The sequence below is a fragment of the Nycticebus coucang genome, chromosome 5 (assembly GCF_027406575.1).
Source record: "Nycticebus coucang isolate mNycCou1 chromosome 5, mNycCou1.pri, whole genome shotgun sequence".
Lineage (NCBI taxonomy): Eukaryota > Metazoa > Chordata > Mammalia > Primates > Lorisidae > Nycticebus > Nycticebus coucang.
The window spans coordinates 111872318-111938580 of NC_069784.1; the positions used below are offsets into that span (position 1 = coordinate 111872318).

The 66263-nt window shown below is 42.4% G+C and overlaps 1 protein-coding gene across 1 annotated transcript; it reads right to left on the minus strand.

The window, feature by feature from the left end:
- Nucleotides 1–29351: 29351 nt before the first annotated feature.
- Nucleotides 29352–60392, minus strand: ALDH8A1 (aldehyde dehydrogenase 8 family member A1). The gene is made up of 7 exons (XM_053592757.1): nucleotides 60156–60392; nucleotides 56566–56713; nucleotides 53739–53894; nucleotides 52084–52233; nucleotides 47253–47509; nucleotides 45037–45198; nucleotides 29352–30059 (listed from the first exon to the last, which is right to left on the minus strand). Exons 1-7 carry the CDS (start codon nucleotides 60291–60293, stop codon nucleotides 29607–29609), a joined length of 1464 nt encoding a protein of 487 aa, XP_053448732.1. The 5' UTR covers nucleotides 60294–60392; the 3' UTR covers nucleotides 29352–29606.
- Nucleotides 60393–66263: the final 5871 nt, after the last annotated feature.

Genomic DNA, 66263 nt, shown 5'->3' on the forward strand with positions numbered 1-66263 from the left:
AGACTGCAGACCTCAGTTAGAATTTAACTACATAGAGAAAATTACGTATTTATTGAGTTCTATTAAACATGGCATATTTTGTATACTGAAAGGTCTATGGAAAAGTGTAAGATATGTTTCCGATCTCTTATTTCCACTTGGCATAAAAATATACAAAGATAAATAGCAATTATAAAAAGTAAATAATCATGCCAGTCAACAAATGAAATATGTCTGACAGTGGCGTGCACAATAGCTGCTTGAGAACCAGGGTTTCAGGCTGGGGCCAGAGAGGGGTTAGAGAGGAAGAGTTTCCTGAGCCACTCCTGGCAAAATGACAAGCATTCTGATGACAGTTAGGGAGGATGAGAAAAAATGAAGCAAGTACGAAAAAAACAGAGACAGAAAATATGTTACAAGTTTTTGATAAGCAAAAAAACAAAATGTGGTTGAGAAATACCAGGAAGATCCATTTAATCTGAGTAGGACTTTGTAAGAGAATACTTTGAGATAAGGCAGGAAAAGGAAGCTGAGACATGATTAGATGATTCCGTAAATGCAAGGATAAGGAGTTGGAGCTTATTACTGCAAGCAATTGAAAAGCATTGAAGATTTCTGGGAAGGAAAATAAAGCGATAAGAACTGTGTCTCAAGGAGACTCACCTGGCAATCACGAGCAGGATGGAAAGATTCTCAGATGTGAGGAGATGCCCTGAATGCCTAAAAGGGAAAGAGGTTGGGGGGGTGGGGGTCACACATATGTATGTAAAAATCAGAGAAGAAATCTGGCTCTTTGACATTTTTTTTATATCAAGGAGTGTATGCCAACTTAAAATAATCTGAAAGACTTAAGTATTAGACCTGAAACTACTAGAGGAAAACACTGGGGAAATGCTACAGGACATGGGCAAAGAATTTTGGGGTAAGACCTCAGAGCACAGGCAATGAAAGCAAAAACAGACAATTCGGATTATTTAAAGCTAAAAGGCTTCTTCAAAGCAAGTGACGTGGTTAACAAAATGAAGAGACACCCTACAGAAAGGAAGAAAATATTTTGTAAACTATTCATCTGATAAGGGATTAATAACCAGAATATATAACCAAACAACTGGATACCAAAAATAAAAATAAACCCCCACACAAATACTTCCATTAAAAAATACACCAAAAGCCTGAATAGACATTTCTCAAAAGAAGGCATACAGGCCAGACACAGTCACTCACATCTGTAATCCTGGCACTCTAGATGCCAAGGCGGGAGGATTGCTTGGGTTCAGGAGTTTGAGACCAGCCTGAGCAAGAGCAAGACCCAGTCTCTATTTAAAATATTAAAAATGAGCCAGGTGTGGTGTGGTGGCTTTCACTTGTAGTCCCAGCTCCTTGGGAGGCTGAGGCAGGAAAATTCCTTGAATCCAGCAGTCTGAGGTTGCAGTAAGCTATGATGATGCCACTGCCCTCTAGCCTAGGTGACAGAGACTCTGTCTAAAAAAAAAAAGACATACAGAAGACCATCTGGAATGGTTAACATGGAGGCAGCCATGAGGTGCCTTGATGAATCTTGATACATCACCAAAGGCATAGTCTTTCCGAGATGGTTTGTCAGACATCTTTTTATCCTTGTCCTGTAAACATTAAGGTGCCTAACAGTCATTTTGCTACTGCTAAAAAGCCTGCAAAGAAAACAAATAAACAAAAAAGGGGGCTAAAGAAAAAGTACCAGATGGAAAAAAAGGTGAAATAAAGAAAACAAAATCATACCCCGACTTGGAAGGAGAAGCTGAGGATGAAAGTATTTGAAACCTTAGACACAGGCAGATAAACATATGAGGTGAAGAAAGCTGTTCATGTACTTGAGAAAGTTCAAATTCTTGACTTTACTAATCCAAAGCAAAGTGTTTAGCATGATTTGACACTGAATATAGTGCTTGGAAAGGAGGAAAAAGTGGAGCCATTTGACAGTGTGCTTAGCTTACCATGCTCATTCCCTTCAAGCGACAGTAAAGTTGGTGTATTTACAGGGAGTGCATCAGAGTTTAAAATAGCAGAAGAAAATGGAGTTGCATTTGCAGAAGGAACTAATCTGATTTAGAAAGTTTTAGATGATGAAATTCATGTAGACTTTTATGTAGCTGTTCCAGAAATAATGTCTGAACTTAATCCATTAAGGAGAAGCTGAAAAAAAAAAAAAAAAAAAGATTTCAAAGCTTATTCAAAATTCCATTGGCCATAACTTCTCCCAAATGGTTGGATTAACTAACATGGGCATGAAATTAAGATAACTGGAAAAAGGGAAAACTTTCTCAAGAGCAAAATAGCAATATTGTATATGTCAAGTGACCATAACTGCCAACCTACAAGGAGTGATTAAATATATTTTGAAGGCACAGATCACTGAGTTTGGGGTAGATGATGCTCCACGGTACATGATTTCCTTCATAGTTGAATAAGTGAAGATTTGTTACTAAAGATCAATTTATGGTTGACCAAAGAACACAAGAAAATAACAAAGGAACTGTCTAATTGTGTTGAATTGTGAAATCAGTTTTAGTGGATTAAGAAGCAACACAGAAAATGGAAAAAAAAATTATAATTTCTGAAAAGGAAAAGGAAAGATATACAAATGGTCAACTTGTATATGAAAAGATGCTCGGCATCATGAATCATCAGGGCAATTCAAAACCACAATGAGACAACATCTCACCCGGTTACGATGGCTATTATCAAAAAGACAAAAAATACCAAATGCTGGCAAGGATCCAGAAAAGGGGGAATATTAAGACATTCTTGGTGGGAGTATAATTAGTACAGCCATTATTAAAAAAAAAAAAAAACAGTGTAGAAGTTTCTCAAAAAACTAAAACTAGAAACATGTGCTTCAGCAATCCCACTGCTAGTTATATATCCCAAAAAAAGGAAATCAGTATATCAAAGGGACATCTGCCCTCCTGTGTTTATTGCATCATTATTCACAATAGCTAAGATGGAGAATCAACCTAATGTCCATAAAAATATTAATGGATAAATAAAATTTGGTGTGTATATATACTCAATGGAATATTACCTCCCAAAATGAATGAAATACTATTACTTTCAATAACATTAGGATACAACTGGAGGTCATTATGGTAAGTGAATAAACCAGGCACACAAAGACAAATATTGGATGTTCTCACTCACATGGAGAAGCTAAAAAGTTTATTTCATAGAGATGCAGAATAGAATCATGGTAATGAGAGGCTGAGAAGAACGTGAGGTTGAGGAGAGGTTGCTTAATGAGTACAAACATACAATTAGATAGAAGGAGTAAGGTCTGATGTTTGATAGCATGGTATGGGACAACAGTTAACAACAATATGTTGTATTTTGCCAAATAGCTAGAAGAAAAGATGCAAAAGGTCTCCAATGCAAAGAAATGATAAGTGTTCAAGGTGATGGATATCTCAATTATCTTGATTTGAACATTACACATTATATGCATGGAACAAAATATCACATGTACCCCAATAAATTTATGTATCAATAAAATAATAACTCTGAATATTAAACCAAGGAAATGCTTATATATAAGGAAGGAAAAGGAAGAGGGAAAAAAAGCCAAAGAGAAGAATTCTGACCCCAAATCCTAAGAGAAGAAATGACAAGTGTGTTGAAGATCCCAGAGATACCCAGAAGAATAAGAGTTGGGAAAAGAATTTATTAGACAATGTTACACATTGTAAATAGTGCATAAATAATGAATGAATTAATTGAATGGTTAATTACTTAATTTTCTTTCATTCTAGAGGTTTGGGCAGAAAGAAAATTTAGCTATCATCTACCTCTCAGGATAGTAACAATGTGTGTACCGTACTTACAAATAACCTTCCGATTTCAGTGTCATGTCCAATGAGATGAGGTCCTTAGTGAACTATCCTTAGTGGACAACTCAGAGATTTGAAAACGCTCAGAGGCAGGTATCAGATCTCATTCTACCACCTCCTAACACCCGTTCCCCCCCACCACTATGGCTAGATTTCCATAATAATTCCAGATTATCTGTTTGCCAGTGTTCTGGAAGCACAGGGTCAGCACTGAGCACAATGTGCTAGATGGACTCTAAAAATTAGAGCATCAAACCAGATGGTAACTTTTCCCTGCTTTGGTTCATAGAGCAGAGCTCAGTTTGGGTGTGCATTGAACTTACAGCAAGGACCCTCTTTATTAGGCACTTGTGTGAGCAAGATGACTTCAGTTCTGTACTTGTGCACTTGATTGTACTAAACCTAAATGTGGCATATTTTTTGTTACTCCCAATAGAGTTTTATCTTTTTTTACACCATTTCAGCTAGACCTAGCACTGGGTCTAACCAAGTAGATATTTAATAAATATTTAAAAATTTCAATTCTGCCAGCACATATTTATCCTTCATCTTAGTTTCCAAACTTTTAAGAATCTGACAATCATGCTATTATCAGTTAGGGATGCTTTTGACAGCAAGTAACAGAAAAATCTGTGAACAAAAACCTAAAAAAATAAGATTTTTTTTCTTACATAACAGGAAACCTAGAAGTAGGCATCCCTGGGCTCAAGCTGCTTCAGTGAGGCCACAAGGGACAATGTTTCCTTCTATTTCTTCACATCCACCATCCTCAGCAAGCTTGCTTTCATCCTCGTGTTTTTTTGTCTCTTGGTCTCAAGATGCTTGTTGCACCTGCAGACATCATATGCACATTCCAGGCAAGAACAAGTGAAAGGGGGACAGGAAAAAATTCCACGCCAGTTAGGTCTGTCCCTTTTGTATCAAGAAAGCAAGAACTTTCCCAGAATCATCACTCAATTTACTCTCTTATTATACAAAACTAGACTGCATAATCATCCCTAGACAAATTAATTGCTGGCCCAGAGGAATACCTGATTTGGAACAATTATGATTCATTCCCAGGACCTAAGAATGGACTTACCTCCCTAAAATCAAAGGACTTCTGATACTACCCAAACAAACTTTTGTTCTGCTAGCAGAAAAGGAGAAGTATGAATACTGGCCCAACAGATCATGTATATTTGGATAAACAAGTGTTTGGACAAGTTCATTCAAGGTCATCAAGGTCAAGCTACTAGTACAGAATTGAATAGCAGACCCTAAAAATGACTTGTTTTCCATCTGAAGGAGGTTATTAACTATCCACCATGAGCCTAGTATAGCAACTTTAAAAAGCCCTAAAATGTGCCAACTTAGAATTTTAGGCCTAGCTGCTTTGATAGTCCACCAATACCCAATGTTTCCTTTCTTCCTTTTATGTTCTGTGTCTAGCTCTCCATAAGAATATGGGTTTGCTTAAGGCAATGAATATGTTTTATCCATGTCCACATCACCAAAACCTAGCACAGCAGTTGATGAGAGCTCAATGAATATTTATTTTTAAAGAGAAAGTGCAAGTTATTGCTGGATTAGACAGTGTTATAAAATGGATGTTTTGATACCCATTAGATTGTCTTGAAAATACATTTTAATGATGCTGCTAAAATTTTGGTAGGTTGGTTTTCTTCCTGGTGTATCTTCTCTTGAAAATATACATGTAGTGGGTACTTAAGACCTAACTTCCTTGTTTACACACACGATGGAATGTGATTCAGCAAGATCAAACAGACAGGCTCCAGATATATGCCATGACATGGTTGAACTCCAAAAGTGTTATGTTCAGTAAAAGAAGCAAGACAAGAGAGACTATGTGTGGTGGGATTCAATTTATATGAAATATCCAGAAAAGTCAAAAGTATAAAGACAGAAGGTAGGTGCGTGATTGCTAGGGGGGCAGGGACAATCATGATTAGAAATAAGAATAGGGAGAGCAGTCTTGGAGAGGCTGCTCTCACTGTTCTCCAGAATCCCGGCCTTCTGACAAATTAAGTTTGGTGGCTCTATCCCCATCTTTGCATGTTGGCTGACAGTGACAGGCAGTCGGACCCTCTTCATCTGGTAACATTTCTGGCTACCATGAAGAGACCTCTAGACTATTCCGTCAGAAAGTTCCAGCCCGAAAATTGCCAGAGGCGGAGCAAGATGGCAGCCGAGTAACAGCTTCCTTGCATCTGGGCACCGGGAGTCTGGGGATATAGGACTCCAGGCATCTCTGGCTGGTGGGATCTGCCTACCATCACCCCTGAGAGGATACAGGGAGTCAGCGAGAGACTTCTGGACCCCAACAGGAGGACTAAAACAGTGGAAAACCGGCAAGTGGTTGCGTGTGTTCAATCCACCTAAACCCGCCCACAACTGTAAGTTCAGTAGCAGCGAGACTGCAAACCAGGAAGGCCTTACCTGTGAACTGTTCTAGTGTCTTTGGACTTGGCCCTCAGCTGAACTGCCTTGGGGAGAGCCTGAGCGGGAGTGCGGAGAACTTTGGCCTTTGTCTAGGGCCCCAGTCTGAGTCGCTGAGCCAGACGGAGCTAATAGTGTTTGGTTCTGGGTCACAGGCAGACATTGTGAGCCATCTGCCCCGACAAGCTCCGCCCTCAGGGTGGCAGAGCTGGAATTGGGTGGGAGCTGGTAACCCAGCAACCAAGTAGCCTAAGGGCGGGGTCTGAGCCGCCTTGCAGCCCTAACCCTCGGGGGCAGAGGGAGACCAGTTTTGACACACAGGGTAAGTGGATAGCCACTGCAGCAGTGATTCCAGCGACAAGCACTTCCCTGAGAAAGCTTCTGCTCAGTAAGTGAACAAGTTCAAAGTGCCTTTTAAGTGGGCTGAAGAGAGATTTAGAGTGTCTACCTGCTGGGGTTTGAGAAACTAGCAGCCTCCAGTCGTATCAGAACTGTGATTAACATCTCATACCCCAGAAGACCACGTGTTGCCCAGACAATATTCAATAACATATACATACTGCTTTGTTTTTGGTTGTGTTTTTTTTTTTTGGTTTGGTTGGTTTTTTTTGTTTATTTTGATGTTGTGGATTGTTGTTTTGTTTTTTAAGTTCAACCTTTTCCAAACAGATCCTTTTTCTTTCTCAATTTTTCTAGTTTAATTATAATTTCCCATTGCTGCCTATTACAATAATTAGAACTTCATTTTTGTTAGTGTTTCTACTGCTAGTATTTGGTTTTTTCAGCCAATTTTATCCTGTAAAGTTTTCTGTTTGCTTGTTTTGGTTTGATTTATAGCATTTTTGTCTTTCCTCTCTACTTGGTGGAGGTGGGGTACTGTGTCTGATCAGATTAGCAAAGAGCTGCTGACCTCAAGGGAACCACCCAACTGGGCACCCCCAGAAGGTGGGTTTTTTTTTAAGGTTGTATCAAAGTACCCTACTGTACACCAATATTGCTCTGTTTCCCTCTATCTGTGCCTCTCTTCTTTTTGTCAATATTCCCTTTACCCACCCCCTCTCCTTTCTCTATTTTTCTTTTTTTTTCCTTATCACTCGGTCCTTCTTTCTTTCATCCCTTTTTTGCTCTTAAACCTTCTCACCCTTCTGGTCCTGTAACCCTTAGTCCACAGGCACGAGAACTTAAAGAGCAAGAGGAAGTGAAAGGAAAATTAGGGCAAGGAAACAGATAAAAGAAATCACTCATGAGGAAGAATCAGAAGAAAACTCCAGGCAACATGAAGAACCAGTCCAGAACAACCCCGCCAAGGGACCATGAGGTAGCTACTGCAGAAGATTCCACCTATACAGAAATGTTAGGAATGACAGAAAGGGAATTTAGAATACACATGTTGAAAACAATGAAAGAAATGATGGAAACAATGAAGGAAACTGCTAATAAAGTGGAAAATAACCAAAAGGAAATCCAAAAACAGAATCAAATCAGAGATGAACGATATGAAGAATATAAAAAGGATATAGCAGAGCTGAAGGAAATGAAACGGTCAATCAGGGAACTTAAAGATGCAATGGAAAGTATCAGCAACAGGTTAGACCATGCAGAAGAAAGAATTTCAGAGGTAGAAGACAAAGTTTTTGAGATAACTCAGATAGTAAAAGAGGCAGAAAAGAAGAGAGAGAAAGCAGAACATTCACTGTCAGAATTATGGGACTTTATGAACCGTTCCAACATACGAGTTATAGGAATTCCAGAAGGGGAAGAAGAATGCCCCAGAGGAATGGAAGCCATACTAGAGAATATTATAAAAGAAAATTTCCCAAATATCACCAAAGATTCTGACACACTGCTTTCAGAGGGCTATCGGACCCCAGGTCGCCTCAACTCTAACCGAGCTTCTCCAAGACACATTGTGATGAACCTGTCCAAAACAAGACAAAAGAAAAGATTCTGCAAGCTGCCAGGAGTAAGCACCAGTTGACCTACAGGGGCAAATCCATCAGAGTGACCGCAGACTTCTCTAATGAAACTTTCCAAGCAAGAAGACAATGGTCATCTACCTTTAATCTACTTAAACAGAACAATTTCCAGCCCAGAATTCTGTACCCTGCTAAGCTAAGCTTCAAAATTGATGGAGAAATCAAATCATTTACGGATATACAAACATTGAGGAAATTCGCCACAACAAGACCAGCTCTACGGGAAATATTTCAACCTGTTCTGCACACTGACCACCACAATGGATCAGCAGCAAAGTAAGAACTCAGAAATTAAAGGACAGAACCTAACCTCCACACTGATGCAAAAGATAAAACTAAGCAATGGACTCTCACAAAATAAGACGAATAGAATACTACCACACTTATCAATTATCTCAATAAATGTTAATGGCTTGAATTCCCCACTGAAGAGACATAGATTGGCTGACTGGATTAAAAAACACAAGCCATCCATTTGCTGTCTGCAAGAAACACACCTGGCTTCAAAAGACAAATTCAAGCTCCGAGTCAAGGGTTGGAAGACAATTTTTCAGGCAAATGGAATTCAGAAGAAAAGAGGAGTTGCAATCTTATTTTCAGATACATGTGGATTTAAAGCAACTAAAGTCAAAAAAGACAAAGATGGTCACTTTATATTGGTCAAGGGAAAAATACAACAAGAAGACATTTCAATTCTAAATATTTATGCACCCAATTTAAATGCTCCCAGATTCTTGAAACAGACCTTACTCAGTCTGAGCAATATGATATCTGATAATACCATAATAACAGGGGACTTTAACACTCCTCTTACAGAGCTGGACAGATCCTCTAAACAGAAATTAAACAAGGATATAAGAGACTTAAATGAGACCCTAGAACAACTGTGCTTGATAGACGCATATAGAACACTCCATCCCAAAGATAAAGAATATACATTCTTCTCATCACCCCATGGAACATTCTCCAAAATTGATCATATCCTGGGACACAAAACAATTATCAACAGAATCAAAAGAATTGAAATTTTACCTTGTATCTTCTCAGACCATAAGGCACTAAAGGTGGAACTCAACTCTAACAAAAATGCTCGACTCCACCCAAAGGCATGGAAACTAAACAATCTTCTGTTGAATAACAGATGGGTGAAGGAAGAAATAAAACAGGAAATCATTAACTTCCTTGAGCATAACAACAATGAAGACACAAGCTACCAAAACCTGTGGGATACTGCAAAAGCAGTTTTGACAGGAAAATTCATCGCTTTAGATGCCTACATTCGAAAAACAGAAAGAGAGCACATCAACAATCTCACAAGAGATCTTATGGAATTGGAAAAAGAAGAACAATCTAAGCCTAAACTCAGTAGAAGAAAAGAAATATCCAAAATCAAATCAGAGATCAATGAAATTGAAAACAAAAGAATCATTCAGAAAATTAATGAAACAAGGAGTTGGTTTTTTGAAAAAATAAATAAAATAGATAAACCATTGGCCAGACTAACGAGGAATAGAAAAGTAAAATCTCTAGTAACCTCAATCAGAAATGATAAAGGGGAAATAACAACTGATCCCACAGAGATACAAGAGATCATCTCTGAATACTACCAGAAACTCTATGCCCAGAAATTTGACAATGTGAAAGAAATGGATCAATATTTGGAATCACACCCTCTCCCTAGACTCAGCCAGGAAGAAATAGAGCTCCTGAACAGACCAATTTCAAGCACTGAGATCAAAGAAACAATAAAAAATCTTCCAACCAAAAAATGCCCTGGTCCAGATGGCTTCACTCCAGAATTCTATCAAACCTTCAAGGAAGAGCTTATTCCTGTACTGCAGAAATTATTCCAAAAAATTGAGGAAGAAGGAATCTTCCCCAACACATTCTATGAAGCAAACATCACCCTGATACCAAAACCAGGAAAAGACCCAAACAAAAAGGAGAATTTCAGACCAATCTCACTCATGAACATAGACGCGAAAATTCTCAACAAAATCCTAGCCAATAGATTACAGCTTATCATCAAAAAAGTCATTCATCATGACCAAGTAGGCTTCATCCCAGGGATGCAAGGCTGGTTTAACATACACAAGTCTATAAACGTTATCCACCATATTAACAGAGGTAAAAATAAAGATCACATGATCCTCTCAATAGATGCAGAAAAAGCATTTGATAAAATCCAGCATCCTTTTCTAATTAGAACACTGAAGAGTATAGGCATAGGTGGCACATTTCTAAAACTGATTGAAGCTATCTATGACAAACCCACAGCCAATATTTTACTGAATGGAGTAAAACTCAAAGCTTTTCCTCTTAGAACTGGAACCAGACAAGGTTGTCCTCTGTCACCTTTACTATTCAACGTAGTGCTGGATGTTCTAGCCAATACAATTAGGCAAGACAAGGAAATAAAGGGAATCCAAATGGGAGCAGAGGAGGTCAAACCCTCCCTCTTTGCTGACGACATGATCTTATACTTAGAGAACCCCAAAGACTCAACCACAAGACTCCTAGAAGTCATCCAAAAATACAGTAATGTTTCAGGATATAAAATCAATGTCCACAAGTCAGTAGCCTTTGTGTACACCAATAACAGTCAAGATGAGAAGCTAATTAAGGACACAACTCCCTTCACCATAGTCTCAAAGAAAATGAAATACCTAGGAATATACCTAACGAAGGAGGTGAAGGACCTCTATAAAGAAGACTATGAAATCCTCAGAAAGGAAATAGCAGAAGATATTAACAAATGGAAAAACATACCATGCTCATGGATGGGAAGAATCAACATTGTTAAAATGTCTATACTTCCCAAAGCAATCTACCTATTCAATGCCATTCCTATCAAAGTACCTACATCATACTTTGAAGATTTGGAAAAAATGATTCTGCGTTTTGTATGGAACCAGAAAAAACCCCGTATAGCTAAGGCAGTTCTTAGTAATAAAAATAAAGCTGGGGGCATCAGCATACCAGATTTTAGTCTGTACTACACAGCCATAGTGGTCAAGACAGCATGGTACTGGCACAAAAACAGAGACATAGACACTTGGAATCGAATTGAAAACCAAGAAATGAAACTAACATCTTACAACCACCTAATCTTTGATAAACCAAACAAGAACTTACCTTGGGGGAAAGACTCCCTATTCAATAAATGGTGTTGGGAGAACTGGATGTCTACATGTAAAAGACTGAAAGTGGACCCACACCTTTCCCCACTCACAAAAATTGATTCAAGATGGATAAAGGACTTAAATTTAAGGCATGAAACAATAAAGATCCTCAAAGAAAGCATAGGAAAAACACTGGAAGATATTGGCCTGGGGAAAGACTTCATGAAGAAGACTACCATGGCAATTGCAACAACAACAAAAATAAACAAATGGGACTTCATTAAACTGAAAAGCTTCTGTACAGCTAAGGAGACAATAACCAAAGCAAAGAGACAACCTACACAATGGGAAAGGATATTTGCATATTTTCAATCAGACAAAAGCTTGATAACTAGGATCTATAGAGAACTCAAATTAATCCACATGAAAAAAGCCAACAATGCCATATATCAATGGGTAAGAGACATGAATAGAACTTTCTCTAAAGACGACAGACAAGTGGCTAACAAACACATGAAAAAATGTTCATCATCTCTATCTATTAGAGAAATGCAAATCAAAACAACCCTGAGATATCATCTAACCCCAGTGAGAATGGCCCACATCACAAAATCTCAAAACTGCAGATGCTGGCGTGGATGTGGAGAGAAGGGAACACTTTTACACTGCTGGTGGGACTGAAAACTAGTACAACCTTTCTGGAAGGAAGTATGGAGAAACCTCAAAGCACTCAAGCTAGACCTCCCATTTGATCCTGCAATCCCATTACTGGGCATCTACCCAGAAGGAAAAAAATCCTTTTATCATAAGGACACTTGTACTAGACTGTTTATTGCAGCTCAATTTACAATCGCCAAAATGTGGAAACAGCCTAAATGCCCACCAACCCAGGAATGGATTAACAAGCTGTGGTGTATGTATACCATGGAATACTACTCAGCCATTAAAAAAAATGGAGACTTTACATCCTTCGTATTAACCTGGATGGAAGTGGAAGACATTATTCTTAGTAAAGCATCACAAGAATGGAGAAGCATGAATCCTATGTACTCAATTTTGATATGAGGACAATTAATGACAATTATGGTTATGGGGAGGGAAGCAGAAAGAGGGAAGGAGGGAGGAGGGTGGGGCCTTGGTGTGTGTCACACTTTATGGGGGCAAGACATGATTGCAAGAGGGACTTTGCCTAACAATTGCAATCAGTGTAACCTGGCTTATTGTACCCTCAATGAATCCCCAACAATAAAAAAAAAAAAAAAAGAAAGAAATAAGAATAGGTGAGCGATTGCACTGGGGTAGCAAAACTGTTCTAGAACAGTTGACATTGTACCACTTGGTAAATTTGCTAAAAAAATCACTTGGAAAGGGCAAAGTATATGATTTACAAAGTATGCTTTGATAATGGTCTGAAGATCAGTTTCAGTCTCTGCAAGGGTTTTAGCATTCTTAAGAAGCAGCAGTACCTCTCTGCAGGAAGTTCCAAGTAGACATGAACGTTGCTCATAGGGAGGCAGTTTTTAAATTCAAGAGCAGAGATGCATTTGAGGAGCCTATTACCCCTCAACTAAAGCTTTAATGGACTCTCAGATAGACCTAGATTGAAACTTCCAACCCCAGCATCACTCCCCATCTGAGTAGAGTTATGAAATCTCACCATCTGCTCTGTCTGCTGAGGACATGAACCCTCCCTTTGTCCTGGGATCCACACTATGGATACTCCCTGCCTATTAGTCACTTAGTAGCTAGCTCAGTTACCAGAATGACTGTCCTGGAATCCCAGTGCTTGCATTTGTGTTGCCCTTATATGACTTCATGATCCAAAGCACAAGAGTGAAGATCTCACTGGCAATTCAGATATGCCAAGAAGAAGCCAAAAAAAGTATTTCCTTTGAGTAAAAAGGTGAAATTTTTTAACTTAATAGGAGAAGGCAAAAATTGTATGCTGATGAACCTTCTACCTGTAAAATTATGAAGGAGAATAAAGAAATTCATGCTAATTTTGCTGTCACACCTCAAACTGCAAAAGTTGCAGGCACAGTGTATAGTAAGTACTTAGTTAAGATGGAAAGGGCATTACATTCGTGGGTGGAAGACATGAACAGAAACAGGTACTGATGGCAATCAGTTCCTACACTATTGGTGGCTTCAGGCATCCACTGGGGGTCTGGGAATTTATTCCCCTCGGCTAAGGCAGGACCACTGACCTTTGTGATGACACCCCTAGGAAACTAATACAGAGGCCAACTGGTGAGAGTGGCCCGGAAGAGGGTGGATCAAACATGGCCTGTTTAAGTCTGACTTGGGCCCCTGGGTCCACGCTAGTGCCATGATCTGTGCTAAAGGAGGAGCAGTTGTTTGGGGCAGGGCTTGAGTAACAAATGATTCTGTGTCTGGTGTGTAGGTTACAGCCCCACGTCCACTTACTTGGACTTGGACTTGGCCAGTCAGCATTTAGAAGGCTAAGCGAGGGACAGAGATAGAACTAGCCCAGAGCTATAGATGAGTGAGTGAGTTTGAAGAGACATCAAATTCATTTAAACAAGTGGTTAATATTCAGCTTGGAAAAACTTCACCTTCATTTTCTCTAAGGTGAGAGAGACACTACATGGTGAATTCTGGGAAGTAGGTCCCTTTCCCACCAAACAAGGATGGCTAGCTCTGGCCCCCACCGCCCCTATGAGCTGGACAGCTCTATGCCCCAGGGGATGCTGGAAGGTCCCTGAGGAAGAGAGGTGCAGCCCTGACCAGGACCCTTAACACTCAGAGCCTCGGCTTCTCACTGTGAAGCAACAGTGGGGCGATGCATAAAGACACGTGAGACCCAAAGTAACCACACAGTTTAAGCATTTTTATTTTAAAGAGGAGAAAAATCAGGCCCAGAGAAGTTAAGTGGTATATTCAAGGTCACGAACAATTGGGTGTTGGAGCTGGAATTGGAAAGCGCTGTTTTCATTAAAACATTTCTAAAGTCTCTTTCAGTTTTTAAATCCTGTGGTTATAAAAGCAATTTATAAATAGAATGGAGTGGTAGAAGTTTCTAAATAGCACCATACACCAAAAATTGCTGTTTAAAGAGAGAACTAATTGGAATTCATCAATCTCACCATCCAGAGGCTACACATTAATTCTGCGCACTGGAGCAAAACCTGTATGGCAGATCGTTTGAATGCAGGGGGTCAGTCAGACAGATTGCTTCTTTAGATTTTCAAGAGCATTCAAGAACACTGCCACAATCCTTTCATTACATTCATTTCATGTTGGATTTTCAATTATGTCTCCTCCCACCCAAAAATTAAGCTAGCTGAAAACTTTTCTCAACACTTTCCCACCCCAGCTCAAAAAGGAAAACAAATGTGGTTGCAACAGCTTTATTTTAAAGTCACTATCTAGAAATTATGGAAAAAGCAACTGGTCACCTGCTCAGGTGATGTGTTTACCAAAAATGAAGTTCCCTCAGGCCACACAAGAGGCAGGCTCCAGGGGCTGAGTCAGACTTTTTGAGTGTGTCTGACTAATGAATGGAGGGGACCAGAGCATTGTTTCCCCTCTGAGCTGCCACATGCAGATGTCACCACAGACCAAGGCTGGCTGCTGCTGAAAGCTCGCAGCTGCAGAGCAGGAAGCGGGCCCCTCCCAGAGAGGGCAGGAAAGAAAAAAAGCAGCCTTCATTCTACACCCTCACACCTCCTAACTCTTCTCTGCCTTGGTCCATCCATATTTCCCCTGAGCCGCCTTTCCCTTGTCTTTGGTTTCATTCTTACTCTTCCCTCTCTGCTCTTCTTTCTGACTTTTTCTATTTCCCTCTACCATTTTTCTTCTTTCCAATACTTAACCCCAACCCTGTTCTGTCTACTCCTGGATAAATGGAAATGAAGTCACACTCAATCAATGTAAATCAACAGTTTTCAATGCCTTAAGAAGACTAGTCCTTTGATAATGAGTGGGATCTGCTCTCTCCTCCTAAAAGCCTCTGGGCTAGCCATCATGGATCAGAGCCACTAGCCAAGGAGCTGGCAGCACCATCTTGCATCCCTGGTTCTCTAGATAGCTAAATATCAAAATCCTCAAAATTTAATAATACTAATTTTTCTAGCTCCATTCCCAGTTGAGATGGAAAATTGAGCATGTATAGAAAGCACCCCTCCCACTCCCCAGATGTAGAGTAGGTAGAAATGCTGGATAAAATGTGTGTGTATGTGTACTTAATGCCACTGAATTTATATTTTTAAAAAATGGTTAAGATGGACTAGGCATGATGACTTATGTCTGTAATCCTAGCACTCTGGGAGGCCAAGGCGGGTGGATTGGTTGAGGTCAAGAGTTTGAGACCAGCCTGAGCAAAAGCGTGACACCCCTCCCTACTAAAAATAGAAAAACTAGCTGCACATCCTGGTGAGTGCCTATAGCCCCAGCTTCTCTGGAGGCTGAAGCAGGAAGAGCACTTGAGTCCAAGAGTTTGAGGTTGCTGTGAGCTATAACGATGCCACAGCACTCTACCCAGAGCAAGAGTAAGACTCTGTCTCTAAATAAATAAATAAATAAAATGGGTAAGATGGATAAATGCTATATATACTTCATCACAATAAAACTAAACCAAAGTCCATCAGTGTCAAGACAGAGAGAATGGTAGGTCATTGTCGCTGGAAAAATAAGCCCCTTGATTTTATGTGTGTGTGTGTGTGTGTACAGAATGATAAAAATTATCTAACTTAGCCACATTCAAAATAAAGGAAGAAAATTTTTGAGATTAAGACCCCCCAAGGACATAGTAGTGAGAGGTATTAAGCTGAGTAGGCTCAGGTGAGGCGCTGGAGCTGAATCCCCAACCTGCTCCTGCTCAGTCGCTGTTGGAATGGAGCTCCCTACATAAAACAGGAGTGAAAAAACCCAACACCCTCTCTGAGGGTGACCAGAAAGCTCTACTAAAGGTTATAAAGCTGCCAGCATTTTCCCCAAAAACCTCAGAGGCTGATCAGACCATAATTCTGGCCCCCTTCTAAAGATTTTAATCTGGGTAGAAATCAGAACAAAAATCTTTGCAATGAAATCTGTTTCAATCCGGTACCTTGCATCTCCTGTTAGTAAATAAGCACTTAGCATAGAAACAGACCCTTGGATTCTAAAGCTGAAACTTTGGAATTCTGCCTGGAACCAATCATTATTTTATTTGCCTGAAACCCGTATCAGACATAGGTCATATGTATCCAACAGGCACCCCTTAGTGGCTTTTTATGGGTGTTAATTAACAACGCCATTGTTGGCAGGCCATTTAGAGACACTCGGCTAGAAATACCAGCTGCTTCCATGAAGTTATGGATATGTCTGAGCCTCCCACCAAGGACTATAAAATCTTAACACACCAGCAGCACAGTAGGACGATTCAAGCCAATTTAAATTTTGTAGTATGTGTATGAACCACTGTTTCCTGTCTTGCTCTGATTTTTTTCAAACAGTTTCCATTCGCCTGGAATAGCCACCTCCAGAATACTAACCTCAGGAAGTGGTTATTATTCTCCACTTACCATCTGGGCCACTGAAATACAGATTTACAAAGAGCTATTCCCTTCCCCAGACAGGAATGCCTTCCATTTGTATAGAATTCATAGTTTACACAATGTTTTCACAGGATAACCTACTTCCTCTGGGGTAGGTAATGTGGGCTGGATTTGCTCTCGTCAAATGAGAAAAAGAGGTTCAGGGAGACTTGGGACGCTCCCAAAGACACACAGCAGAGCCAGAGCTCACAGTTTTGCAGCCCACTATACCACGTGCCCAAGTGGCCCCTCCTTCCCATGCCAATAACCTTCCATTTTCCCTGTATTAACACTGGTTGACTCTGGGGCCATGTACTCTTTATTTTATTGTGGTAAAGTATAACTTAAAATTTACCATTGTAAGTGCACAGTTCAGTGGCATCAAATACATTCATACTATTTTGCAACCATCACCCCCGTCTATCTCTAGAGAAATGAAAACCTCAAGGGATCGTCCTTCTGCACAAACACAAACTTCAACAGCTATCCGCCCAAGCAAGCACCTTCAAAAGAACCAAAAATCAGATGTACTATCATACTACTTGGTCTTAACTTTATATCAAGGAAAGAAGCACTGAAAAGGCAAAAAAAAAAAAAAAAAAAGACAGTCTTAACGTTCCTACCACGTCATCTGTGTGCCCACAGAGGGACAGTGAAGTGATCGTAGGGTTTTGCATTGAAACCAAAGGCTGCCCCGACACAGGGAAACACAGCATAGGCAAAATTCTGTGAGTGCTCATGAAGGAAACATTGAGACCAGGCCTGCAGAGGGAAATCCTCCATCCCCCAAACCTGAGTTTCCACTGCCCCCACCACCAGCTGATAAAAAGCAGCCTGGGGCCTGGAATAAATTCATAAGGCAGTTGGGCCACAAAGGCTGGAGTCCTTGGGCAATTCCTGCAGCTGCATTGCCTTAGAGCCAATGGATTTAGTTTGTACCTGACTTGGTAAAATACCAGTGGTGGCAGCAAAACCAGTACCTGTGTCATCCCTCCCCCAACTCCAGGCACTGTGACTCGAGGAGTCTTCTTCCACTGCAAAAAGGAAAGAGAAATGTTCAGAAGACTTAATTTTGCAACTGGAGTCTTAGCTCAGCCATAGTCAAATAAAGTAACAAGCAGAGTCCTGAAGCCCTAAGTCCAGGCCTTGGTTTCTGGATGGCATTTCTGGACTCACCCTGGGCCAGAAGGGAACCTGCTGCCTTAAAGAGAAGGACCCAGTCCTGGCAGCATTCACCACCTGCTGACTGAAGAGCCCTTGGGCTTTGAATGAACATCAGAGGTAGCCAGGCAGGGGTCACCACTGGCTTTGGGAGAAACTGGCTTTGAGTGTGACCTGGCACTGGTGGCAACAGGGGAGTACCCATGTTACTATTCCCCCGACTCCAGAAGCCCCAATACGGAGAGTGAGAGACTTTGCCTAATAATTCAGGAAATTACATCTTACCCAAGTTCACCAAGGCAGTACCAGCAGGCATCTTTGAGAGGCACAGCATTACTGAGCTCAGAGCATCCCCAGTACAGACACAGTTGCAGTGACCAAAAACTTAGACAACACTTAATACCCTTTGACTATCTGGAAAGTCTTATTAAGAAGGACAGGGTCTCAGACTGAGATTAAAATAAATACCTAAATTTTCAATGCCCAGACATCCACCAACATCCACACACATCAAGAACACAGAGGAAAACATGACTTCACCAACAAACTAAATAAGATAACTTTGACCAATCCTGGAATAATGGAGATATGTGACTTTTCAGACAAAGAATTCAAAATATCTGTCCTGAAGGAGCTCATTGAACTTCCAAACAACACAAAGAAGAAATTCAGAAGCTTATCGGAGAAATTTAACAAAGAGAGAGATTGAAATAATAAAATCAAGCAGAAATTCTGGCACTTGAAAAAAGAATTAGTGAGCTTGAAGACAGGCTATTTGAAAATACACAATCAGAAGAGAAAAAATAAAAAAGAATGAAGCATGCCCAGGAGAGCTAGAAAATAGTCTCAAAAGGACAAATCTAAGAGTTATCGGCCTTAAAAAGGAAATAGAATTTGAGGGAGAAAATTTATTTAAATAAATAGTAACCGAGAACTTTCCAAACCTAGAGAAAGATATCAATATTCAGGTACAAGAAGGTCATAGAACACCAAGTGATTTAACCTAAATGAGACTTCCTCAGGTCTATTAAGAACCAATCTCCTAATGGTCACTGATAAAGAAAAGGTCCTAAAGGAAGTAAGAAAAAAGGTATAACATATAAAAGGGCTCCAACACATTTGGCAGCAGACTTCCCAGTAGAAACCTTACAGGCTAGAAGCAAGTGGCATGACATACTCAAAGTGCTGAAGGAAAAAAACCTTAATCCTGGAATAGTATATTCTACAAAAATATCTTTCAATCATGAAGGAGAAAATACTTTCCCAAACAAGAGTTGAAGGATATCATCAACATCACACCTGTCCTACAAGAAATGCTGAAAGAAGTTTTTCAAACTGAAAGAAAAGGACATTAATGAACAATAAGAAATCCTCTGAGGGTATACAACTTTCCAGTAATAATAAGTTCACAAATACAGAATATGCTATTGCTGTAATCATGATGTATAAACCACTCATCACTTGAGTAGGAAGACCCAAAGGAAAATCTATTAAATGTAACTATAACAACTTTTTGAGAGATAACAAAGTATAAAAAGTATTTTAAAAAATGGGGCGGCGCCTGTGGCTCAAGGAGTAGGGCGCCAGTCCCATATGCCGGAGGTGGTGGGTTCAAACCTAGCCCTGGCCCCCCCCCAAAAAATGGGTGGAAACAACAAAAAGTTAAAAGGTGAGGGGAGCTTGGGGTAAAAAGGTAGAATTTCTGTTAGATTTCTTTTTGGTTAGTTTATAAGCAGGGTTGTCATATGTTTAAAATAATTGGCTATAAAATGTTTTTTGCAAGCCTCACGATAACTTCAAATCAAAAAACCTACAAATCTACAACAGATATGCAAAAAATAAAAAGCAAGAAGGGCTGGTGTGGTGGCTCACACCTGTAATCCTGCACTTTGGGAGGCTAAGGCAGGTGGATTGCCTGAGCTCAGGAGTTCAAGACCAGCCCTGAGCAAGAGAAAGACCAAATCTCTAAAAAAAAAAAAAAAAAAAAAATAGGTGGTCGTTGTGGCAGATGCCTGCAGTCCCAGCTACTTGGGAGGCTGAGACAAGAGAATCACTTAAGCCCAAGAGTTTGAGGTTGCTCTGAGCTATGATGCCATGGCACTCTTTCAAGGACAACAAAGTGAGACTCTGTCTCAAAAAATAAACAAATAATGAATTAAAAAATTAAAAAACAGGAGATTAAAACACACTATCAGAGAAAAACACTTTTAACAAAGGAAGAAGCAAGGAAGGACAGACTATGAAACAACCAGAAATTAAACAATAACATGGCAGTAGTAAGCTCTTACCTATCAATAATAACACTGAATTGAATAACATTGAATGTTACATTGAATCTAACTCTCCAATCAAAAGACATTGAGCAATAGAAGGGATGAAAAAAATAATAAGAACCATTATATGTTGTCTACAAGAAACACACTTCACCTATAAAGACATACATAGACTGAAAATAAAGGGATGGAAAAAGATACTCCATGTAAATGAAAACCAAAAAAGAGCAAACTACCCAAACTTCTATCAGATAAATTAGACCTCGAGACAAAAATTATAAAAAGAGACAAAGTCATTTTCCAATGATAAAGGGGCTAATTCAGCAAGAGGATATAACAATTAAAATATAAATGCATCTAACGCTGAAGCACCCAGATATATAAAATCTTCTATCTCCAGAATTTCTTCCTCATCCCAAACTGAAACTCTGTTCCCATTAAACAGTAACTCCCCTCTCTCCACTCCCTACTTCCCCTGTTCTACTTTCTTTCTCATGAACTTGGCTACTCTTTCTGGAAAGCACATGTAAATGAAATCATACAGTATCCGTTATGTGTCTGGCCTTTTTCACTTTAGCATAATGTTTCCAAGCCTCCTCTGCGTTGCAGTGTGTGTCAGAATTTCAAACCTCTTTAAGGCCGAATAATGTGCATTGCACGTCTAGACCACATTTTGTTCATTCCTTCATCTGTTGATGAGGCTCTGCATTCTTATCTCTCTCTTTGAAAAATGGCACGGTAGCTTTCTATAAGGAAATTTTCTCTTCCCATCGAGTAGAGTCTGGCATGAGTATTAATTGAGGTTCCCTGGGCAGGGAACAACCTGAGCAGCTACCCTCTCCAAGAACTTGAAACCCAAGCAACATGATAGAGTAAAAGTGGAAAAAAGTTTTTTTAAAAATGCACACACACCTCTGCCCAGGCAAGACTGAGTGGTAGTTTTGGCTACACACAACTGTTCCAGTTCTGATTCCTTCCTAACTCTGCTTTTCCAGCCTTCCCTTTGATTGTGCAACTTACACTACAGCCAATATTAGGTTCTGCTCCTGGAAACCAAATAAGCCTAACATTCTTCAAAATTAAATAAGGGGTACCCTGCATCCACAGCTTCCATGAAGGGCATGACTTAGTTCTCCTTTAAAATGCATTCAATATTTATTTCTGTATTATTAGCCTGCATAGATTCGTGGAGACAGGGTATAGATTGTAGAGGATAGGGAGAGGGAAAACTAGGATTCTGATACCATCTGCTTGCCCTATAGATGAACTCGAATTTCCTTTAAGAACCTATTTATATTCAGATCTGCTTATTTTTATGTCAAATCTAGGCCAAACATATAAGTACTTAGTTGTCAGTGTTTCTAGACTTTATAACTCCTTCCCATCTGGTCTGTACAGATTATTTTGGGGGTCTTTGAAATGTGTTTCTCAGATAACCTAGATTTTTATAAGTGTTCTACAACACCAAATGTCAACAGTCATGCTTCTGTTGTCTCCAACAACAACAACAACAAAGGTTCTATTTCTCTCAAAATATTTATTCAGACAACAAATAATGACTGAACACCTAAAATACACCAGGCACTGGGCTGGGTTCTAGGAACACAGCAACCGACACGCCAGAGATCCCCTACATCCTTGTAACGTGTGCATTCCAGTGGAAGAGACCAACAGGCATCTGATCATTAGGCAAAAATAGGTAAAATTCCGGCACAGCTAACTGAGAAACTTTGAAGAAGAATGTTACCTGGTCAGGGATGCAGGAGAAACTTCCCCAGGAAAGGGAAATTGCAATGAGTTTTAAAGGTTAAGTGGGCCAAGTACGAGTTACCTACATGGAATCGTGGGGGGCTGGGGTAGAAAGGAAGGGTCTTTGTAGAAGAACAGACAGCACAGGCAAAAGTTCTAGGGCTGAAGAAGGCCTGGCATCTGTGTTTCTTGAAATTTCCATGGAAAAACTTCCATTCTTATCTTTCCTAATAGTTTTCTTATGGATGCTCTTTCTGAAATTGCTTTAATATACCATATCTAATGTTGAACTGATAACAACACTGTCAGACCAGAGTTATCAGGTTTGGACAAAGTCCCAGTTTCTGTGTCTTTTCTTGCCCCACCTCCTTACCTGCTCCTAGACACCCCCCATCTATTTGATCTTCACCTCCAGATTCTGCCCAGCTGTACCTCCCAACTGAGAAAGGAAGGATTAAAGGACTCCAGGTTCAAGTCAATAGGGTGGCTAGTTTATCCCAACCTGGTGACTCAGTTCCAATAATAAGGGCACTAAAATAAGACTATCTTCCTCACAGGCCTGGTGACAGCTCTCTGTCTGGATAACCTTCTTCTACCACTGCCTAGAACTGGGTTCTGCCTTCCCTTTTCCTGTCTCCTTGCTGGGAATCAGAGCCCTGCCCCAACTTCCAGCAGAGCCCTGCTGTCCATTGCTTGATCTCCTGAGGCCACACTCTGCTTGCCAGGATTTGGGACCTTCTCCTGTTGGGTATTGCCCACCGCAATGTGCTGTCTCTTTTGCTTCCAGCTGCTTGCAGCTACAACTCCCTGTGGTCATTGCCAGTCATACTGTCACTTCCTATCACAGCTCTGCTGGGTGTCTGGCCCTTCAGCACCTGTCTCAGTCCTTTGGGACCACTTAATATGGGGTCTTGGCTCTTACTCGTCTTCTATGACTAACCAAGCCACCATCATACCGGATCCTGACCTAGGATACAGCAGAGCCACCTGTCCTAATGGCCTGTTTGAAACTCTTTTATACTCCATCCAAGTCTTATAACTAGAAAATAAAACTAGCTCTGTGAACTGGGATTTGTGAGCTCAGGTTTGGATGTAAAAAATAATTCATGATTAGTAAGGGAAGTTATTTTCATGACTTGAAGAGCAGTGTCATCCTTAGTACTATGATTGATATTTCTTTGGCTCACCAAAAAACATTCTGCAGTGAAGTCACCTTCAGCCAGATGAAACTCACACTGTCTACAGATTGGCAGATGCCACATGCCATAAATTGAGTGGCCATGAGGATTAGATTAGGGCGTACAAATAGATCTGACCAGATCTCACCCACTTCCTCTCCCTGGAGTCAGCCAGCATTCCCACAGAGACAGGCTGCAGGGAGCCACAGTTTCTCTGCTCTCAGCACTCAAAGCAGCAGAAAAGTGAAAACCATCAATATTGAGCAGACTTGTGTAGAGAAACTCCTGGCTGAAAAAGAGCCCATTCTTAACCACCTGTTTCAGCAATCACTGAACCCAGCAGGGCACTGTAGTATGAGTTAGTTCATGTGTCAGGTCAGTGGGAACGACAACCAGCCAGGCTGGAATTTTTCTCTGTTTCTGATCTTTGGCACAATTTGAAAAGAAGATAAGGTGGGTGTCTCCTGACATGTCCCGGTTCCCTCCTATCCAACCAGAACAAAACCACTCAGCCATTTCCTTTAAAACTGCACAGATAGCAGAAAGGCCAAATGAGGAAAATATGCTAGGGAATATTAGTTGTCACGCCACATCACATGATGTCTCAGAATCTGTAACCTAATATGTGCACAGAGCCCTATATTCTTAACACTTTATCTTATTAAGCAATGATCAGTGACACAAATATGTGTACAGATTGCCAGCAAACCCGTGATGTGGGCTCTGAGTACAGGCTGTTCCGACGGTATCTAAGGAATACCTAAGGGTGGGAGAGATGGAGGAGTGGGGAGAAGGTTTGTTAATGCAGATATTTCAAAAATCCAGAGATGTGCACATTAGTGAAATTACTATGAAAAAACATTCCAAAAATAAAAAATGAAAAGAAAGACATGGAGGAGAAGGAAATAGAAGAGGAGGAGGAAAAAGAATGCAAATAGAGAGAAAGCAAACAGGACTCCCAGAGTGGGTGTCCACATAGGCGTAACACACAGCACAGAGACGGTAATACTGCAGGCCCCCACTTGGTTCTGTAGGGAGTTCACAAGGACCAATCCTCATCTCTTCAACTTCAGTAAGCAAATGTCCTCCCCCTAGAAGCCCAAATTCATTTCTTCTCTCATCACTTCTCCATCATTTATTGCCCTTTGTTAAGGTGATATAAAATCTCTCCACCAAATTTAACGACTTCTTTGGGGCTACTTTTCTGTGAAAACCTCTGTACACATAAAAATTAAAATATTAATATAAAACCAAAATTGTATGCCTTTTTTTCTATTAATCCGGTTTCTATCGGTTGAATTTGTAGATCCCAGATGCGAAACAGGGGAGTAGAAGAAAATTGTTTTCCCTTTCTTACAAGGGATGTGTCTGTTCTATCCATTAAAAGAAGAAAAAACTATTCAGAAGTCATGATAAGAGAGGCAAACTGAAATTTGACGTGGCTTGGAAAAATAGAAGGGGTGTAAATAAAAAGGAACCCACTTTTCTCATCCTATGAATGAATATTTTGGGCAACATAAAATAACCTTTCCATCTTTATGGTACTTATGTAGTACTTGATTCTGGAAATAATATTTATATACTCAATATTATAAACATCTCTTCTTGGTTTTCAGTTTTTAAAGTCAAGCTATGGGCAAAGGACAGAAAGCTAACTTAAAATTACAGAACGGGGTGCAAAGGTTATGTGTCTAGATAATGAAAGTAATCAGCTGGCAAGTTGGGAAGAGGAAAGGGTGGAGCCAGGGCTAGTAGCTGTGATCTACTTTCCTCAACTTACAAACCGGGACTAAGCTGATAATGTCAGAAGCTGATAAATCACGAAATAGGAATTTATGCATATATTTACATTTATTCATTGAACTGTTAAATATCTTAAAATATCAAAGTAACTAATAAAAATCAGAAGGTGCAATGCAGATAGGATGAGGTAGGGTGTGTATACTGAATTCCATACCTTACATTTGCTATATTGCGTATTATTTGAAGTCTATAAGGCCAGAAATACAGGTTAGTTCCATGATATAGAAAACCTAAAACCAGAGCACTGTTTTTAATGGTTACTTCTGGGAAAAAGAACTAAGGATTTTGGGGGGGGGGGTGTTTAACTTAACAGAGAGAAACTTTTACTTTCATTCATACCAGTAGGTACTCTTTCAGTTATTTTTATTTATTTTTTAACATTTTGTGATTAGCCTTTTATAAATAATACCGTATATATTTATAAATTACTGGGAAGGTCGTGCCCCATATTATCCAAGGGTATCCCAGTCTCTAGCCCACTACCCCCAGCTGCTCTAAGAGGTCTGAGATCACCCAGTATCTTAGGAGACTCAGGGTAATTGAGAAAGCCTTCCTCCAGGGACAATTTGGGACATCTGACTCAGGTGTGGTCAAAGGAGGACGATGTCCTCAGGTGCCCTAAGCACTGCCAAGCTATTCAGCAGAACAGCTGTTTGGGCAGACCCCGTGAGAACTTGCTACCACTGGGCCTGTTCTCTTCCTCCGGCCTGGCAGGAAGGGCGAGAGGCTGTTTGGAGATGATTCACCTGCCTTCTGGCCATTTATATTAGATATTCCCCTAACCTGAGCTTTTCAAAGAAACTTCCTATGCCCTTGATCCTTCTGCTTTGGATCTGTTTATCTCCTGGGAATTTCCAGTGCCTGCCTAAGTGTGACCCCATCCGTAAGGCAGATTATTCCCTGTGAGGTCCCAGGCTTTGCAGACGGCGGTTTCAGGGTGCAGTTTTAGGAAGACATTTTGTTCATGAGTATCTAAAGCAAGCCTCTGGAGTGCACCTAACAGTCCTGACTGTGTTGTCAGTCTCCCTGCCAACTCATCAGCGCCCCATCAGTGCCAACTCACCCAAGGGCCTGCGTAAACCGTCGTCATCAGGGCTCTGAGGCTTCTGCCAAACCTACGATGGGCAGCTCTTCTGAGAAGAATCGTATTTCTGATTGCAGCTGGCCATTTATCAAGCCCTGGGAATTTGCCTCACCCCGTCTGTTGGCCTAAGAGATGCCATCTCCTTACACCTGATCGCAGCTTTCCACCCCACCCTCACCACGGTTCTCCTCCACATCCCTCAGTCCTGTCTTACCCTCAGAGGTATCGTAACATTCCAACCTCATCTTATAATTGCAATCCATTCCCGTGTGACTCAACAATTTCCAACAGTGTTGAAAAATACTCCTTGGAATATTTTCTATTTTTTTTTTTATTCTTTGGAATATTAAGCACCGATGGAGTCACTGAGTCATAACAAGGTTGATTGCCAGCGACCGTGAGGTCACCCTGTGTAGCTCTCTGCCCACTCCCAGGAGGACAGGGGTGGCAAAGAGAGGTGTACCGTCTTGCCAAAGATCTTACAGCCAACACAGAAAAATTTTAGCACAGGGGAAATTCTAGCTTCTCCCAAATGGAACTAGAATACAAATGTACAGAGCATATAGAAATATGCATCGAAGAGATAGAAGTATTCTGAGAACAGTGAAAAATAATTGCAGATTCTGGTATTTTGGAATTCCCACCCATGTAGAGTAAGAAGCTGTCTTTTATATGTTCTTAATTACAGCTGTTGGAACTGAGTTTATATGTGAAACAAGAAGTACCTTATTTTAAAGTTTTGAGCTCAGATGTAGTTTATGGCAGGAGGGGGGGACGAGCCCTTCCCCAGGACTGAAGGTCAGCTGGCTGTCGGGGTGGGGGGCTGGGCTACCTGAGGAGGAGCAGTTTCTGATTCTGTGTAGTTTATGTGACAGGTGGCACACCTGAATATGTATTCAGGTGCCCAGGACTGTAGGCACAGGGTCCTGCATGGGACCTAGCTAACATGCTCTCCTGCTCCCCTCGTAGGTACCCACAGAGCGGTCGCTGGGACGGCCCCTGGGAACTACAGTGGGAGCTCCTGGATTTCTAACAGGAGCAATCTGATCTCCATGCAACAGCCTTGAGAAATGAAAGCTTGTGAGGATCATCAGATGGGTCAAAATTTGAACATCAGCTTATTTATCTCTTCAGGGGATACAGTTTGAACAATTTTTCTGATGTTTAAAGTTCAGCAAAACTCATACTTCTGAAGTCCTCTTCACATTGATTTTAGGGATCTCTAGGGGAATTATCACTTAATAAGTCACGGGGGTTATTTATAACAACTCTGGCGGCCTCTGGCTGAGATTCAGGCCGAGTTAATGGCCTGCATTTAGGCTGAGTTCAGTCGTCAGGATGGAAGTGATACTGTCCCCATGGAAGTGATACTGAAGCACTTATAGAAGCACTTGCTCAGAGCTGAGAGGGGTGAACTCTCTTCCCCTTGCTGGCCCCTTCCTCTGATATCCTAAATAAAGGGACAGAGATCACATCTCCGGACAGTCTTTGCAGAAAATGTACTGCACCCTTTCCTCAGGATGTATTCAGTGCATCCTAATCTCGAGAAAGACTGACTCCCTGAACTTTATGGTTGGAAATAATTAGACAAGAAAATCCCTTCTCTGGATTTCTTGTAACTGTCAAAAATGATGAGTAATGGAAAAATTGCTTCAGGTCAGACTTCTCGCTCTCCCAGAACCTTTGCACTGTATTGTGTATAGAAAGAATTTAACATCCCAGTAGCATGAGAAGGTGAGAGAGGCTATTTCTGCTTTTTGACTGTTCATTATGATTTTCTATCAAAAGCCAAGGGCCTGAGAGATAGCTGCATAAACCTGAAAAATGGGACACACTTCACCCTGTCACCTCTCCCTGCCTGTAGAAAACACATCCTTTTGTCTTGGCTAACACATTTTGGAAAAATGATTTAAACCTTGGCAGCAATAGATAGCTTTGTATATCCTATTTTGATTGTCTTAGAGGTTAACCATAGAGAAAGCAACCTTTGATCTCCATGCTCTGAAGAATCTTAAAATGTCCCCGTCCTATTTTTTCTTTTTCTTTTTAAATTATGTTTATATTTTGAAACACATAGAAGCAAGAATTACCTCAATGTTTCACATTCAGTGGTCTGAAATGAGTTCCAACACACTTCCATTCTCCAGAGAGTGTGAGCTCCTTCAAGGCAGGAGTTGTTTTTCATACTACCCTGTTTCCCCGAAAATAAGACAGTGTCTTATTTTAAGGTATCCTCCCAAAGATGCGCTAGGTCTTATTTTCAGGGGACGTCTTATCTTTCCTGTAAGTAGGTCTAATTTTCAGAGGATGTCTTATTTTCGAGGAAATAGGGTAGATGCCTGCCAGGAGATCTTTTATTCCTATAGGTGCAAAATCAGTGACTCAGATACAGTACAGACTGAATAAAAGCACTGAATTCAATCAAAATCAAAATCACTCTAGGAAGCGTCTCGTGTCCTGGAGCAATGGCACATTTATTTATGCTGATAATCATTATTATTTATGCTGCAGTTTTCACAGACTCAACTGTACATCCTATAAGTGAGAATACAGAAGCCAGGTGTCCTGACCTATCAGAATGTGCAAAATCTAATGCCAAGTGCTTGTTGTTTGACAGAGGGTTATGGCCCAACTGGTAGGGAAGAGAGCAGGGGTGGCCTGGCCCAGCCCATTGTTCCAATTCAAAGAGTTCATTCAGTGTGACCCTTGGAGGAGCACCCTCTAGGAGCCTGTTTCCCATCCCACTCCTCATCCTGCAATTGAAAGGCTATATCTATCACTGCCTATCTGCTTATAACTCCTACAATGAATCACAGTATTTTTCTAATGCTCCCCAAAGTGTGTGCCTGGGATTTGAACAAGGAAAATTAACACTTCATAGTTAAAAACTTAAGAGAGAGAGTCCATACCAATAGATCAGTCTAATAAGGAAAAGGTTGAATTGGGAGTATGGACTAATAGTTTATAGGAATTTTAAATCAGAAATTTACTGACTTGTGTTTTGTATTAAACTTAATAAAAGCAATGACTTTTCTTATAACATGAGGCCATTTAGTAGGATGATCTGACCACAGAACAAGGAAATACTATAACATCCTGGGCCAGAGAAGCCCCTCAGGCTGGTGTTTGGTCTCGTCATCCACAACTTCTAATTTTAGCTCCTCAAAACCCAGAAGCCATTTTTTTTCCCTTCTTTTTATCTTTATTCCTACTAGTTCCGTAATCATGGAAAGTGTAAAGTTTTGAATTTTTGGTCCATTCCTGATAACCAAAGAGTAGATAAACATATTTTTTATCTTAATTCTATAGAGAAAGACAAACTTTATCCTCTCCAGTTCTGCGTCTGGGCCTTGTGAATTAAACTGGCAAAGGACACACTGAAAGGAGGAAAGGCGTACAAACGATACCTAAAATGTTATGTGCATGGCGGGGGTGTTGGCAAAGATCAGTGTTTAACAGTGATGGTTTTGATTTCAGTGAAGAAGTCGTAAGAGTCCTTAGCTCCTTCTCTACCTATCCCAGAACTCTTCATCCCCCCAAAAGGAAGGTTCAGCTCTCGGATGAGCCAGCAGTTGGTCCAGACCAAGCCTGACTGCAGCTTCTTAGCCACCCGGTGGACACGCCCCACATCTCTTGACCACACTGTAGCTGCCAGCCCATATTTAACACTGTTGGCTCTTTGGATCACTTCCTCTTCATTATTGAAGGGAGTGACACACGTCACTGGGCCAAATATCTCTTCTCTCATGCAGCAGGATTCATCCTTAATGTCTGTTATCACCGTGGGAAGCATAAAGTATCCTGCCTGATTCCTGGTGGGCAGGTGCAACTCATCCACTCCCTCCCCGCACTGAACTTGAGCGCCTTCAGTGAGAGCTTCCTTGACGTAATTTCTGACCTGGAAGGGCAAAACTGTAATTAGCAACATCTTAACTATTTGGCTTCACACAAATCAGAAGAAAATTCAACATTTCCTAATCATCTTGGAAACAGGGATAAGGTTATTGGTGAGAAATCTAGACTTCATTATGTATCTCAAAATTCAGCTGCTAACTGCTAAGCCTGAGGGCAGACAAGCTCTAACCACCATCGTTCGGGCAGTCAGCCCTCATACACGGGAATTTATTTACTGTCTAAGTACCAGGCACTCAGACTAGAGCTTTTCATACATGCCCATTTGATTCTCTCAAAATTCTATTAGTTATTTTTTATCTGTTATTATCCGCTATTTCCTGAGGTTATAATTAAGCCTAAGAAAATGAAAATTGTTCATACAGCTAAACAGTAAAGCTAGAATTCGCCCTCAGCAGTGTCCTGTAGTTAAATACACAAAAGAATATTTTCTCCCTTTTGGGGGGCTATGTTCATCACAGAAAATGGGAAGTGAATGATGTGTAAGATTTAGTTAAAGGCCAGGATGCTCTTCAATAGCTGAGAACAAAACATTTCTAGCCCCATTACTGATTATACTCTCAAAATATATTGTATCTAGGTAATATAGCTAATTATAATAGGAAATAAATTATGTGATACTTTAACCCTGTGACTCAGAAATAATGACAGATGCTTACTAATAATGGCTGTAGAAATAAGTCATTATAATAGTGAGATAAAGGGATATTTTCATATATGGAAACGTTATTAAAGTCACAATGATTGATTGTTCTATCCCTGAGGGCTATTACAAGCATCAGAGAAGAAGAAAAGTAGTCCTAAAAATTAAAAGTATAGAACAGCAGTTAAGTAGTAAATCAAAGGCAGGGTAAATTTTGAAGTGATGTTTCAGATTCCTACTTACCATTTATCTGTTTCAGCATTCTGCCCTGGTATTAGATTAGGAATTTGTCATAGAAGTATTTCAATGTGAAGCTATATGTCTATTTGCCATGTTTTTTAAAAAAAGTAATGTTATTCCATTATTAACTGTGATTGCAGTTTGTAAAATAATTAATAAGCCATGAAGTGAAAGACTTTAAAATATAAAACATATGGCACAGACTTATGTTCCCTTCCGCTCACCCTCTTCCTCCAACATCCGCAATGATCTCAACATCCTCTTCCCCAGATCTTACCCTATTCGAGTTTGTGGGTAGAGACTACACTAATTCTGTGCTTTTCTTTCCTGAGTCTGCTCTCTTGCGTCTTTTAAAACAATCCCACACACACACACACATTAATTGAAAAATGCCAAAGCTGAGTGTCCTGTGTGAACAGGGGAATGAAGGTGAGGGTCTCCAGGGACCCTGCCGGGAGGCAGGACATTGTCAATCATTCAGAGCTGCACAAGGGGTGCCTGGCTTTAAGCTATCATTTCTGAACAAGATTACGTGATTTATCTCCCAGAAGCTCTCGGGGTAATAACATATGAAGAGATGTGTCAGTTTTCAAATCGTGAATTTACCAAAACATTTAATACCTGAGGAGACTAACACTAAGTTCAGTTTATTTCCTAGAGAAAATAGGACTGGATGACAAGATGCTATCTACCCTAGCAGCTGAGGAACAGAGATTTTCGATTAAATCAGGGGAGAGGAGACTTGTGACTGATAATATGTAAGGAATAATTACAAAACTCTTTTGACGAGGAGATAATAGTAGCTTTGGACATGACATCAGAGCACAGAGGTTAAGAGAGTGGACGTGGGGGCCAAACTTTGTTCAAATACCAAACAGTTCCTTCCTTCACCAGCAGAGGTCACGGCAAGAGTGGACCTTAGGTAGGCCTGACTCCGGGCCCTCTTGGGGGATGTACCATGAACTTCCTCTACGCTTCCTCCAGCTCCACTGTAAACTCTCCAGAATTTTTTTCCTCCAGTTGCTCACATCTTGGGGCAGGCAGGCACATAGCCGGATTCTCCAGAGTGTACATTGAGGAAAAATTCAGGAGGGTAGGAAGAAAAACAAAAAGCAACCCTGTGTAAGGAAATAGGAGGCTTTTCTTCATTCCACGAGGACAGAGTCCCCTGCAGTGTGTGTTCCTGTGGAGTCACAGGGACTATAGCAAGTCACACCCGCATTTAGGAGCATGCTGCCCCTTGGCCATTACAACACAAACTTTACATATTCAAATCATATACACAGACCCCAGACTCTGCATGGCCAACTTGATTTGGATACGACGAGAGACACACTGCAGGGGCCGAGGGTGCTGGAGTACAAAGGAGGCAGCCAGGCGCAGCCCCCAAAGTTTTGTGGAGAGAAGGGAGGAAAGTGCCCACCAGCGGAGGGCGCCACTGCCTCCTGCCTCCCGGATGGGTTGGCGCGCTGAACTGAAGAGTCACAGACTGAAAGGCTACACTTGCTCTTTGCCACTTGCTTCTATCAGTTCCATCCCAAAGGGCAGAGACAGGAGGGCTTTCTCAGCAGAACTGAGCTGCCGGCCCCCATCCAGAGTATGCATGCGGGAGACTCAGAGGGTGAAGTAGTCTCTTGCATTAGAGAAGCTGGCAGACATTCAGGCACCCTCTACGCCACAGCCAGATGGGGTCAGCAGGCAGGTTTCCAGGGGCCAGATCCCTCTGAGGCCTTGTCTGGAGAAGGCGCCTGGCAGAGCTCAGCGGAGGTCTACGCTAGGTGGGAGGAATCCCACAGACAGGAAGGGGGTTAGAAAGGAAGATAGTTTTATATGTGGTGGGGTGATGGAAATACCATCTTTATTGCTCTTCCCTCTAAAAGATTGGCTGATACTATTCTCAAGTTTTTAACTGTGAATAACTTTTTAACGGTGTGCAAAATCATTCCCCGTTAAGCAGTGGGATTTTGGAGCTTTCTGAGAGGAGTGCAAACTATTTAGCTGCACTTTATTTTAATAAGAAGAAAAGTGGCTAAAAAGTTATTTTCTGTAAGGAGTAAGTAGGAAATCAAAAGTAGCTGAATGAAAAGCCTGCAGTTCGGTTAACGGTAAAGCGTCGGTGTAGGTTTCTCAGTGTGGACACACGTGCCTTGGCAACGTGAGATGCTCGCAATAGGAAGAAAACGGGTGAGTGGATGTAGAAATTCTCTGCCTCATCTTTGAAATTTTCTAGAAATCTTAAATTAGCGTAAAATAGAAAGTTTATGTTTTTTAAAAAAGTATTTGACTAAGAGAGAAAATAACCCATGAGAAAAATATCTAGGGTCTTTAAAAACTTTTATTTAAAACATAAGCATGTGCTATGGCCTGGTTTTGAACGTGGTCAGAAAAATTAATAACGGTTAAGTTTCATCATTTCCAGAGTGAGCTATGGTACCTAAGTATACTAAATTGAAATGGTATTAAGATAACACAACACCATATTAAATAAATGCTTGGTTTTCTGGCATAATTTGGCTTTTAGAAGATGGCATTTCCAGACTTATTTTGAGGAGAGGCTGGCACCGTGGAGGGCCTTACCCAACCAATGTTTCAAGTCTTGAAAAAAATCAAATATCAAAAGCAGTTTCGATCTGCTAGATCTCTTGGCTTTTGCCCAGAGCTTCTGTGGTAATGATGCTGGAAATAATGAGGGGTGATAGCCTCCCCATCTGCCCTTCCTTTAGGAAAAGATGGAGTTGGTAAAAACATAGCATATAAAATGGGTTGATGTCATCATAAGTTGAGGCAAGTTTATTACTTTAAGGAGGTACAAGGGATGAAAATTAGTTGTAAAAATATTAGGACATCAGACATGAGAATCTTTTCCTTGGGAGTCATTGTGATCAAGTCCAGAAAAGTGCTGTGTGCCCCCTGCGTCCCTGTGTGTGCAGCTGGGACCTGGCCGGGATGAGCTGAGCCCCAGGGAAACCAGGCTCTCTCTGCCTGTCTCAGTCTGGACTCCTCTAAGAACTTGTTTTCCCGGCCCTGCATCATCAATGAAAAAGAAAAAAGGAACTTGCTTAACAAAACCCATGCAGGGAGGGAGCTGCGTTGAGGCAGGGGAGGGTCCCTCTTCAGAAACTGCAGGTGGGGGCTCCTCCCAGCTGTGTGCATGTGCTGCTAGGACACATCCAGGCAAAGTGAGACCTCTGCTGCCCTCTGAGTCAGGAGGAAGTCTCAGTCTGCAGCAGCTCCTGCAATTCACTTGGGGAGGAACACCTGCAAGGTACACTGGCCCCACCCAGCTCCCCAAGGAAGCGCCCTGCCTGCTGGGGCCATTGGACCTGGGGAAACTCTCTGTATCAAAATAGAGTCACTATTTAGTCAAACCCTATAAAATGGAGTTGGGAGGCCTTGACAAGAGGGTCCTCATACATATTTGCCTGATAACAAGAACTAGCACAAGATACCACCACCCTACAACCTTGCACAAAGGCCAGTGCAACCTTGCACAAGAAGTACTTCTACAAGGATGCTTACGCCGCAGCTGCCTGTTCAAACTTGGACTGACGCCACCCCTGTTATTGATCATTGTAACCAAGGATAATTGCTTTAAAACAGCATATGTCATCTCCCTTGTTTTACCTTTAAAAACCCTTACCTTCCATCACACCCACACCTGTCCTGGCTTATCATCTCCTATCATTTATTCTGGAATAAAGTCATTTTTTCTTTGGAGAGTCTTTCTCTCGTTGCTGTTTTAGGTTGGCAGACCCTAACCACTCACCTACTGAAGTAAAGGTAATTGAGTCTTCTCTGTGGAGTCACTCACACACACAATATTCAGGGTGTATATTTTATTCTAGATGGAAAAATGTGGGTTTTTTAAATTTGTTTGTTTGTTTTGTCACCCTCAGTAGAGTGCTGTGGCATCACAGCTCACAGCAACCTCCAGCTCTTGGGCTTAAGCAATTCTCTTGCCTCAGCCTCCCAAGTAGTTGGGTCTATAGGTGCCCACCACAACACCCAGCTATTTTTGGGTTGTAGTTGTCATTGTTGTTTGGCAGGCCTGGGCTGGATTTGAACTTGCCAGCTACGGTGTACGAGGCTTGCACCCTAGCCACTGAGCTACAGGCGCTGAGCCACGTGACTGCAATTTTTGAAGTTCCTAATTGGCATTTTAAAAGTTGGATTTATATAACAGTCAGGTAGTGAAGATCCATATTTAGGACAAGGCTTTTAAGAAACTGCAATTCAATACTTAAGACAGTTGTGACGCAAGCTGAACCAACCAATACTAGCACCACTGAAAAGGTGAAAGTAAAAGGGAAGTTTAAGAAAAATCTCAAAGGCTTGCATGTCTGTAGGTCTCTTTGTCATTGTTAGGATTTAATGTTTATCCTTTTCAGAGTCTTGGTGCTGAGTCACGCTAGCAAGAGGTAACCAGAACCAAGGAATTTTGTTCCAAATTTCAGGAAGTTTAAGCAAAGGATCACAATGAATTTGAGGAAAATGGTTACTGTAGGTTTGAGGGATGCACTGTAACCAAAACACATGGTGTCAAATGAGTCATTCCCCCAACCATTACTATGAACCTACTGTGTTCCAGGAGCTTTTCTAGAGTCTAAGTTTATAGCAGTGAATAAAACTGACCTTGAAGCTTAGATTCTAGTCAAGGGAAGGTAGTCAGTAAAGGAATAAGTCATATACAGTATGTCAGATGCTATTAAGAACCATAGAGAAAAGGCACCAAAGAAGTAGTGGAAGTTCCAAGGGGTATACTTTTATCTAGGGCAGGCAAGAAAGCCCCCCTTCATCTAATCAGAAAAGGCAACATCTGATCTAAGGAGGGGAAGGAGAGAGCCAAGAAAATATCTGGAGAAAGCATTCCAGGCAGAGTGACCAATGTGAGCAAGGGCTGAGAAGCAGGAGCGTGCCTAGAATTTTCAAGGAAGAACAGGGAGACCAATATGTAGAAGTGGAATGAGGCAGGGGCCATTCCCAGAGGTAACAGGGAACAGAGAATAGATGGTCTCCTCCTAGGCTCTGACTGTGAACAAGATGAGATAAGATGATGCATAACATAGTACATCAACACACGATGAAATAACTACGATATCAGAGCAAAGTTGAACAAGTAACTTAGCTAAATTGGAAATGTCTGCAGGAACTCAGCATTACAAGGTTTTAAGCCTCCTCCTTTGGATGCCGTCAGGCTCCTTGTCATGTCATGGAACATCATCTAATGAGCACCCAAGGGTCAGATTCTGGCTGTGATTACCATCCTCTCTTGAAAGAAATCAAGGCTCAGTAGAGAGAGCTCCTATTGTCCATGGGGAACAAAGCAACTCAGATGGCCTGAGACCACCTGTCGGAATGTAGAGGTGCCTACAGGTGACCTCTGGTCAGCTCAGAAGCACAGCCAGCCAGTCAAAGGGGGGCTCCCAGGGTTGCTTTGAAGCTGAGGGAATAGGGCCTGTTGGGTGTTATATTTCATAAATCCACAGGATAGGTGATCATAAAACATTAATAAATGACATGCCTGGAACCCAGTGCCTTGTATAAATCATTGCAATATTAAACATTTCATTCCCTGACAATGGCCCATTTAAGTTTAGTCCATGTTTGAAAAAAATAAAAAGGAGGGCTCCTATGGCCAAGCGGGGACATGCCCCCAAATACAAAAACTACTGCTGAAAATCCACAGTGATGACAGTGCACTGAAACCCGTTGAGCCCGTCATTGGCCTAAGTTCATCATGCAGCCCAACAGGGCCACATACTCAAAGTGCGACAGAGGACAGCCATAGCTGCCAGAAGGAATCAGAGTGTGATATCAGCCTCTCTCTGTCTCCTACCTCTCTCTCTCATGCACGTGCACAGAAAACACTGCGTAAGTTTAGGGGCTACAAGTCACTCAATTGATACAGAAATGTCACATACTTAGATTTGTTTCATTAATACATCTCCTCTCTTTGGGTAACTAAAACAGTTATTATGGCAGTTATTATTAAAAAATAAAAAACAATTTATCTGCTGAGTTGATACAAAAGAACTTTGAAACTTGAAGTGTGTGAATTGCAAAGGGCACCTCAGGCTGTGCTGTGGCCTGAACCTACTGGAAGATACTTGTTGGAAGTTTGGTAACTTTTGTTCCACCCCTTCCTGCTTTACCAGAAGCAGTCAAGCACATGCTAATGTTGCTCATCACCAGTCATTTGCAGGTTCAGCAGGCAGGGACATAGCCCTAGTGTCCAAAAGAGCCAAATGAGAGAGAGAGAGCGAAGACAAGGGAGCCTCTCGCCACTGGTGAACACTCTCACCATGAAGGTAGGACCAGCTACACCTGTGGGGCCCATGGACATCCTGGGGACTGCTGCCTTTGCATTTTCAAGATAGTAGGTAAACTTGGCTGGAGAAAAGTATAGCCATGCTGGCCAGCCCCACTTTAAATAAATGACCACGAGCCTCAAGTGAGCCCTTTGAGCTGCCTGATGACTTTATCATTCCCCAGTCCTTTTTCTCTCTGGCCTTCTAAAGGATTTTTTCATGCCCCTCCTCCTTCCTGAAGCCTTCAGAACCTCCCCTTCTTCTCACCCCACTGCCTATCACACTGAGAGAAGAAAAGAAATAAGAAGAGACCATCAATCTACTACATCTTCTCATCTACAAGTATCTGTGCTGTAGCATTGTGAAGATCCAAGTTCCATGGAGTGAATGTCCAGTACACTGTGCAGGGTCAGGGATTTCAACAAACCTAAGTGAAGGCTCTGTCCCTCACTGGATGACAGACAGGGGCAAGTTTCCCATTGTGGGCCTCAGTGACTACAGCTGGAAACAAGGTCCTTCTAACTCCAGAAATCCGTGACTTCTTAGAGGAATCACATGTGGTAATAAAATGACCCTAAAGATTTGAATTCCAAAAATCACTCAGAGACCATCAACATTTCTCCCAGATTGACCATCCTGGTCCCTTGCTGATTAAGGACAACACAATTAGGATTGTTTGTGCTGGTATTTCCAGAATCCCATCTGTTGTAACCTAGAGGCAGGCCTGTTCCACAGGGAATGTTCACCTGTGGAATTCCCTGCCACTCTTGATTCACATCTTTCACACTGGCTGACCTTTATGTTTTGAAACTTGTCTTCCCCACTCTACCAGTGGCTGCTCACTGACTTCTCAAGTTCATTCATTTAACGTGGATGCTACTTTAACCAAGACTACATTCCCATTTTCATATCCAAAACTTTTAGACTCTGTCCACAAACAATTTTTCACAGGTCATAATTTGTAAAAGATGTGGGAGTTTTTAACAATATTTCAGAGGGTGGAGCAAGATGGCAGCCGAGTAACAGCTTCCTTGCATCTGGGCACCGTGAGTCTGGGGATATAGGACTCCAGGCATCTCTGGCTGGTGGGATCTGCCTATCATCACCCCTGAGAGGATACAGGGAGTCAGCGAGAGACTTCTGGACCCCAAGAGGAGGACTAAAACAGTGGAAAACCGGCAAGTGGTCGCGTGTGTTCAATCCACCTAAACCCGCCCGCAACTGTAAGTTCAGTAGCAGCGAGACTGCAAACCAGAAAGGCCTTACCTGTGAACTGTTTTGGTGTCTTTGGACTTGGCACTCAGCTGAACTGCCTTGGGGAGAGCCTGAGCGGGAGTGTGGAGAACTCTGGCCTTTGTCTAGGGCCCCAGTCTGAGCCGCTGAGCCAGACGGAGCTAATAGAGTTTGGCTCTGGGTCACAGGCAGACATTGTGAGCGATCTGCCCTGGCAAGCTCCGCCCTCAGGGTCGCAGAGCTGGAATTGGGTGGGAGCTGGTAAGCCAGCGACCAAGTAGCCTAAGGGCGGGGTCTGAGCTGCCTTGCAGCCCTAACCCTCGGGGGCAGAGGGAGACCAGTTTTGACACACAGGGTAAGTGGATAGCCACTTCAGCAGTGATTCCAGCAACAAGCACTTCCCTGAGAAAGCTTCTGCTCAGTAAGTGAACAAGTTCAAAGTGCCTTTTAAGTGGGCTGAAGAGAGATTTAGGGTGTCTACCTGCTGGGGTTCGAGAAACTAGCAGCCTCCAGTCGTATCAGAACTGTGATTAACATCTCATACCCCAGAAGACCACGTGTTGCCCAGACAATATTCAACTCCATATACATACTGCCTTGTTTTTGGTTGCGTGTGTGTTTTTTTTTGTTTGTTTGTTTGGTTTTTTTTTTGGTTTGGTTGTTTTTTTTGTTTATTTTGACGTTCTAGATTGTTGTTTTGTTTTTTAAGTTCAACCTTTTCCATACAGATCCTTTTTCTTTCTCAATTTTTCTAGTTTAATTATAATTTCCCATTGCTGCCTATTTCAGTAATCAGAACCTCATTTTTGTTAGTGTTTCTACCACTATTATTTGGTTTTTCCAGCCAATTTTATCCCGTAAAGTTTTCTGTTTGCTTGTTTTGGTTTGATTTATAGCATTTTTGTCTTTCCTCTCTACTTGGTGGAGGTGGGGTACTGCGTCTGATCAGGTTAGCAAAGAGCTGCTGACCTCAAGGGAACCACCCCACTTGGCACCCCCAGAAGGTGTTTTTTTTTTTTTTAAGGTTGTATCAAAGTACCCTACTGTACACCTATATTGCTCTGTCTCCCTCTTTCTGTGCCTCTCTTCTTTTTGTCAATATTCCTTTCACCCAACCACTCTCCTTTCTCTATTTTTCTTTTTTTTCATTTTTTTTTTTCTTATCACTCAGTCCTCATTTCTTTCATCGCATTTTTGCTCTTAAACCTTCTCACCCTTCTGGTCCTGTAACCCTTAGTCCACAGGCACAAGAACTTAAAGAGCAAGAGGAATTGAAAGGAAAATTAGGGCAAGTAAACAGATAAAAGAAATCACCCATGAGGAAGAATCAGCAGAAAACTCCAGGCAACATGAAGAACCAGTCCAGAACTACCCCGCCAAGGGACCATGAGGTAGCTACTGCAGAGGATTCCACCTATACAGAAATGTTAGGAATGACAGAAAGGGAATTTAGAATACACATGTTGAAAACAATGAAGGAAATGATGGAAACAATGAAGGAAACTGTTAATACAGTGGAAAATAACCAAAAGGAAATTCAAAAACAGAATCAAATCAGAGATGAACGATATGAAGAATATAAAAAGGATATAGCAGAGCTGAAGGAAATGAAACAGTCAATCAGGGAACTTAAAGATGCAATGGAAAGTGTCAGCAACAGGTTAGACCATGCAGAAGAAAGAATTTCAGAGGTAGAAGACAAAGTTTTTGAGATAACTCAGATCGTAAAAGAGGCAGAAAAGAAGAGAGAGAAAGCAGAACGTTCACTGTCAGAATTATGGGACTTTATGAAGCGTTCCAACATACGAGTTATAGGAATTCCAGAAGGGGAAGAAGAATGCCCCAGAGGAATGGAAGCCATACTAGAGAATATTATAAAAGAAAATTTCCCAAATATCACCAAAGATATTGACACACTGCTTTCAGAGGGATATCGGACCCCAGGTCGCCTCAACTCTAACCGAGCTTCTCCAAGACACATTGTGATGAACCTCTCCAAAGCCAAGACCAAAGAAAAGATTCTGCAAGCTGCCAGGAGTAAGCGCCAGTTGACCTACAGGGGCAAATCCATCAGATTGACCGCAGACTTCTCTAATGAAACTTTCCAAGCAAGAAGACAATGGTCATCTACCTTTAATCTACTTAAACAGAACAATTTTCAGCCCAGAATTCTGTACCCTGCTAAGCTAAGCTTCAAAATTGACGGAGAAATCAAATCATTTACAGATATACAAACATTGAGGAAATTCGCCACAACAAGACCAGCTCTACAGGAAATACTTCAACCTGTTCTGCACACTGACCACCACAATGGATCAGCAGCAAAGTAAGAACTCAGAAATTAAAGGACAGAACCAAACCTCCACACTGATGCAAAAGATAAAACTAAGCAATGGACTCTCACAAAATAAGACGAATAGAATACTACCACACTTGTCAATTATCTCAATAAATGTTAATGGCTTGAATTCCCCACTGAAGAGACATAGATTGGTTGACTGGATTAAAAAACACAAGCCATCCATTTGCTGTCTGCAAGAAACACACCTGGCTTCAAAAGACAAATTAAAGCTCCGAGTCAAGGGTTGGAAGACAATTTTTCAGGCAAATGGAATTCAGAAGAAAAGAGGAGTTGCAATCTTATTTTCAGACACATGTGGATTTAAAGCAACTAAAGTCAAAAAAGACAAAGATGGTCACTTTATATTGGTCAAGGGAAAAATACAACAAGAAGACATTTCAATTCTAAATATTTATGCACCCAATTTAAATGCTCCCAGATTCTTGAAGCAGACCTTACTCAGTCTGAAAAATATGATATCTGATAATACCATCATAACAGGGGACTTTAACACTCCTCTTACAGAGCTGGACAGATCCTCTAAACAGAAATTAAACAAGGATATAAGAGACTTAAATGAGACTCTAGAACAACTGTGCTTGATAGACGCATATAGAACACTCCACCCCAAAGATAAAGAATATACATTCTTCTCATCACCCCACGGAACATTCTCCAAAATTGATCATATCCTGGGACACAAAACAAATATCAACAGAATCAAAAGAATTGAAATTTTACCTTGTATCTTCTCAGACCATAAGGCACTAAAGGTGGAACTCAACTCTAACAAAAATGCTCGACCCCACCCAAAGGCATGGAAACTAAACAATCTTCTGTTGAATAACAGATGGGTGAAGGAAGAAATAAAACAGGAAATCATTAACTTCCTTGAGCATAACAACAATGAAGACACAAGCTACCAAAACCTGTGGGATACTGCAAAAGCAGTTTTGAGAGGAAAATTCATCGCTTTAGATGCCTACATTCGAAAAACAGAAAGAGAGCACATCAACAATCTCACAAGAGATCTTATGGAATTGGAAAAAGAAGAACAATCTAAGCCTAAACTCAGTAGAAGAAAAGAAATATCCAAAATCAAATCAGAGATCAATGAAATTGAAAACAAAAGAATCATTCAGAAAATTAATGAAACAAGGAGTTGGTTTTTTGAAAAAATAAATAAAATAGATAAACCACTGGCCAGACTAACGAGGAATAGAAAAGTAAAATCTCTAGTAACCTCAATCAGAAATGATAAAGGGGAAATAACAACTGATCCCACAGAGATACAAGAGATCATCTCTGAATACTACCAGAAACTCTATGCCCAGAAATTTGACAATGTGAAAGAAATGGATCAATATTTGGAATCACACCCTCTCCCTAGACTCAGCCAGGAAGAAATAGAGCTCCTGAACAGACCAATTTCAAGCACTGAGATCAAAGAAACAATAAAAAATCTTCCAACCAAAAAATGCCCTGGTCCAGATGGCTTCACTCCAGAATTCTATCAAACCTTCAAGGAAGAGCTTATTCCTGTACTGCAGAAATTATTCCAAAAAATTGAGGAAGAAGGAATCTTCCCCAACACATTCTATGAAGCAAACATCACCCTGATACCAAAACCAGGAAAAGACCCAAACAAAAAGGAGAATTTCAGACCAATCTCACTCATGAACATAGACGCAAAAATTCTCAACAAAATCCTAGCCAATAGATTACAGCTTATCATCAAAAAAGTCATTCATCATGATCAAGTAGGCTTCATCCCAGGGATGCAAGGCTGGTTTAACATACGCAAGTCTATAAACGTTATCCACCATATTAACAGAGGCAAAAATAAAGATCACATGATCCTCTCAATAGATGCAGAAAAAGCATTTGATAAAATCCAGCATCCTTTTCTAATTAGAACACTGAAGAGTATAGGCATAGGTGGCACATTTCTAAAACTGATTGAAGCTATCTATGACAAACCCACAGCCAATATTTTACTGAATGGAGTAAAACTGAAAGCTTTTCCTCTTAGAACTGGAACCAGACAAGGTTGTCCTCTGTCACCTTTACTATTCAACATAGTGCTGGAAGTTCTAGCCAATACAATTAGGCAAGACAAGGAAATAAAGGGAATCCAAATGGGAGCAGAGGAGGTCAAACTCTCCCTCTTTGCTGACGACATGATCTTATACTTAGAGAACCCCAAAGACTCAACCACAAGACTCCTAGAAGTCATCAAAAAATACAGTAATGTTTCAGGATATAAAATCAATGTCCACAAGTCAGTAGCCTTTGTGTACACCAATAACAGTCAAGATGACAAGCTAATTAAGGACACAACTCCCTTCACCATAGTCTCAAAGAAAATCAAATACCTAGGAATATACCTAACGAAGGAGGTGAAGGACCTGTATAAAGAAAACTATGAAATCCTCAGAAAGGAAATAGCAGAGGATATTAACAAATGGAAGAACTTACCATGCTCATGGATGGGAAGAATCAACATTGTTAAAATGTCCATACTTCCCAAAGCAATCTACCTATTCAATGCCATTCCTATCAAAATACCAACATCATACTTTCAAGATTTGGAAAAAATGATTCTGCGTTTTGTATGGAACTGGAAAAAACCCCGTATAGCTAAGGCAGTTCTCTGTAATAAAAATAAAGCTGGGGGCATCAGCATACCAGATTTTAGTCTGTACTACAAAGCCATAGTGCTCAAGACAGCATGGTACTGGCACAAAAACAGAGACATAGACACTTGGAATCGAATGGAAAACCAAGAAATGAAACTAACATCTTACAACCACCTAATCTTTGATAAACCAAACAAGAACATACCTTGGGGGAAAGACTCCCTATTCAATAAATGGTGTTGGGAGAACTGGATGTCTACATGTAAAAGACTGAAACTGGACCCACACCTTTCCCCACTCACAAAAATTGATTCAAGATGGATAAAGGACTTAAACTTAAGGCATGAAACAATCAAAACCCTCCAAGAAAGCATAGGAAAAACACTGGAAGATATTGGCCTGGGGAAAGACTTCATGAAGAAGACTGCCATGGCAATTGCAACAACAACAAAAATAAACAAATGGGACTTCATTAAACTAAAAAGCTTCTGTACAGCTAAGGAGACAATAACCAAAGCAAAGAGACAACCTACACAATGGGAAAGGATATTTGCATATTTTCAATCAGACAAAAGCTTGATAACTAGGATCTATAGAGAACTCAAATTAATCCACATGAAAAAAGCCAACAATCCCTTATATCAATGGGCAAGAGACATGAATAGAACTTTCTCTAAAGACGACAGACGAATGGCTAACAAACACATGAAAAAATGTTCATCATCTCTATATATTAGAGAAATGCAAATCAAAACAACCCTGAGATATCATCTAACCCCAGTGAGAATGGCCCACATCACAAAATCTCAAAACTGCAGATGCTGGCGTGGATGTGGAGAGAAGGGAACACTTTTACACTGCTGGTGGGACTGCAAACTAGTACAACCTTTCTGGAAGGAAGTATGGAGAATCCTCAAAGCACTCAAGCTAGACCTCCCATTTGATCCTGCAATCCCATTACTGGGCATCTACCCAGAAGGAAAGAAATCCTTTTATCATAAGGACACTTGTACTAGACTGTTTATTGCAGCTCAATTTACAATCGCCAAAATGTGGAAACAGCCTAAATGCCCACCAACCGAGGAATGGATTAACAAGCTGTGGTATATGTATACCATGGAATACTATTCAGCCATTAAAAAAAATGGAGACTTTACATCCTTCGTATTAACCTGGATGGACGTGGAAGATATTATTCTTAGTAAAGCATCACAAGAATGGAGAAGCATGAATCCTATGTACTCAATTTTGATATGAGGACAATTAATGACAATTATGGTTATGGGGGGGGGAAACAGAATGAGGGAAGGAGGGAGGTGGGTGGGGCCTTGGTGTGTGTCACACTTTATGGGGGCAAGACATGATTGCAAGAGGGACTTTACCTAACAATTGCAATCAGTGTAACCTGGCTTATTGTACCCTCAATGAATCCCCAACAATAAAAAAAAAAAAAAGAAAAAAAAAACAATATTTCAAAGTCTGGTGTGTAATATGCTGACACAAAACTTCTCTTCAAATAAGAACTTATTCTATAATTTACATGACAGAAATTTACTTACTTTCTCCAAATGTGCTTTACTTATCAGAGCACCCATGCTGGCTGATGGATCCGAAGGAACGCCGACTTTCCACTTTCTGGTAGCTTCTACAAATCTCTTTAAAAATTCACTATAGATGCTCTTTTGGACAAAGATCCTGCTGGTACAGAGGCAGATTTCACCCTGCCAAAAATGAAAACAATGACAAAGCTAGACCTCTCCCCCGTAGATAGGTCACCCTACACTTTGGAGCACCTGCCGTGTGTCCGGCACTGGTCTAGGCAGTGGATTACAGTGGTGAACAAGACATGGTCCCCATCGTGTGGAATGCACAATCTTATAGGAAAGACAGAAAAAAACACAATAAACAAACTCAAAAAATAATAGAACTTGGGGCAGTAGTCAAAGCAAGAAAAGAAAATTAACCAGTGGATGGGACTAGAAACAGAGAGGTAGATATTTTTCTTAAGGGAGTCATGGAAGGCACCTGCAAACAGGATATGTGAAGTGGCTCTTGATTAAGTGAGGGAGCTGGACAAGCAAAGATCTGAAGTGGGGAATTCTCTGCAGTGAGCACAGGGGCCCTGTAGCAGGAGCAGGAGCGAGCTAATGTGTGTGAAAAGGCAAGGAGGTATGTGTGGTTGGGGACAGGGTGGGGGCAGGCACAGGAGGTATGGCTCCTTGTAAGGAGCTTACATTTACTTCCTCGTATCATGAAAAGATGATAGCCGGGTGCAGTGGCTCACACCTATAATCCTAGCACTTTAGGAATCTGAGGCAGGTGGATCGCATGAGCCCAGGAGTCTGAGGTTACCGTGAGCTATGATGATGCCACTACGCACTTCAGCCTGGGCAACAGAACAAGACCCTGGCTCCAAAACAATGATTATAGAATGTTTTAAGAAGCAGAGCGACACGACTGGATTTACATTTCTAAGTGATCATCCTAACAGCTGTGTGGAAAATAGAATGGAAGGAAAGAGAAGTGGGAATAGAGTGGAGAGTGAACAGAACATTCCAGAAGTCCAGATCAGTGACAGTAGGTAGCTTGGACCCAGATGGCACCAATGGAGAGGGAGAGGAGTGATAGGGATCCCCTGAGTTCAACAGACTCTAATAGGGGCACGGGAACCCCCAAAGTATAAGGAAACTGACACAGGTACACTGGAGAAGTGGCAGGTTTCAGGGCGTACTCTAAAGGCAGAACCAACAGGCCCTGTTGAGGGATTAGATACAGGGTAAGAGGAAAAGAGAAGGCAAAAGCAAGGCTGAGCCCAGGTTTCCGGCCTGAGCCATGAGCAGATGGTGGTGCTGTTCCCTGAAGAGACAACCATGATCGCTGGCTGCTGCAGGGAAGCAAAGGAAGGAAAATTAAGAGTTCTGCTTTGGACATGCTGGGTTTCACATGCCTAATGGACATACCAGAAGAGAGGCTGAGTGTTCAGGGGAGAGGGCCTAGCAAGTTTCCTAGTGAAAAATAATCCTAACTATCATTTGAATTCAGCATGTAAAAGTTTATCAGCCACACTGTAGACACTTCATAGCACGATGTATGTGTGACAAGTATAAATGCATAAATATTTCATCCTGTTTACATCTGGTCTTCACAACATCCTAGGAAACAGAATGCGTCTAATTATCTTGGTATTTGTTCATTGTCCAATCCAAAGGTTCATTCTCCAAATCCAATATTTAATGTTTTGAAATAATAAATTCAACCAGGATCACTATTAGAATCATCTGCATATCCACCTTGAGAAATGTCCAGACATCTGAAAGTTCCATTTGCACAAGTGCCCTGCATCATAGTGGAAAGGAGGATATGATAAAGAGACTTGAGGTGGCCAGGCATGGTGGCACATGCCTGTAATCCTAACATTCTGGGAGGCTGAGGCAGGAGGATCACTTGAACTCAAGAGTTTGAGGTTGCTGTGCTAGGTTGACGGCACTCTAGCCTGGGCAATAGAGAGAGACTGTCTCAGAAAAAGAAAAAGAAGGAGGAGGAGGAGGAGAACTTGCTGGTAACAGAAGCTGGGACTCCATAAGGCCATTCATTGATGATGGGATTGAACAGCAATGGAAAGACACAATGTTCTGACTGATCCTCCTTCCACTGAAATGACAGTGGGTTGACCTGCTCACTCCTAGGCTTTGCACTGTCATGAAACAGAAAAGTCTTGACAGAGCCACAGGGGACGGGGATAGGATGGGGGGTGGAAAAGCCCCAGAGGACACACCTGGTTAGTGAAGCTGGACCTGACAGTGGCTGGAATGCACTCGTCCAGGTTGGCGTCCTCAAAGACAATGGCAGGATTCTTGCCTCCCAGCTCCAGGGAGAGCTTCTTGCAGTGGGGAGCACTAAGCTGGGTGATCCGCTCAGCTGTGGGCTGGCTCCCGGTGAAGGAGATGAGCAGCACTTCCGGGTGGGACACCAGGGCCTCCCCAACCCTGGGCCCGGTTCCAAACACAATATTGACCACACCTGGTGGAACACCTGGATAGGAAACAGTTACAGTAATTCTCCGCGTGTTGAGAAGATTCTCCTTGAAAGTCCAATAACTTAGATGGGGTGGGTGGGGGTGGGGAAGCACATGAGTTGACCACACTTGGAACTTTTCTGGCTCCCTCTGGTTTAACAGCAAAGTGAGAACTACAGAGTCACCTCTGCCCATAGTCCGCGGTAGGTAGGATTTCTCTAGACACTTTGCCCCAGAGACATGCAGGGTAGAACACATTCTGGGTAATTCCTTCCATAATATCAACCAGGCCTTAGGGGCTGAGATGCAGAGAGCCTCAGGCAAGTCAGGCCCAGTTTGGGGGCAGCGCCCTGCTCCAAGATGGTATCCAGCAGTCACAGTGCAGCGTGAAAGCATCAGTCGGTGGGTGTGTACCTGCTGCAGAGGTGCAGAGAAGGAGTTGACCATCTTGGCCCAGGGGAGCAGGGAAAGCCTCCCCAGAGAGGGTGGGTTTGAAGCGGAGGTCACGTGCTTTAGATTATGGACACCAGCCCAGAACTCTAGGGCCAACCTGCACGTGCCGAGAACAACTATAAATGGTGCCTAATCTTTTCTATCAAAAGACCCGACCCCTGTGTCTGCTTGCGGTTATTTATGTTTTCTGGATTTACTTGTCCCCTACCTGCCTCTGCTGGAGGGTGCGCTAGCCGAGGGTGGAAATGGCATCTGATACTTGCTCTGTCCTGTCTAGTCTGTGCCACAGCCCAGTTTGCCATAAGACTGATGTCAGCAAAGGAGCATCATCGGGCCTAACTGAGGCCCAGCTACGGCCAGTGGCCCTTCAGAGCTCACAGGGACACTGTGAGGTTAGTGTGACTGCCCTTATTTCACCCTGAGAAACTTGGACAAAATGAGATTGAATCACAACCAGCAAGCAGCAGAGCTGGTGTTGGCAGATTAATAAATAATAATGCAAACGAATAAGTGTTTAGTGTACATTATCCAAATTAGAAGTGGTTCATGAATTTGAGAAGCTTTAAGAATCCCAAAAGAAAATTGTATGTATCATCATGTTGTGTCTGGGAACTTCTCAGGCTTTGCCTGGAGGTAGCTGAATTTATTCCCTTGGTTTCTTCAGGCTTGAATGCTGGTAGGTCACCCGTCACTCACCTTTCTAGCGCCAGGGACTGGTTTCATGGAAGACAATTTTTCTGCAGACTGGCGGGGGAGGGGATGACTTGGGATAATTCAAGCATATTACATTTACATTTACCTCCGCTCCTCAGGCGTTAACTCTCATAAGGAGCAAACCTGGATCCTTGCCGGCAGTGGAGAGTAGGGTTCTGGCCCCTGTGAGAATCTAATCCCCCTGCTTCCCTCACAGGAGGCCGAGCGCAGGCCGTGATGGGAGCAATGGGGAGCTGCTATAAACACAGAGGACACTTGGCTTGGTCACCAGCTGCTCACTCCTGCTGTCCACCCGGTTCCTAACAGACCACCGACTGGCCTGTCTGCAGCCTGGGACTGGGGACTGGAGTGGCAGGTGCAGACATTGTCCAGCCTTTAAGTTTTTTCAGCTGCTTCCTTCCAGTATTCTTCCCTTGCTCCAGGTTAGACATTTTCTCCTCTTGAGAAACATACTCTCCTGGATTCAAACTGTCTTTTTAGAAATCCACTTTTAAAGTATAAATAATAATACAGAGACACAGCCCTAGCCCAACCACCTTGGGGGGACAATGACAGCCCCATCCAGGTGAACCCTCCAGGAGACAGGTAAGAAAATTTCATAAGTTGTGACACTGTCTGACACAGTCCCACTACGAATGGCTGCACCTCTGTACCCTGTGTGCACATCTGTGGAAATCTGTTTGAGGTCAGTCCTGGATTGTAGGCGACTGCCAGAGCGTTGCCTGGCACCATGAGAGAGCACCTGGGCCTTGGGTTGGGGCAAAGAAGTAAGTGGGAGGAGAGGCCCTCCCAGCAGTTGATGGGAGGAAAACCAGGACCGGTTTCCCACTGTTTCCTAGACGGCCCTGCTGCTCCAGCAAACAGCAGGTGTGCGAGGGGGTAGATAGGTGGGTGGGCAGGAGGAGGTGGACTGCCAGGCTTTATAAATTCCCCACAGACACAAAAAAACAGATCCAATCACTTCTAATGTCTATGGCTGCATTCCTGCAGAAGGTGAAAGAAAACATAAAAAGACCACATATTTATCAGCACAGGAAACTGAGGCGGATTGCCTCCCCTGCAATAGCATTAATGTTTTTATTTCATTTCCTTGGGCTCTGAGGTTAATGTCAGCTGGCCATTATTTCTCAGTACCACGTCACCATTTTACCCGGACACTGATGACATTCTTTTAGAGATACCTGCTCCCTGGCCCTTAAGAGATTCTGATTGTAAGAGAAGGAAAGCGGTTTAATTGGCAAATCGCAATTTGGCAAAACTCAGGATAGTTGGCTAAAAGGCAAGTTAGAAACAGATGAGGATGGACAAGCAGGAATTGCCTCAAATGCTAAGGCTCGGCAGGTGGCACCTTAAATCGAATTTTAAACTTAAACTTTAAACTCTCCTCCTTCCTTGAAAGGAAACTAACAAGAAGGGAGAGGATCACACAGTCAGCAGACACTCCAGGAATGAGGGCAAACATTCACTGCCCCCAAGAAGAAAATAAATGTTTTAGGACTCCCAAAGAGATATTCACTGTGTATTTTTGTTGTTGTTGTTGCAGTTTTTGGCCGGGGCTGGGTTTGAACCCACCACCTCCAGTATACGGGGCTGGCGCCCTACTCCTTTGAGCCACAGGCGCCGCCCCTCACTGTGTACTTTCAAAAATGATTTCATTTCAAAGGAAGGTCAAATCTGTTTGAACACCCAGGACTAGAGAAGCTAACTCTTTAAACATCCAGAGTATTAGCAATTTGTCTTTTATTCCCTTTACACTATTAAAATTTCCTCTTACATTGCTCTAAAGCAGGGTTACATAGATATGGTCCACACTTCTTCCCACACCCATGGCGAAACGGAGGGCTTAATAGAGGTGCAATGTGAAGATTACCCTCTGGGTGTCCGTCAGGGGAGGAATTTTGGCAAAGCCAGCCCAGGGAGGAAAGAGAAGGGTTGTCTGGCTGTCACAGGCCTATTAGGTCACGAAAAATAGGATCAACGCTGAGCAAAGAGATGGGAGTGGAGACTCTCATGTAGACCAGGTTCTGCGTAGACTGGCTAGGAAAGATAACTCAGCCCACATCAAGATGTGTTTGGTTTCAGGAGAGAGTGGCTTCAGGGACACAGCTCCGCAGAGCCCCCTCCACCTCCACGTGGGATCAAAGTAGAATGAAAGACCAAATACTGGCCCATACTGAGGAACCCGCAGTCACCAGGCAGGGAAGAGATGTCTTGAGCCTTCGCAGACACCAGAGCCTTGATTTCACATAGAGCAGGATTAGAATGTGGTCTCTTTTGTAAGGGACACGAGAGGGGTAGGCACATCTCTGTCATGGACCTTCAGAGACCGAGGGTCCCCAAGGAGGGGTACTGAGAAATAATGGCCATGAGATACCGAGGCCAGGAGGCTCATTCCTCTGTAGGATGCAAGGTTTGGAAGGCCCGAGGCCTATCCTGACCAGCCTCCAGTTTAACCTGCCATCTCAATCGTGGAGTGAGAACTGGCTAAACTTCACAGGAAGCTAATGTGTATGTTTTTGCTTTGAGAGAAAGGTATCCAGAAGAGAGAGAGATGGACTCTTACCACCAGCTATTCTGTGCACAGGAGGAGAGAGAGGCAGTACCTTCTCTGTGGGCTGAAAGGCGGTGTACACATGGCTAGAGAGAAGGACAGTAGGTCTGTCCCCACCACCCTGCCATCATTCCTTCCCATGCCACGGGGGATCTGAGCCAGGGGACAAAACACAGGGACCTTCTGGTAGGTTACCAGCTGGGGCTTCCTCATCCTGCCTGTTACCTTCCAACACTGGTGTAGCCCCAGACCACGCCTCACAGGTACCACGCCAGGACAGACCAGGAAGGCACCCTGAATGCGGCCATGAAACTACTGGCAAAAAGAGGACATGGGGCAAATGCGTGACCCTCTGTACGCTGATAAGAGGCCATATTGTGTTAGTTTCCAGCAGTGGTCCAAAAGGAGGGGGATTGAAGGGATATATACTCAAATCTCTATAAAAAGGGGCTATTTGAGCTAGGTGTGTTACAGCTATACAAACTATAGGGGTACCCAGCAGTGTTCCTACTATCATCAACATCAACATGTACTTCAACCAAAAGATGTCAATTGACTACTGAAGATTCTATCTGCAGCAGGCTGGTGTCTTTGATTCGACGGGGCCCTTCAAGCCTGTGTCACTATTGTGTTCTAACTGCACTTCCAGCCTGCGCCGGGGGGCAGCCCTGTTCTGCAATAGCATAGTTCTAGCTTTGAAGAGGGGAAGCAGTGCGAGGGAGCCCCGTGGGTGTGGGGGCTTGCTCAGAAAAGGATCAGGGAGACATAATCCATAGATGTCACTAGAATCAATGCTGCGGCGGAGTGAAAGATTTCTCTCTACTGTAACTTTGCTCCAACTCTGTGCCTCCCCCAACCCCAATGCCTAATTACCGGCTTTATCCAGGAGTTTACACAACATCCACGCAGTCACTGAAGTCAGCTCGCTGGGCTTGGCTATTACAGTATTCCCTGCAGCAATGGCCGGAGCGATCTTCCAGGTCAGCAAGTAGAGCGGCAAATTCCAAGGACTGATGAGACCAGCTAAGGGACGAGAGTGGAAGATTGCCAGTGCTGGTGTGCCCCTCGGAAGCAGACCAGCCGAGCGGGGTTATTAATGCATAACTCCTTCATGCTGCATGAAACTTAATTCCCTCTTCTAACTTTTTCCCAAACTGTATTTATTTGTAGCTACCTTCAGGAAAATAATTCTAAAATGCATTCAAGCAGCCACACTTTTTTTAAACAGAGTAAAATCGATATGATTTACCCACTTCTTGATGTGTCATGATTATAGTTATGAACAACAGCAGTATAAGCTCCAGAGGGAAGAGCCGTCACTACACAGTTTTAGAATGTGATATGTTTGAGATTCATAGACCGAGCTTTACTTTTTTTTTTTAACTTCTCCCTCCTCATAATCACACCATCCAGCTGCTATTTCTTCTAACAAGTTTCTCTACCTTTGTGTCAAATCTGTTGAAATGAAATCTCAAAGTTTATAAAATTATAGGTAAAATAGAGCAAAAATGTCCCGAGTGTTCCTTGCAGAGGCCCTCATGTCAGTAAAGCCCTTGAACTTCTGTGCATAGACTCTCAGATTCTTATATGTATCCTGAGCAGCTAGTCTTGCTGGGTAAGTGATGTAACTAATAGCTACACTGTGTGTCTATGCAACGTTCTGGAACTATCCAGCTTCCCAACCACAAAACATACAAACATAAAATCTACCTTATGAATAAGGAAATGAATTCACCTTATTTTGTACTCTGCCCTCAAGCCTGTGCTATGCAAGTAAATGTATATTTTATATTATTAAATTTCTCCTTGAAAACTCTTTTCCTTAGGGTATAACAATATTTTTGCAACAAAGTACATTAGCCTACTTCTTAGGACGTGGCTTAAGATTTCCATAAAGACTTGCAAATATTATTTCTGAAGGGTTTAAAGAACCAAAGCAGTAAAATGTCCTGTTCTCTTACCTTTTAACTTACATTCATCAACTGTAACTAATAAAAGAAAAAGTTGGTGCTTTTTTCTCAGAGGAAACAGTGACATCTAGTGGATAATTTCAGTCATCACAGACATTTATATGTTCCAAAAGGCAAAAAAAAAAAAAAAAAAAAAAAGGAAAAGGAATGAATGAGGGAAGTATGTAATTCTCAGTCTAGGCGTATATACCGCACACTTGGCACTATGCTGAATGCCTACACTTATTAATTTATTTAATATATATGAAAGAAAATCCTACTTGACCTACCATGACATAAGCACCGTTCCTGCCCCTGTCCCTGGTGTATGATTTACTCTTAGCATGATTCTTTTCCTTTTGATTTTCCAAGCTAATATTCCAGGAATAAGTAAGGAATTTGACATGAAGAAAATAAACTAGAAACAGATTGTGGAGGCCAATGAGTTTTAGGTAAAAGTAAAAAAAAAAGAAAAAAATCACTTCTTCCTTTTCCTTTGTCTGTTCCTGGAGGTCAATGCTATGAAATGTGACCATCCCTGTGCGTAACCGCAACAGACTGCCCCTGCCCAGTGCCTACCGATCCCCACAGGGGTCCGCACAGTGTAGTGCATGCAGCCAAGGTGGTCCATCTGTGTGCACTCTGACGTGTGGTGCAGGATGGAGGACGCAAAGAACCGGAAGTTCTGCACAGACCGGGGAATGTCCATGGTTCTCGCTAGCGTTAAGGTTTTCCCTGTAAGAAGTAAACAATGTAAAGTATTGTCAGTTAGTGGAGACACTCTGCTGGGCCACTTCATCAAACATGTACCCCAGCTCACACCCCTTCTGCCGGGCCACTGTCATCACACGTGTACCCCAGCTCACACCCCTTCTGCCGGGCCACTGTCATCACACGTGTACCCCAGCTCACACCCCTTCTGCCAGTCCACTGTCATCATACATGTACCCCAGCTCACACCCCTTCTGCCAGTCCACTGTCATCACACGTGTACCCCAGTTCATACCCCTTCTGTCAGTCAACTGTCATCACACGTGTACCCCAGCTCACACCCCTTCTGCAGGTCCACTGTCATCACACATGTACCCCAGCTCACACCCCTTCTGCCGGGCCACTGTCATCACACGTGTACCCCAGTTCATACCCCTTCTGTCAGTCAACTGTCATCACACGTGTACCTCAGCTCACACCCCTTCTGCCAGTCCACTGTCATCACACGTGTACCCCAGCTCACACCCCTTCTGCCGGTCCACTGTCATCACACGTGTACCCCAGCTCACACCCCTTCTGCCGGGCCACTGTCATCACACATGTACCCCAGCTCACACCCCTTCTGCCAGTCCACTGTCATCACACGTGTACCCCAGCTCACACCCCTCCTGCCAGTCCACTGTCATCACACGTGTACCCCAGCTCACACCCCTTCTGCTGGGCCATTGTCATCACACGTTTACCCCAGCTCACACCCATTCTGCCAGTCCACTGTCATCACACGTGTACCCCAGCTCACACCACTTCTGTCAGTCAACTGTCATCACATGTGTACCCCAGCTCACACCCCTTCTGCCAGTCCACTGTCATCACACGTGTACCCCAGTTCATACCCCTTCTGTCAGTCAACTGTCATCACACGTGTACCCCAGCTCACACCCCTTCTGCAGGTCCACTGTCATCACACATGTACCCCAGCTCACACCCCTTCTGCCGGGCCACTGTCATCACACGTGTACCCCAGTTCATACCCCTTCTGTCAGTCAACTGTCATCACACGTGTACCTCAGCTCACACCCCTTCTGCCAGTCCACTGTCATCACACGTGTACCCCAGCTCACACCCCTTCTGCCGGTCCACTGTCATCACACGTGTACCCCAGCTCACACCCCTTCTGCCGGGCCACTGTCATCACACATGTACCCCAGCTCACACCCCTTCTGCCAGTCCACTGTCATCACACGTGTACCCCAGCTCACACCCCTCCTGCCAGTCCACTGTCATCACACGTGTACCCCAGCTCACACCCCTTCTGCTGGGCCATTGTCATCACACGTTTACCCCAGCTCACACCCATTCTGCCAGTCCACTGTCATCACACGTGTACCCCAGCTCACACCACTTCTGTCAGTCAACTGTCATCACATGTGTACCCCAGCTCACACCCCTTCTGCCAGTCCACTGTCATCACACGTGTACCCCAGTTCATACCCCTTCTGTCAGTCAACTGTCATCACACATGTACCCCAGCTCACACCCCTTCTGCAGGTCCACTGTCATCACACGTGTACACCAGCTCACACCCCTTCTGCCGGTCCACTGTCATCACATGTGTATCCCAGCTCACACCCCTTCTGCCAGTCCACTGTCATTACACGTGTACCCCAGGTCACACTGAAAGAGCCTTGGTTCCTTCCAGCCTGGGGCAGGTGTTCCTGGACTACACAGAAAGATGATCATGGTTTGCTGAAGCTATAAAATAGTTACATGTGAGGTAACAAAATGAGCTGGGGTGGGTAACATTGAGTTAAACAATCTTTGCTTCAGCCACATAAACTCTTACCACTCAAAATCACCAGGCTTTGTACGTGTAACAAAGAGGTTGAAATACAGTGTTAAGACAGCCTCACTTGCACATCACAAAAATCCATTTTTATGAATATGTGATGTATGTTGAGTATCCTCCCAGGACAGGAGGCTGTGTGTTACTTGCTCACCCATCCCACACCCATTTACATCTTAGCTCCTGGATAAAACAGAGACACATGAGCTTACCTGGATTGTTGCTGAGTTATCTTAGCAGTGCAGGGAGACTCTATAGTCAAGAGCAACAGCAGAGGAAACATTTTATCCTGAAATGTCTTAAACTCAGCCTGCTTCCTAAATTTAGATTGGTTTATAGCACACATATAATCTTAAAAGCTCTTGGCTTTTCCTAACAGTTACTACTGCAAAAATATACAGATATGTACACCATTACCCTGAGAAGGAGTGGGGAAAAAATAAACAGGAAGTTGTATTGGAAATGGAGTGGTGACTGACATAACAAACAACTTTCTAAATAACCTGACTATATAACTGCTTTTCTAGCTCCCTTTGCTTTGAAAGGCTCTACTTAGAATATGTGGAAGAAGGCACGATGAGCCCACGGTCTTCATCTCTCCCCATATCTATGCCCTTCCTTTGCCACTTATCTTTTCCGTTTTTTCCACCAAATAGAGTGTATTTCCCTGCCGATTGGCTTTGGTCTCAGAAGGAGGCAAAAGTGTAACAGCTGCAAGCCTCAGCCTGATAAGCCTTCAGGGACGCTGCTCTTCACCTCCAACACTGCCATGAGGCATGTGTGCATGGGCTGGCCTGATGGCCCCAGAAGTGTCCTGAATCCCATCTCTTACATGTGAGAGGCGCCTCTCACCCTGGTCTCGAGATTCCGCCTGGGCCAACTCCTCCAGGGACTGCTCCAGCAAATCTGCCAGCTTGTTGAGGACCTGTGAACGCTCCTGGGGGCTCCAGGATGACCAGCCGGGAAAGGCTCCTCTGGCAGCCTGGACTGCAGCGTCGATCTTGAAGGAGTAAATGGGAGAGGGTCACCTTAAAGCTATAGGCCCCGAGGGATGAATCCAGAATCCACAGGTTCCTTCAAACCTATTATTTTTTCTATCAAATTTCAATTATTCAACACATCCTGATCCTGAGCTACCCACAGGAATTTATGTGACTGGCAAAGCACGAACACCACAAAAACAAAGCAAAACATTCTATTGGAGAACTAAAACTCCTAAGTCCCCAGGCCAAGAGACCCCCAGAGAAACATTAAAAACCGAGCTCCTGGCCATGACAGGATGGAAGTTGGACACGTCTCATTACACACATTCCCTCTTGCAGTTTAGACACAACTGACCAGGACTAATGTTAAAATAGATATCATAAGACTGACAGAACAGACTCTGGCAGTTAAGATACAAATTATAAACAGGACCTAAGGCCATGTTAGGCAAGGCCTACTATGTTCTAACTATCAAGCACCAGCCACATGATAAGCAAATTAAAACCATCAGATCTCATCCAAGTTAACTTTCCAGAGTTTACACAGCTCGTAAGTGGCAGGCTCAGGATTCAGACGCAGATCTTTGTGGTTCCCAATGCCAAATATGACCTGCTATGACATGAGCACCGTTCCTGCTCCTGCCCAGCTCTGCCCAATGGAAGAAGCCTATATCGGAGAGGAGGGGATCTCTGGCTGAACAGATAGCTTGGGTACCTGGTTTTGGAGTTACATCCAAAAGGAAACAATATATGGGAAAGTATCGGCAAGGCCAACTCTCAGCCAAAATGCCATGTAGGCCAAATGAATCTTCAAGTCCTCCTCTTCTTTTCTCTCAGGCAATGTCTAAGCAATACCTTTTCCAAAGCAGAAAGTCCCCAGCCTGCATCTCACTCCTCTCCCCTTTGACACGGTCATGACAAATATTTATAATCACTTACAGCTCTCTTCTACCTCTGGGCCCTGGCTCAGCCTCAGAATCCTCTCCCATGGGCTTCAGACACCCGCAGGTGGCCTGTGATCCAACAACTGTCCAGCCACCCAAGCTCCCATTAGTCCCTCACACAAACCCTAACTCACATCGCTTCTTTATTTTCCTCATGTGAGCAAGGTCACTTTCAGCAGAGCTGAAGTGGATATAAAATGATTTCATCTTGGGCGGCGCCTGTGGCTCAGTGAGTAGGGCGCCAGCCCCATATGCCGAGGGTGGTGGGTTCAAACCCAGCCCCGGCCAAACTGCAACCAAAAATAGCCGGGCGTTGTGGCGGGCGCCTGTAGTCCCAGCTGCTCGGGAGGCTGAGGCAAGAGAATCGCGTAAGCCCAAGAGTTAAGAGGTTGCTGTGAGCTGTGTGACGCCACGGCACTCTACCTGAGGGCAGTACAGTGAGACTCGGTCTCTACAAAAAAAAAAAAAAAAAAAAAAAAATGATTTCATCTTTATTAGAAATTTCTGAAAAGATGGTCACTTCACCCCGTAAACTAAAACTCAGATGTGGGCCTGCAGACAGCATGAGGGAAGAGATGGGGGATGTGGTGATCTCCACCACAAGGGAGGGCCATGGGGAAGCCTCACGACCAGCTAGCAGGAGGAGGGCAAATTTCTACAGTAAATGTAAAAATCTAATCTTCTTGTTATTCAGAAAACACAAGTCCATTCCTATGTTTTAAGTTGTCTTATGTCACATGTCATATGTTCAAGTAAAATCAAATATATATTAATCTATTATATACAAAAATATTATCATAAGTTAATACCTAGGAAGTATTTAGTACATGTGAGATATTAAAGGCTTTATATTATTAGTCTGTTCAATTGTCAGAACAACATTATGAAGTAGGTATTATGATTACCCCCATTGTACAGATCAGGAGACTGAGGCACACATCTCAGTTAAGGTCAGAGATACCAAGTGGTCTTTGAACCAGGCAGTCTGACTCCAGCCTGGGCTTATGACTAATGTTATAATGGAAATGTGCCCCACAAACGTGTGTGCGTCCATGGATCTAAGCATCAGAGATGAGAGCATTAGCACACTGTCCTCTATGAAATAAGGATGATGATGGAGTCTAATTTCTAGCTTGTCACAATTCACTATTTGGGACAAATGTCTAAATAAATGGGAGCCACTGTTGGCCCCACCAGCAACATTTTCTGGAAGTGACTTTTTGGGAAACTGAGCATGTGATTTGTATGGTGGCCATATTTTTCAAGCCAGAAAAATAACGGGACTTAGGGGATCAGATGGGACATTTGTAAGTTAGATTGCTGAGAAAGTGAAAATATCTATTATTCTACTAGTGGGTACTATCCATCTATCATACTAATAGGTATATCCATACCTCATTCTATTTTCTAAAAAGGTATGAGATAATAGCTGCAGGAAATATTTCAACTGAATTTGGCAGACTTGTCATTTTTAACTTTGCCAAACACTCTGAGACAAGAAAAACACCAAGCTGCATTCCCCACATCTAACTTAGGTCATTTGAAAGCAAACAAAACTGCAGGTTACAGTTTAACCGACAAATTAGCTAATATTTGCAAACATTAATCTTTAAGTCTAAAGGTTTTCTTAATGAGAGACAGATTTGAAATATTAACAAAAAAGCAAAATAGCTGAGTTCTTTAAAAAAATCTTTGCAGATACTATATATTCATATAGGAAGGCTACAATATAAATATTCTAGTGCTTTGTGCCTTAGAAAGAAAAAATTATAATCCAGTAGGCATTAGATGACTACACATCCATCAGCCAAGTTTATCACCCCAGATACACCTTGCTTTCTCAGTGCAATACCTGATAACTAATCAAATACATCTCAAACATTTTAAAAAATTCCCCAAGTAAAATGAACTCTACATCACTAAAAAAAAATGTAATGCATATGCTATTAAATACTTTGATAAGAAAAAGGATGGCATTAAATCTAACTCCAAAAATACAGAGGAATTTGAGTTCCATCATTCAAATGATCAATTTTATTTTATTAGGTATTTAGAAGACAGGAATTCTTGTAAGACGATCTAAAGACCAGAGTTTTCATTCTTTCATTTTTGTATGTGTAAAGTGATACATTTTTTAGAAATTCGTGAATATAGTGGTAAATTTCAACAACACTGCGTAGAGAAAAGAGAGCACTTAACAGTGACAGTTTTTGCAAATAATATTTTGTACTAGACCCTTATTAGGGGATATCCAAGAATTACTTAAAAGACTGCAGACATGGCTGTGTGTTAGACTGGCTAGAAAAATTACTTGCTTTTGAATGTGGTAACGTGACATTAGTTCTATCACACGTGTCCTGCCACAGGGTAAACTTCTTAACTAGAATCTTCCTTCTGCTAATGGTCGGCAATTCTACACCTTCTCCCAACCCCTTCTGCGTATAGAACATCAAGTCACCCATAATTTGCCAACATTTTAAATACAGTTTAGTCTTCTTTGAGTGAATGTACTCACCTCTTCTTTTCCACTATCTGGCACTCTGCAATACACCTCCCCTGTCGACGGGTCATAAGAATCTATATATGAGTTACAAGGTAAAAATTTTCCATCTATGAAGTTTTCCAGCATCAAAAGTGCCTTTGTTCCAGCCATAGCTAGGAAAAAGTCTGCCTTCGCCCTTCGCAGCTTCTCAGTGAGCTCTCAGGCCCCCCTGCCACTTTTCCTACTGCTCCACTGTTCTCCTGGCTCCCAGCCCCACTCATTTGCTAACCAGTAGAAGTGGGAGGTGACCTGACAGGGAGAAGTCCAGTCTCCAAATTCCAAAGAGAGTTCTGGAATGTTTCACAGACTTACACTACGTTATGTGTGTCACACTAACATCTACATGTGTGTTCACAGCCTTTTAAAACTGTCAAAAGGCATCCTGTATATGATTTTATTAGGTTCACACCATAAACTGTGCTTAAACACTGATGGAGTGCTAGGCCTCAAAACAAAACCTTTACATGAATTGACCTGTTTATTCCACACAACAATCCTGTATAACGCAAATATCATTCCGTCTTTTCTTTTATAGAAGAAACAGAGCCTTGGAGAGGTCAGTTTGCTCAAGGTCACACACTTGGCAACAAATGAACTCTAGCCCTTTAGTCTCCAAATCACGTGCTTTTTCTTTCTTTCTTTCTTTCTTTCTTTTTTCTTTTCTTTCTTTCTTTCTTTTTTTTTTTTTCTTTGTCGAGACAGAGTTCTACCCTATGCCCTGAGCAGAGTGCAATGGCGTCATAGCTCACTGCAACCTATATTGAGCATCCTGCTGCCTCAGCCTCCGAAGCTGCTGAGATTACAGGTGCTCACTGCGGCGCCCGGCTGATTTTTCCATTTTTTCCACGAGTCAGGGTCTCACTCTCGCTCAGGCAAGCCTCGAACTCCTGAGCCCAAGCAGTCCTCCCACCTCAGCTTCCCCCAGTGCTGGAATTACAGACCATGAGCCACTGCACTCTGTTTTCTTTTACTTTTTTTTTTTTTATTGCAGTTTTTGGCCAGGACTGGGTCAAAAACTATATATGGGGCCAGTGCCCTATTCCTTTGAGCCACGGGCACTGCCCTGCACCCCATTTTCTTCAGTGCATGACTGCTCACCCCACAAACAAGACTGAAGACAGCCACCTCCGGCATATGGGGCCAGCACCCTACTCCTTTGAGCCACGGGCACTGCCCTGCGCCCCATTTTGTGCATGACTGCTCACCCCACAAACAAGACTGAAGACAGCACCCTCTCTCCATTGTTCATCTTTTGTGCTTCACTTAGCTCCTTCTCTGGGAAGAGCTGTCTCTCCATCCCCCAAACCAGGGTCACAGCAGCAGCTCACATCTTCCCAGATGTACAGGAAGATACAAGCCAAAAATGAGCACAACACATACAGCAAGCAAGGGATTCATGGTGCAGGTGAGCATTTCCACATATGGGTATGAGAAATGAGGGACCTGGCAGAAAAGATAAGCAAAGGATATTTAAAAAGCAATTTCTAGCCCAGGGGAGCACACTTGCCTAATATATCAATATATCAGCAGGTGCTCAGTCTCACTGTTAATCAAGGAATGTGAAATGCGAAGAGGAGCCCAGATTGGCCAGTCACACTGGAGAGGTTTTTAAGGATTGATAACATCCACTCTGGGGATGTGAGAAGCACACATGCTCCCACCCCACTGATCGGAGGTCCCAGAACACTGCTTGGGGCAATTTTCCAGTGTCACCATTTAAATACTGCTTCTCTGGTCTAGCAATTCCCTTTCCAAGACCTCTCTACTACAGAATTAATTGCTCACAGGACATTGTTTTTTAAATCAATTAAAATTTTAATAATTAAAAAATTAAAAACAACCTAAATCATCATCAATTTGAGAATATTAATTACAGTATAATTCATTGTTACATCCATAGTAAGGAATATTATTATTAGGCATTAGAACAGTGGTTCTCAACCTTCCTAATGCTGTGATGTATTTTCATTGTTACAAAGGGGTGTCCACCCACAGGTGGAGAACCACTGCATTAGAAGGATGAATTAAGTGAAAAAAGAAAGCTAGGGAGTTGGGGCAATCTCTTTGGATAACCACATGGTTGAGAGAGTTGAAAGGGAGCAGTTTTTACTCTATATACCCTTAAATGGCTTAAAATTTTACGACAAACCTACATTACTTTTATATTTCTGTTATTTTCATGGTTTTAATTTACAGTTATAATTAAGTCAATGTTAGAAATAACTACTCTAAAATCATGGATCACAAGGGGACATTCGCAAACTGTGAACCTCCTTTTACCCTCCCGCTTCCTCTTACGTGATCTCTCTCTAGACAGTCTCTGAAATTCTTCCTAATCACTGATGCAAAATTATAGGCCATCCATTCCCTCCAGGCCTCTCTTTGCAATCTGAAAATTATGTATGATGCTCTGCAGAACAAAGGACCAATTTCCTAGTCTTTTCTTGTTTGAAGCTTAAAACCTCTGTAAAAACTTTGGAAATATCTCAGTTTATTAAAAACCACATTCTTGGGAAAAGCTCTCTCTCCTTACCTAGTAACAAGCAAAAAACAATATAAAGAGACACATTTTTCTTTTCCAGATTACTTTTTTCCCTTTTACTCTTGTGTTCATGACTGGGGTCATGCTGCTGTGTTTTTGTTGAAAACCCCTTCTGAGTTTTTTTTTAGACATTGGTCACATATAAATAAATAGTCATGTGCTGTATAATGCCATTCCAGTCAATAATGTACCAATAATGTCATAATAATATATGACAGCAGTCCCATGAGATTATAACAGAGCTGAAAAACTATTATCTGGTGGCATCATAGTTGTCCAAACATCACAGCACAACACACTACTCACGTGTTTGCAGTGATGCTGGTGAAAACAGACCTACTGTGGGCGCCAGTCATATGAAAGCATAGCACCTACAGTTATGCACAGTACATGATGCTTGATAATAAAGGACCATGTTGTGGTTTATGTATTTATTATTCTATATATTTTTTCATTACTTTAAACTGTACTTCTACTTATAAGGAGAAAAAAAGGTTAACTATAAAATAGGCTCAGGCAGGTCCTTCAGGAGATATTCCAGAAGAAGGCATTGTTATCACAGGAGATGTGTCATTGTCCCTAGAGACCTTCCAGTGGGACAAGACGTGGAGGTGGAAGACAGTGACGCTGATCAACCTGACCCTGGGTAGGCCTAGGTTAATGTGTGTGTTAGTGTCTTAGTTTTTAACAAAAATACTTAAAAAGTTAAAAATAAGAAATTTTAAAGTAGAAGAAAGCATATAGAATAAGGATGTAAAAAGAGAAAATATTTTTCTATAGCTGTACAATGTGTTTAAGTAAAGCATTATTACAAGTTACAAAGTTGTTTTTTTTTTTTATTATTGGGGATTCGTTGAGGGTACAATAAGCCAGGTTACACTGATTGCATTTGTTAGGTAAAGTCCCTCTTACAATTGTGTCTTGCCCCCAAAAGGTGTGTCACACACCAAGGTCCCACCCCCCCCTCCTTCCCTCTCTCTGCTCTTCTTTTTCCCCACCCCTCCCTCCTTCTTTCTCTCTCTGCTCTCCCCTTCCCCTACCCCCACCATGTCCTTAATTGTCATTAATTGTCCTCATATCAAAATTGAGTACATAGGATTCATGCTTCTCCATTCTTGTGATGCTTTACTAAGAATAATGTGTTTCACTTCCATCTAGGTTAATATGAAGGCTGTAAAGTCTCCATTTTTTTAAATGACTGAATAGTATTCCATGGTATACATATACCACAGCTTGTTAATCCATTCCTGGGTTGGTGGGCATTTAGGCTTTTTCCACATTTTGGTGATTGTAAATTGAGCTGCAGTAAACAATCTAGTGCAAGCGTCCTTATGATAAAAGGATTTCTTTCCTTCTGGATCGATGCCTGGTAATGGGATTGCAGGATCAAATGGGAGGTCTAGCTTGAGTTCTTTGAGGGTTCTCCATACTTCCTTCCAAAAAGGTTGTACTAGTTTGCAGTCCCACCAGCAGTGTAATAGTGTTCCTTTCTCTCCACATCCACACCAGCATCTGCCGTTTTGAGATTTTGTGATGTGGGCCATTCTGGCTGGGGTTAAATGGTATCTCAGGGTGGTTTTGATTTGCATTTCTCTAATAAATAGGGATGATGAGCATTTTTTTGTATGTTTGTACAAGTCACAAAGTTTTAAAACATTAAAAGGTTTACAAAGTAAAAAAGTTCTAGTAAGCTTTATTACAGAAATAAGAAAAAACTTATCATAGAAGAGAGAAAAAAATTATAAATGTAGTGCGCCTATATGCAGTGTGTATAAAGTGTCCAGCAGGGCATCGTACTGTCCTCGGCCTTCTCAGCCGCTCGCTACTCACTGACCCACAGGGCAATTTCCAGTCCTGCAAACTCCATTCATGGTGAGTGTCCTATGCAGGTGTGCTATTTTTTATCTTTTACACTGTGCCTTTCTGTTTAGATATAGTTAAATACACAAATAGTTACCATTGGGTCCCAACTGCCTACGGGATTCAGCACAGGAACCTGCCCTGTAGGCTTGCCACAGTCACAGCTCCGCCCTTCGGCCCAGGTGTGACAAAGGCGGCACGGTCCAGGGGCTGTTCACACAGCGAAATCGCCTAACAACGCAGAACGCGTCCTCGTCGTTAAGCTAGCCGTGACTGCATGTACCTATACGGACAAATAAATGCAATATAAACAGTCAGGGTCCATTCAGGAAAACAGAAACCAAGGTAGGTTTTTCCAAGTTTAATACCAGGAAATATTTACATAGATCTGTTGGAGGCCGAAACAGCATAAACCGGCTGCTGAGATAACCCAGAGACGAGCAACTGTAAAAAGCAGCTACTGTTCTCCAGCCTGGGGGACAGAAAGGAAAAGGTGAGCAACCAGAGCTCAGGAGCTGGCAGGAGAGACTCTGCCCGCCACCCCGGCTGGCACTGGCACTTCTCAAGGGCGTGGTGTGGCTGATGCACGGAGGCCAAAAGCAGCCGGAGCCTGGACCAGGAGCGGTCACCGGCTGCTGGAGAGACGCGACAGGGACTGGCACCTGGAGGCAGTCTCCTCTCCCTCCCTGCCTTCTGGGCTCTCTCTGGCGCCCCCCAGTGGCACAAAGCCTGCTGGCAGTGGAAGGTGAGGAATATGGACGGCAGATCCTAGCTCTGGCACCACCGAGCAAAGCACCAAGGAGTGAGCTTGCGGCTGAGACAGCGGGCAGACACCCTGCCTGTGCATACCACTTTTGCACTCTGGCTCCCGGGCTTCCCACTCTCAGCTCCCGAAGGCTTTTTGCCCCTTTAGAGCCTCTTACAAGCCCGTCCGTCTCCCAAGCACTTTATGTTATAACGGACCGCATCACCCTCCCTTTCCCCAGCCCACTTAACTGCGATTTATCTCACCCAAGCTATTAAGAAAAAAAAAATCTGTTTATATGATCGAATCCATTTATTGTTATCAGACTAATGTTGATATTTTCCCTGCATATTATTTTTGTATAGTTCTTAATAATCCCAAAAATTCTAATTAGAGGATTATGGAAGAAAAATCTTTTTGAAGAGAGGACCTTTCCAAGAACAGCATGTGGGAGGAGTTTTCTGCCACGTGACAGCAGTCGCGGGTCGTACACTGGACTTGGTACTTCTAAGAGTGCCTGGTGCTTGTCAGAACCCCAGCAAGAGCAGCCTGGACTGCTGGGCTACGGCACAGAGTAGAGCTGTAGTACGTGGTGGTGCTGTATGTTTTGTGATGCCACTGTATTTGAAGGTCAGTTCTAACCAATCACAACATAAACCAGCCTAGCCTGGTTAGCAGATATAAAACATTAGCCAGCCAAAATTTTAGAATTTCTCGTTGATTCTCTGCCCTGCAGGTACCCATCCCTGGGTACTCACCTCACATCTGGAGAGGGATGGAGCCCTCTGTGAGGTGTAGGGTCCCCTTTCTTTAAGAAAAGAACATTTAAAGAAAAGAACATGGCCAAATGCCTGGGGCCTTGTAGGTCCTACTCACTTCATTGATGATGCAACCCTGGGCTCCTTCCCCAGCCAAGAAGGAGAAAGCCCCATGC

Excerpts from the sequence above, each read along its gene's own strand:
- ALDH8A1 (XM_053592757.1), bottom strand. The coding sequence starts at position 60,293 with ATGGCTGGAACAAAGGCACTTTTGATGCTGGAAAACTTCATAGATGGA. Across the intron at positions 56,714-60,155 it reads CAGATAGTGGAAAAGAAGAG|ATCGACGCTGCAGTCCAGGC; the intron begins GTGAGTACATTC and ends TACTCCTTCAAG. Across the intron at positions 52,234-53,738 it reads GCGGACCCCTGTGGGGATCG|CTGGTCTCATCAGTCCTTGG; the intron begins GTAGGCACTGGG and ends CTCGTCCCTTAG.